This window comes from Impatiens glandulifera, chromosome 3 (assembly GCF_907164915.1).
Source record: "Impatiens glandulifera chromosome 3, dImpGla2.1, whole genome shotgun sequence".
NCBI classification, from domain to species: domain Eukaryota; kingdom Viridiplantae; phylum Streptophyta; class Magnoliopsida; order Ericales; family Balsaminaceae; genus Impatiens; species Impatiens glandulifera.
In genome coordinates, this window is record NC_061864.1 from 41391483 (window position 1) to 41463571 (window position 72089).

Below are 72089 nucleotides of genomic sequence, written 5' to 3' on the forward strand. Positions count from 1 at the left end.
TTTCATTTCAACCAAAGTCTTTCACTTTTGAAAATAACAAATACTTTAGAACTGTGTTTCATAAAATAAACTCATATTTTTTTGTCGAATCATCTATAAATATCACATAGTAGTGTGATCTGTCAATAGAAGAAACATGTGCAGATCCTCAAACATTAGTGTGTCATAACTCAGTGATTGATGCCGAATAAATGACAATTTATGCACTTCAAATAGCTGAAAATCTAACCATTGATAAGATCCTCTGTGATTGATTCCGAATAAATGACAAATTATGCACTTCAAATAGCTGAAAATGTTATACATAATGATCAATCTTCTTACAATGAAGTTGTTAATGTTGATGATTTTACGCAATAGATTGTTGTCATGCGTGAAGAAATTAATTTTTTTCACAAGAATAATACATGGGAGCTGGTTATTTAACTATGGGGAGAAGAGTCATTGGGTGTAAATAGATCTTCAAAAGGAAATATGATATTTTTAGTGCTGAAGAGATCAAATATAAAGCACGATTAGTCACAAATAGATTCAGTCAAAAACAGGCATGGACTACAACGAGATATTTTGACATGTAGTCCAACAAACTTCTATCAGGGTACTCCTAGCTATAGTAGCACATCAGGATTTAGAACTCAAGCAATTAGATGTGAAGATAGGCCTTCCTATATGGTGAGATTGAGGATGATATATAGATGTGTCAGCCTGAAGGGTATCTTGTTCCTGGTAAGGAACCATATGTTTGTTTTCTGAAGAAGTCTTTGTATTGACTCAAATAGTCCCCTCGATAGTGGTATAAACAGTTTGACAATTTAGTGATTGAACATAGTTATAACAAGAATGCATATAATTGTTCATCTATCTAACAAAGTTGGTGATGGTTATTTGATTTATTTATTCCTATATGTAGACGACATGTTAATCGCAACTAAGAAAATATCAAAGATTCAAAAGCTAAAAGACATTCTCATTTCGGAGTTTGATATGAATGATCTAGGTGGAGCACGAAAAATTATGGGCATAGAAATAGTAAGAGATTGAGTTCAAATGAAGTTCTTCTTTCGTAGAAGAGTTATATTTTGAAAATATTACCTCGTTTTGGAATGAGTACAAGAAAGTCTCTAAATACTCATGAAGTTGTTACTGTCCACATGTCTGCGTTCACACCCTAGTCTGGAGTTGAGAAGTTACACATGTCTCATGTACCGTATGCTAGTGAGGTGGAAAATATATTGTATTTCATGGTCTACACTAAACTTGATATTTCACATTCAGTTAGTTTGTTAACAAGTTTATTTCTTAACCTGGTAAGGAACACTATCAAGTGGTAAAGTGAATATTTCGCTATCTGAGAGGCACATTGAATGTTGGTCGTGTTGAATGTTGGAAGTAGCCTTGTAAGGCTCATCCTTTTTTTGGTGATACTAAGGCTAGCTAGGTGGAAATATTTAACGATTATGCCTTTAGTATATGAATCAATATCAACTATTAAGTGTATGTGGTTTTTTTTATTTTTTTATTTTTTTTTGGAAAACAGCTTAGTGCCATTTCATTAAAAAACCCAAAAGAGGGAAAAAATACAAAAGTTTAAGAGCAGATCTAGACAATTTCTAGATTTGACAATGAATCAATAATTGAATTACAGCCAACGATAACAATCAATTAGAGCTTACAATATTTTTACTTTTATTCTACTTGTGACCTTCTCAAATGAAATATCCCATATCTGGAAGAGTTTTCTATTCTCTTCATTCCTTTTGATTCCTCTTCAGGATTGAATGAGTGCATTTCTATATGAAGTTATATCTCTCCAAATATCTTTAGCGGTTTTACTTCTTCCACTGTGAGTTCTTGAATTTCTTTTTTTTCCAGATATTATAGATTATTGCTCCAAAGTAGTATTTCAACATACTTACATAGAAGGATCTTCCTTTTTCTTTATTCTTCATCCACTCTTGGATTTCTTCCCATATTCCTGGAAAGTTGATGATGTTAATGTTTGCAACATACATCCTCCAAATTTGTATTACAAAAGAGCATTCCCCAAATAAATGATTTATGCTTTCCTCAACTCCCGAACATATGACACAGTTGATATCAGGAATATTTATGTATTTTCGAATTCTATCTTTTGTTGTCAACCTTTTCCTATATACCAGCCAGAGAATAAATTGGTGACAAGGAATAATCTTTGGAGACCATACCACATTATGCCAATCTACCTCATGTCCTCTTGTTCTAACCATTTCCCATGTCTTTCCCGTAATAAACTTCTCGTTGCTTTCTGTTTTCTAGCATATTTCATCATTACTTTCATTGAGTTGCTTCTGCCTCATTAGGTTTATAATTCTATCACCTTCTGGAATACGTATCAAAAGTGAATCACATTTACCTTCATAGACGTCTTTAAATGAGTACTTGATGTATTTTCTTCTAACTCTGTTTCCTTGCATCTTTGAATATAATGGGAATATTATCCAGCCAAGGATCATGCCAAAATAGTACCCCTCTTCCATTTCCAATTGTGGTTTTCACCATTTGAAATGCATCTTTTCTTATTTTTAGGATTTTCTTCAATGACCATGCCATTCTTTCATTGATGCTTCGTGTCCAGATACTCTGCTCTTCTTTCATAAATCTTGTATGCACCCATTTGACCCATAGAGAGTCTGCTTTTTGCTCCAACTCCCATAAGTTCCTGATGGTGAAGGCTTTGTTCCATTCAACACAACTTTTTATTCCTAGTTCGCCTTCTTCTATGGGATTGAAAACATCCTCCCATTTGACTTTTTTTCCTCCTCTGCCTTGTGTTCCCCATATGTAATCTCTCACGATTCTACCGAGTTCAGTCATTACTTTCTTTGGGATGACTATTTGTTGTGCCCAATAGCCAATAATTCCAAATATGACTCTTTTAACTAGCTCGATTCTACCTATATAAGACAATTTTTTCATAGCCCAACCTAGGACAAAATTTCTAACCTTTTCTACCCGATGTCTGAAGTGATTATATCAGAGTTATTTTGATGACAGGGGTACTCCAAGGTATTTCACTGGTAGTTCACCTTCCTTAATTCCCATAATATTGAATATATTTTCTTTTCTTTCTTCATTAATCCTTCCATAGAAAGCCTGACTTTTGTCCTTATTGATGTATAAACCTGTAATACTCAAAAATATTGTAAAATCTTCTTTGATTATACTAACAGATTCAACATCCGCATAAGCCACAAAAATAGATCATTTGCAAAACATATATGGGTTATTGCTTCTTCTTTGTAGTATGGGTGAAATTTGAAATGATGACTTCTTAGAAACATTTTTAAAATACAGTCAAGAATTTCCATTATTAAGACGAATATGTAAGGAGATATAGGGTCTCCTTGCCTTACTCCCTTTTCACCCTTGAAAAAACTTCCATGAATACCATTCACGCTCACAACAAAGTGAGGAGTGGAAACACATTGCATAATCCAATCAATGAAAATAATTGGAAAACCTGCAGCAAGGAGGAATTCGTGGATTGATCACCATCTGATCGAGTCTAAAGCTTTTCTAATGTCAATTTTGAAAGTCACACGTGACGATATGTTTTTCTTGCCATATCCATTCAATAAACTCTGCATGAGTAGGATGTTATAGGAAATAAAGAGTTTAGGAATAAATGTTGATTGCCTTAATCCTACAAGCTTATCAATAACTGTTTTCAAACGTTGCGAAATAATTTTGTAAATAACATTGCAGCATGAAATAGGACGAAAGTCCTGAATATTTTATCGGAATTGAATTAGGTGTTTCTTGTAATAGACATAGATAGTGGTCGTCTATTTTATTTGTAGTCATGCTTTTCATTTTGGTAATCTAATCCCAATATTAGATTAATCTCCCTTTTCACATGTTCTTTCATTTATCATTAACTTTTAATATATTTGTTATTGATCATCATTTTCTTTCATTCCGCACTTTATTTTCGATGAATTTTCTAGATCGAAAAATGCCCCGTTTATATTTCCATTACTCATATTTGAGTTGTTGTTACTCTTTGTTTGATTTAACATGGTGTTTAGTTGGATCAAATTTTTTGTCTTGTATTTTTTATTCCAAATAATACGAATAACCGTTGGTGAGTTATTTGTTAATTTTAGCTCCGATTGTGTTGGTGATCTTTTTTTAAGTCCGTGTATGTCTTTTTTTTAATCGTAAATGAGATGAAATAATTCATTTTTGTCAATAAAGTTACTACTGATTTTTCGACTCTCTTATATGTATGGTATAAATTTTCAATATTTCTCCATATATATGTAAATTATCTATGTCATTTGGGGGACTTTTTACTGCCAAGAATATTTGATAAAAGAAATTCTAATTTTAAGCATTTAAAATCTCAAATAACTCCGTCTTTGATTAGGGGACCCTCAACAAATTGTATGCTTATTTAATCTTTCCATTCAGAATTGTATTTTTGTAAATTGCTGTTTATAATATTTTGATTATCAATTGTTTATTTTAATTATGTAAATATTATATTATTTATTATTTCTATCTCTAACTCTTAATTTAAATTTAAAGAATTAAAATTTATAAATAATAAAAAAACATTCAAATCTTACAAGTTTCTGAACATAATTTATTAGTTTTAAGGGGTGTTTACAAATGAACATATAGAATTTAATATTTAAAATTAATAAACTATTATGCTGTCAAAAGAAGAAAAACAAATCATGAAAACACAAATAAGTAGATAAAAAACTGAGCTATTTTAAAATGTATTTATTCAATTTAAAATAATAAAAATTTATATTTGTATGGTAGGATGTCATGCTTGTTCTCTCTCATTTTAAAAAATAAAAATAAAAATTTACATTTTACTAAAAGTAAAAATGACAAGAAAATTTGATGAACCTTGTGAACCTTCTAATCCAATAAAAAAATATTTATATCAAATGAATGAAGCAACAAATTATAATATAAACACCAATTGAAGTCAAAGAATATAATATAAGAAAAAATCTCTAAACTAAACAAAAAAAAAACAAATCCACTTACAATGACAAATTTTCGGTAAATCCATGATTGTACTAGGTGTTATCACAAAATAATGACAAATTTTCAGGGAAATTGTGATTGTGCCAGATATTATCACAAAATAGAAGCTTCCAAAATAGTGCAATTATCCATCTATTCAACATAAAAAGAGCCGAAGGCAACTGATTAATCTGCGAGGCTACAAATATTTATTATTGTTTTTGCAAATATGTACTAGAAGTTTGTGCTGCCTATATTAAATACAAAGAAAACTTACATATAACTTCACATTTCAGCAGCAAATGATTTACCACAACCACAGGTTTGTGTCGCATTTGGATTTTTGAACGAGAAACCTCCTCCAATAAGTGCATCACTGTAGTCCAATTGCATCCCGAATAGGTAGAGGAGGCTCTTTGGATCACAAACTGTACAACAAACAACTCGTGAGAAATACAAAAACACAAGACAAATCACTGTTGCGTCTACTTTTTATGATATGAATCATGATCTGGAAAAATCTAAATTTCATATAAAATCATCATGGATCATGATTCAAAAATCTTTTATATACTAAATGACCAAAATATCACACTAGAAAACAATATTATACAAATCAAAAGAAAATCACTTTTAATTTTCACTTTAGCGATTGTCCAAAAGAACTATTTTTTATCTCAATGCTCAATCTCAAGATCCAAAAATAAGATTAGTTACTGGAATAAAAGGATAGGTCTGATCTGAAAATCAACTGATAGCGAGAGTGGGAGCCACTTGTTCCTTGAACAATTCTTTTAAAGATGCATCAACATCTATCTAATTGCTAGGTTATAAGAAAAAAATTAATGATTTAGATGTTTAAACATAATAAGGAATAATTGAATTGAGTTCATGGATTTCATTAAGTCAGGGTATGGGCCACTAAAGGATTTTTTTATTCGAAGCATCTTTAATATGTGAGAGATTGTTACAAAATATCAGTTTTCAAATAAGCTTAATCTTCTTCTTTTCTTTTCCTTTTTAAGTGTTAAAGTTTGTATTAATAAAGTTGTTGCAAGTCGACTTTTAATAATACAAGCAATTTACAGGGCTGAACTAGTGACCTGTACATTGTTGTCAATGCACATTGCAATGGTCATGACACTAGCTGGATTCTTCATTGATAAATCACAACCTTTTCATACATATCTACCATGTCATGTAGAATGAGGTTTTAAATTATAAGCGGCATTGCCGTTATTGTATGAATGCACTGGATACATTCATATATCAGGACCTTGTTTGATTTGGGTTAAATCTACATAATCTAACCTCAAATTACTTCAAAAATCAAATCATTCAAATCATCTATTAAAACACCAAAATACTTATTACTAAGGATATTTGGTCATTTGACCCAAATCACTACCTTTTTTTCCTAAAAAACCAGATTGTTTCGAATTAAATACACATCAAACAAGACCCAGGACTTCTCCATAGTTTATGCACATGAATTAGCCAGCCCACGAAAGTTAGGAGGATCAGTTTCAAGAATGATATTCTCCCAAACGAAAGTTAATTTAGACTTGGTCTGATATGAAAATTATGCATGAATGTAAAAGATCATGTCAAAAGAGAACTGATTTATACATCAAACTGCTTATTGTTTTATGCAACATAAATGGGAGAATATATATTTAATAGTAACAGTATTTCTGTAATGCTTTAAACAGACACAGCATAATAACACAACCACACACAATCATATAACATGAAATAAGGTGAGAAAAAGAGAAGGAGATGAGAACTTAGGAGAAAATGAGATGCGACTGGGATTGAATATAATATGGGGATAAGAGTTTGTTTACACAATAATTTCATCATACTCGCGCCTTTCTACCATCTACTCTTAAATACTCTGTAACTCCTAAATCCCATAATAGATTGAATGTTTTTGAAAAAAGGTCAATGTTTCATTGAAATCGAGAGCAAAACGCAAAAACGTTCCTAAACAGTTTGCAGAAAACAAGAGGGTGAAAAAATAAAAAAACGAAAAATACAATAAAGTTAGATTCCAATAAGCCCGAAATAGTCTCATCCGGTGCACATCCCCTTCTAAAGAAAAAGCATACTATGCCTTTTGAAATAAAAAAAAAGACTGATATGAAAGAAATACTAGTCTATGAGCTACTCCATTCAGTTGTGACACTCCCTAATCTATTTAAGCAATGACAATTTCCATGGCAAATGAATATGTTAAGAAAATGAAGGAAGTGGCTTATGGGGGAATCACTCGATGTGAATCTGGATTAAATCTGCTTTCAAGGTCATATACAATACTGGCTTTGAGCATGAATTAGGATGGCAAGGTATTTTGAGGACATCTGCCCTAGAAGAGACTTTAAGAAATGTTAGCCTTAGCCTATATTTGAATCAGAATGCAAATATGGAATTTAATGTACATCACTTTTTTAGTTTCAATTTCATAATCCCCATTCGGAAATTTCAATTCTATGATTTCTCCAATCATAAGAATTGAAATGTAATTCAATTCTATTTCTTATAAAACGGAAATTCTAATTCTAATCCTAATTCTAATTCTAACTCTAATTATACACATCCAAAATCAGTCTTAAGGAACATAATGTTTATCCAGATAGAAACTTGGCATATATTATATATTAATATTTTCTTTCTGTTTATCTTATATAGATCGAAGTTATGGTTGGGAAACTAGATTTTAATTTTCACATTTACTCCCGGGAAGCCTATTTCCACAACTATTCTCTTGGGAAAATGTAAATAATTTATTTCTTTTTGTTTTTTAATGTATATATTTTGTCCAACGTATAAATAATGTTTCAACATAAAGTCAAACATGTCTGCCTCCAACTTCTTCTTCCTACTATCATTTTCAATAAATTCTTCATTGAAACATACAATGTTACTCAATCACTACCAAGAAAATCTACATATACATGGATGTCACATTCTTGGGAAATCAATCATACTACCCCAAATATGATATTGAATGGAGAATTTGATCGCACCATACAAACACTTCCCTAAATATGATATTGGATGGAGAATTTGATCGCACCATACAAACATTCGCACAAATAGGATTTTAGATCAGGACTCTCTCTTACCTTTGACAGACGATATAGATATTCTAAATGCTTAAAGGAATGATTTCATATCTTGCATAGAGCACCCCATTTCCAACTTCATCTCCTATGAAAGGCTAGCCCCCACTTACCAAGTGAGAGTTGCCTCATTCGATGATATCAAGTCCCAGCCAACATAAATGAAGCACTTAATACAGCGAATGAAAAAAGGGAGTTGATGAAGAGATAAGAAAACTACAGAGAAATGGAGCAAGGTCCATCAACGAACCACCAAAAGACAAAAAAAAGGCAACTGGATGCAAGTAGATTTTCAGAATAAAGCACACGAGACAGTTGAAAGACTAAAGGCAAAATCGATGACCAACTGCATTTTCCAATCATATAGGATTGTATTAGGAAACTTCCTCCCTAGTGTAGGAATAGATACGATAAAGTTCTATTCTCTTTGGCGGCAAACAAGAATTGGAAGTTACATCAATTAGATGTCAAAATCGCTTTTTGAACTGAAATTGATAGAGGAAGTCTACATGGAAGTTCCATATGGAGAATGAGAGTTTGTAACATGACACTATTATAGGGTTGCTAATGGATCAGCCTTTATATATGACTGTTTCTTTTATAGGACTCAAAATTGAATACAACCAAATTCAAGCTCGGAATTTGATCAAAAAGAATTGAATTCGAGCTCAAACTTAAAAAGGACTAAAGGCTATAAACAAGAATCTCCAAAACAATATATTAGTTCAAAATCCAATTCAATCTTGATCTAGAACAATGACAGATCCTACCTAAACAATACAAAAACTAATATTCAACTTAAGACCGTTTCATGAACTCCTATGCATTATGTGGATCTATAAATCGAAAAGGAATAGGGGATCCAATGAGGTATAAAATATCGTAATTTTAGCACCTAAGATTTCCTTTTCCTTTCTTGCATAGTTGGGCCACTGGTTTTGTGTCTTTTGATCTTCATGAGATAATTTTGAGGGGCATATGGGTTTCCATTTCCTACTAACGTTTTTTAGAAAACTTTGGTTTTCTTTGGTATTAAGGACTTTCATGTATTGAAGTACCATTTGATGCCAGCTTTGCATCTTTCTTCAGCAAACTTATCTTTTCATAAAAAAATAATGTTAGCAATTGGAATAATAATAACTTTAGGGAGAGTTCTAAAATAGAACCAACACACACTAAACCATTGCAAGAATATGTCTTGACTTTCAGGTCAAAGCTCAGGGAAGCTACCTAAAACTTATCCACTACCCTTGTATATATCAAACTTGTAGCTATAGTCACAAAAACAGTTCTCCCCAAAGCATTAAACATAAAAAAGAATATCAAAATTCCTAAACCTAACTGTCATGCTAAATGGAGAATTACACATGTACAAATTGGTCTACCAACTTAACCATCACAGGCACACAAACATGGACCAAAATATATTTAGGATTCCATATGGATTTCAAAACATGCCAATAACTAACATCACAATGTTGTTTATTTATTCAGACAGTTTTTTCAAGATTCTTACCACTTGAGCAATTCTGGGTGAAGCTACCAACTCATTAACGGTATATATCACATATGGAGGACTCTCAAGATTCACAAATGGGATTAAACTTCATCAAGAATCGAAAATGCATAATGTACATTTAAGAATGACCTGCAACTCCCTATTCCATAAAGCACCCAAAAATCTACCACATTCTTAGCTCACTTCTGGCAGTCATGTAATGAATGCTAACAATAAGAGAAGCACTTACCAATAGCAAAACCATTGTATACGGTAATAGAATCATCTGGCCTCTTGTTATCTAGACTCTCAAACTCCATGGTGTAAGACAAACCAGAGCATCCACCCTGTTTGACACCAACTCTTAAACATAACTCTTCACTTCGTTCATTCTTCATCTTACTCAAGTGATTCAGAGCACTATCAGTCAGACTAATTATTGGCGCAATAGCCTCAGAGGTTGATGGTGCTGCACAAGACAAATAACTATGAATCGTAATTATTTGATTTCAATGTAATATTGGCAACAAGAAAAATAATCAAGTAAAGATCTTTGAGATTGTTTAAGATCTTTAAATAGCAGTCTTGCTCGTCTGGAGATACAAAATAAACATATTGAGATAAAAATTTGACATATTTCAGGCATCACTGAAAATTTTTTTAGAGCAGTAATCATTCAATATGCTTGAATATTCAAATTCATCACATGTTGTACAAAACAATAAGTAAAGCAGTCCACCATAAACACCAGACTCCAAATGTCATGATTCATGAAATTGGGATGATGGGCCTTGTGAAGCAAACATGACCTTAATATATTCATTGGAGATTGTATGGATAGAAAAAATCATTGATTTCCTTATGGGAGATTGAAGAGGAATTGTTCAGAAGAATACCTTCAATTGAAGCTCGGACTCGAATAGACAAAGGCCTCTTCCGGATGATTTGATTCACAGGTGACAATCGGAAAGAGACTGAAGACGGACCTTGAGTATGGGGGATTGAAGAGGAATTCTTCAGAAGATGAGAAAACGAAGGTAAATGCAATGATGCGGAGAACGCCATCGCAGGACCCGAGAGAGAGAGAATGAAAAATATTGAAAATCCTGGGTTCGATGATGGAATAGAGAACTCCAGTGAAATTTGTATCGCCGCCGAGGGTAGAAATCGAACGTCTGTGGGATGATGATCTTCGGAATGCACAAGGTCGTATAACACGGAGTACAGCCAAGAGAAGCTTTTGCTTGTATAAGTTCGCCACGTAATTTGTCACTTTCACTTATTTCATTTTATTTCTATTTATATTTATGAGGCTCATATTTCTACAAAATAAAAACTATAAGTTTTAATTATCATTTTATTTATATATTAACTGTTACGGGTTAAAATACTTTATTTATTTATATAATAATAATAATAATAATAATGTTTAAAGTCAACTAAGATCAAAATATTTTATTCAATTTATCTCTATATATATAAAAAAAATTTTATTAACCTAAGGTCTTAAATTCGAACTTGAATCCTAATTAAGTGTGTTTTCGTGCTATATATTTAATCGATAATTAAGTGTGTTTTCGTGCTATATATTTAATCGGTAATTAAGTGTGTTTTCGTGTTATATAATTAATCGGTTGTTCTATTTTAAGATCATCTCTGTTGTCTCATTTTATCCCTTTTCTAGCCAAGCAGCATATATATATATATATATATATATATATATATATATATATATATATATATATATATATATATATATATATATATATATATATATATATATATATATATATATATATATATATATATATATATATATATATATATATATATATATAATAAAACAATTCTTTTTTATAAATAAATCTATCTTTATAATTTATATATATATATATATATAATTTTTATTTTTGTAAATGCATCTTTTTTAATAATTTTATATTTATTATATATATATATATAAACATTTTTTTTGGTTATAAATATAACTACATTCTTAATATAAAAAGTAAGATAAAATAAAATAAAAAGAAATTAATATAAAAATAATAAAAAAAATTAGGAATAAAATAAATTTAAATGATGTAATTAATGGAAAAAAAATAAGAAGAGAAAATATATTAATATTTAATTAATAAATATATAAATTAAAAAATCAAAATTAATTATAATTTATAGAGGCTAAATGTACTTATGTTTAACATAAATCTTAAATAGTAAGTTAGTTGTATAAGTATATACATCTAAAATTAATATATATAAATTTTAGGAGAGAAACGTTCTATATTAAATTTTAAAATATATTAAATATGTATAATCTTTTAATTTATTAAAAACATATATAAATTATTTATAAGACAATATAAAAAATATATAAATAAATGAGAATTGTTAAAATAAAAATTAAATTAATTATTAGATATATAAAATTATGTATATATATAAAAGAGAAAATATAAAAAAAATTAATTAAAAGATATATATTATAAATTAGAGAAAGAAATGCATATTAAACATTATTATACATATATTATAAAAGTTAATTACTATATAGTATTATTATAAATATTTATAAGATATGTTAAGTAGAAATAACTAATTAATTATTAGCATCAAATAACTATTAAATAAGAATTTAACTGAGTCTATTTTGTGCCGATTAAAAAAAATTGAAAGGAAATCTGATCGGTATTTCTTTAAGTCGGTTCGATTTTAATGCTTCAGCATTTATGAAGATCAGTTACTTTAATAGTCAGTATTTTAGATATCGGTTTTATTAAGAAGCGAAATCCATATTTTAAATATCGGTTTTATGAAGAAGCAGAATCGGTATTTTAGATATCGGTTTTATTAAGAAGCGGAATCGGTATTTTAGATATCGGTTTTATGAAGAAGCGGAATCGGTATTTTAGATATCGGTTTTATGAAGAAGCGGAATCGGTATTTTAGATATCAGATTTATGAAGAAGCGGAATCGGCTTTCTGATATATCGATATTATGCAAAAGCACGTCCAATTTTTTGCATATCGGTTTTCTAAGACGCGTAGCCGTTATTTTACGAAGTTAGTTTTCTAATACGCGTAGCCGGTATTTTACGAAGTCGGTTTTCTAAGAAGCGTAGCCGGTATTTTACGAAGTCGGTTTTCTAAGACGCGTAGCCGGTATTTTACGAAGTCGGTTTTCTAAGACGCGTAGCCGGTATTTTACGAAGTCGGTTTTCTGAGACGCATAGCCGGTATTTTACGAAGTCGGTTTTCTGAGACGCATAGCCAGTATTTTACGAAGTCAGTTTTCTACCAAAGCGGAGCCGGTAGTCTGCATTTCGGCATTTTATAAATCGGTTCTCCGTAGAAGCGCGTCCGATATTATTCTTCTTGCTTCTAAATACAAACATATTTCCGTTAACTGCAAATATCAGCTTTATGCTACATCAATATTTTATTTCCATTTTAGTGCAAGTCTGAGGAAGACTTCTTGGTAGCAGTTGTCTGCCAAAACAGTCCAGACTGTCAAAAGTACCAAAAGACAAATTATTCATGTTGCACTTCATAGGAAATCATAATCCAATTAATGTCTTCTTGGCTTATTATGATCAAAATACAGACAAGATCAAAGGATATCCCATCCAATGTACGACTCTAGACCTCAACCAATCAAGACCAAGAAAGATGTCCTATGAAGAAAATATATTTATTGAAGAAGCAAAATATGTCCGTTGACATTTGCCTATTTAAGATAACAAAGGACAATCGGCTGAGCACGAAGTTCTTGATCAATCTGATAGGATCGATGCAATAATAGAGACTAGGGTCTGACTATTGATAACAACTTATGATAAACGATTCGATAATAATCCTGCGAGGGATTAATATCTGTTTCTATTTTCACAAATCCTTCGAACTCTTGAAAAGGATTCAAGTGCGGAAGTGTTCGTCGAATTTGAAGCTTTGTACCGATGGAAGATAAATGGCAGAAAGTAAAGAACACATGGAGTTTTATAAATATTCGGAGATAAAACTCCTACGTCACCCTTTATTCCACAATTGGAAGAATATCCACTAAATACTTTAAATCAAATACAACTTACTGAGCTAGATAACTCTTTGTTGAACAGAAAAACCTCTGTTTTGTTCAACTTACAGTATTCTCACAACTAGACAGTAATTAATTTTTTCTCTTGAGCTTAAATGATGATAGAAATCAGTAAAAACAAAAGTAAACATGTGAATTCAGTGACAAAGAGAGAGATTCATCCGTTGTCCTTGAGCATCTATTTGTAGTAGAAGGACACCAATGGTCGAATCTTCTTCATGGACACGTGGCAAGTGTCCATTGGAAGGCCGCCCATAGTACCAGAATACAGCAGACTCTAAGCAAATGGATCATGGCCGTACCGAACTAGTAGTGCGCCGAATATCCTCTGAAGTTGTCTTGTAGGCAGTTGGAAGGATATTTGCGTAGATGACGTTCGTTCATTTGATGCAATTAACTGGCTTGTTAGACTGCACAAAAGAGATTGGAGTAGGAGTAGCAGACATCTAGTTGATCGTGGTTAGACGTATGCTTTCTTCAGACGGCTGCTAAAACAAGACATTAGACGTGCTCCGTTTAGACCAAGTCTAAAGGAGTTAGACATCCTCATCTAACTACACATCCCTTTAAATCAAGTCTAAAAGATTTAGACATCCTCGTCTAACTACGCATCCCTTTAGACCAAGTTTAAAGGAGTTAGACGTCCTCGTCTAACTACGCATCCCTTTAAACCAAGTCTAAAGGAGTTAGACGTCCTCGTCTAACTACGCATCCCTTTAAATCAAGTCTAAAGGAGTTAAAGGTCCTCGTCTAACTACGCTTCCCTTTAGACCAAGTCTAAAGGAGTTAGACATCCTCGTCTAACTACGCATCCCTTTTGACCAAGTCTAAAGGAGTTAGACGTCATCGTCTAACTACGCATACCTTTAGACCAAGTCTAAAAGAGTTAGACGTCCTCGTCTAACTACGCATCCCCTTAGACCAAGTCTAAAGGAGTTAGACGTCCTCGTCTAACTACGTTTCCCTTTGCTGAAGACCAACTCACAAAATTTTATGAATCAAAACTAAACTTAAGCGGTCAACAATTACAAGTTTTGAATATTTAAATTAAATAATCAAAAAGGGAGAAATTGTTAGATAAAATAGATAGCTAATTAGTAAGTAATTATCTATCTAAAGAACTTATCCAAATCCACCATTTGTGCAGGAAATGCAGGAATCAGTTTTACTCCTTCATATCTACAAATCGGTTTACCGCTCATCCCGGTTGACCAATATTAAAAGGCGACACAAACTGAGATCATTTATACACTCTTCATTCGACTATCTCTACAAGAAACGAAACCAGTAGAGGATCGACTTAGTAGTGAAAAACGGCTTTACTGCTCAGCTTCACCATCTAAAGAAATTGGCTCTACTGGTCTTAGAAATCTGTTATATCTCAAAGAGAAATCGGATTCTATACTTCGGTAGTATGACCGGATGACCGATATCTAAAAGACGGCGCAACCGGTGGTTTGTCCGATAAACAACTTGGTATAATCCTAAGTTATTATACAAGACAATCTGTAAGATGATCGGTAGTTTGACTGATCAGAGACAGAACCAACTTTATGCTAAGACACATCTACACTAAGAGCGGCCGACAGGTTCCATTTCAGTGCAATATAGAAGAGAGATTTCAAACGTACAGACTGTATTATTGTCATTTTAATACAAGTCTGATGATATCTTTTGGGAAGCAGATGACTGTCAAAATACTCAGATACCCATTTTGGTATAAGTCTAACAAAAGTCTACTTGGAGCAGATGTTTGTCACATTACTCTAGATAATCAAATCAGTAGAAGACAAAGATACATGTTGATCTGGTCTTTAGGAAGTGTTAAACCCATTAAATGCCCTTCTATACCTCCCTGATCAACCAATCAGAATCAAGAAACAAAGGGATACCATGCAGGTATCCGTTGAAGATGAGAAATATGACCGTTGTCATATTTCCTACTTAAGAAGATCAGTACACAAGCAGAAATACATAGATATGAACAGAGACACATACGAATGAAAGCAGACAACCAACCTTGAAATCTTAAATCCTTTATGTTCATAAATTGTGTAAAGTAGCTCAAAGTGTGTTAGATCTTTCACGCGTATCACAAGTTCAGCTATTCTGTGTGAGTAGTGAGTGTTGTAAGTCAAAAACGAGAAGTAAATAAGTCTCGGTTGTTCGACGTATTGTAAACTTTTTTGAATATTCTGAGTGAATATCCTTCTCGAGGTTGAGAAGAAGGGGTGACGTAGGAGATTTATCTCCGAACATTCATAAATCATGTATTGTGTTTCATCTCTACCTTACACTTTCTTATCGTTGTCGAAACCGTGTGTGTGTTGCTTCAAGTTGAAACAAACAGTTCCACACTTGAACTCAGTTCAAGAGTTTGTGACAACTTGCGTAGTATTGAGATCGATATTAACTTTTAACGAGTTAATATCAACCGGCGTGTTGTGTAAGCGTTCGTCCTAGAGAGACCCCTAGGCTCATTCGGCGATCCCGATCCTAACACCCTTTAAACCAAGTCTAAAGGATTTAGACGTCCTCGTCTAACTACGTTTCCTTTATACCAAGTCTAAAGGAGTTAGACGTCCTCGTCTAACTACGTTTCCCTTTAGACCAAGTCTAAAAGTGTTAGATGTCCTCGTCTAACTACGTTTCCCTTTAGACCAAGACTAAAGGAGTTTGACGTCCTCGTCTAACTACGTTTCCCTTTAGACCAAGTCTAAAGGAGTTAGACGTCCTCATCTAACTACGTTTCTCTTTAGACTAAGTCTAAAGGAGTTAGACGTCCTCGTCTAACTAAGTTTCCCTTTATACCAAGTCTAAAGGAGTTAGACATCCTCGTCTAACTACGTTTCCCTTTAGACCAAGTCTAAAGGAGTTAGACGTCCTCGTCTAACTACGTTTTCCTTTCGAGCAAGTCTAAAGGAGTTAGACGTCCTCATCTAACTACGTCTAATTAGCCTGTTTAGATGACGTCTAAATTAGCATAGTCTTATACACCTGCACAAAAACAAATAGAAAACTTATTCTTTAATCACATATAATCAAAATAAGTTTTAATCATAGATCACATTTATTCATAACTAAGTTTTAATCACAGATCATCAAAATAAGGTTGGCATAGAATATGCTTATTCTTTAGTTTATTTTAGTCAAAATAATTTGATCCAACAATTTCCCCCTTTTTGATGATGTTAACTTAGTTAAAAGATTAATACAAAAAGATCCAATAAACAGCAAAACATCAATCAGTAAGACAACAAAAGATCATATATTCATATTTTCAAAGGGACTTGAGAAGTCAAATAACTTAAATAGAAAATTTCCCAAAAGCTGCAAAAAGATTGGATCTTTCCTATCCCTTTCTACCCTTAATTCCCCTTAGGCCTAAGGCCACTTCTTTTCCCCCTTTTTAACATCATCGAGAGCGATATATTCCTAATAAGCTCTTTCAGCCAAATAGGTCGCCGATTTCTTCTCTTCAACCTAAGCCTTCCTACCCTAAGAACGTAGTCAAGAACTTTTCGGTTGTTCATGACTCTTGAGGGGTTGAAGTGGACGCCATGTCCAACTTATGAGAAAAGACAACATTGGAACATAATGAGAGGAACATCATACCCATAACGTTTCTTTGGAGAAGAGATCATCTTCGCCAAATTGTTGAAAATAATCTTCGACTAGTTGATGGTTACACTCCTTATAATAGCCACCATTATTTCGACATTGTTCACATGTTTCATGGCATTTTAAAACTTTGAATGGATAAACTGAGTGCCTAGAAATATCTATATGTATACATGTATTTATCATATATAGTAGTCAAGTAAAGGGCTTCGTGATGTGGATTTGTTGCTCGACAGGACGAGACGAGGCAACGGCTTGGTAGAATTGGTTTTTTGGATTTTTGTTCTAAAGTTGGAAATGGTTTAAGAGAGAGTTGTTCCACCGACAAGGATACTATCCCAAAAGGGATCTCTCGATGTAAGGGGAACTCTCAATTGGACATCCCCCTCACCTCTATTCAAAATCCCTCATTTTCAATAGTGGGAATATTTGAAAAGAAGAGAGGGTTAATCTGGATTTTTTCCTATTGTTTTTCTCAACTTTCAAATCATACAAAAGCCTTCAAGGCAAGGGTTGAGGGTGTCATTCACATTGACTACCCTTAGCACATAAAATATAGATGTGTGAGCTTCATCCAATGATGTATACCCACACACCTCTACATTGGAGCTCCAAGTCTCATGCAAATAATCAAGTAATGTGAACATGGAGTATGAATTAAAGCGTAACAAAGTTTAAATACTTGGCCAAAATTACTTTGGAGTCAAACGTCGAATGTCCCCAGCAGAGTCGCCAGAAAACTGTGATCGATTTAAAAAAAAAACATTTTTTTTGATCGACAAGTTTGAAAATTCTGGGACACTCTTTAAAAAATTTTATTTTGAAAACGTGAGGGAAATTAATTTTAATATTTGAAAAATTAAAGTTTAAAAAATGAGGCTTTGTAGATAACTCCATATCTTACCTTCCCGTCGAATCTGGGAGAGATTGGGAGTTTTTTAATGGGAAGTATGTCATAAACATTTTTTTACTTTTTTCAATATTAATTAACCTCACGACTAGAGAGTCGCCACCTAATTTCAAAAATTAGGAAATTAAGAGATGTGAGTTCGGCGTTTGGTTACGTGTGGGAAAGAGTTTTTTAGACGCTATGTCTCACAACGTCCCTAAGGTCTTTACTAATTAATTTTGGCCTTTTTTTTAAATTTCTTACGCTTTACATCTTAGAAATTTTCCATTTTAAACATTTAAAGGGTTTGCATGAGATAAACAAAAAAAGAAAGAATATTAAACAAAGACAAAAGAAAAAACTAAAGCAAATAACCTACACATAAAGTTATCCTAAAAATCAAAACTAGACAAGTTATTAAATCAAACATTAATTGGCCTAAGTCTAGATTAATTTTCAAGAACTTTAGTGAATTATTTAAAGGGTCAAAAATTTAATTTTATTATTTTTTGGGTTTTTAAAAAAAAATCAAAAAAATAAGTCTATGTCTAAGGAAAATCCTAAGTCTAAAGCTTGGGCTAGGTTCAATTTTAATTAGGGTTTAATTTTAAATTTGTTTCTAACCTAGGATCAATTAGGGGTGAGCATAATATGGGTTTACCCAAACCTAACCCTAACCCAAACCCAAAATATTAATTTGGGTTGGGTTGAGTATGGGTTGGGTTGAGTATGGGTTGAGTTTAATTTGGGTTGGGTTAGGGTTACCCAAATTACCCAAATTATATAAATTTAGTTTAATTCTCTATTATTAATCCAATATAAACTAATCATCTTTCAACTTTAAGTCGAACACGTTTTTGACATGTTTAACGTATTTTTCACACATTTAACACGTTTTCCACACATCTAACACGTTTTTAATATTTTTAACACGTTTCGCTTATAACATGTTTTTCACACGTTTAACACGTTTTTCACACATTTAACACGTTTTTCACACGTTTAACACGTTTTTCACACGTTTAACACGTTTTTCACACGTTTTCACATTTTGACACGTTTTCACGTTTTAGACACTTTTAACACGTTTTTGACATGTTTAACACATTTTCACACTAATAACATGTTTTTCACGTTTTTGTTACGTTGAACACGTTTTTGACATGTTTAATACGTTTAACGCGTTTTTGACAAGTCTAACACGTTTTTTATGTTTTTAGCATGTTTAACACGTTTTTCACCTATTTAACATGTTAACATGTTTTTGATAAGTTTAACACATTTTTCACGTTTTTGGCACGTTTAACACGTTTTAAACATATTTAACACGTTTTTGATAAGTTTAACACAATTTTCACGTTTTTTGGCACGTTTAACACATTTTTGATATATTTAACACGTTAAACACACGTTTAACACGTTTTTAATATTTATAACACGTTTTCACACTTAAAACATTTTTTTCACACGTTTAACACATTTTTACGTTTTTGGCACATTTGACAAATTTTTGACATGTTTAACACGTTTTCATACTAATAACACGTTTTTGTCACGTTTAACACGTTTTTGAAATGTTTAATACGTTTAACGCATTTTTGACAAATCTAACATGTTTTTTTTTTACGTTTTGGCATGTTTAACACGTTTTTAACATAACTAACACGTTTACACGTTTTTGATATATTTAATACGTTTTTAACATAACTAACACGTTAACACGTTTTTGATAAGTCTAACACGATTTTCACGTTTTTGGCACGTTTAACACGTTTTTAACATTTTAACATGTTTTTGATATGTTTAACACGTTTTTCACACGTTTAATATGTTTTTCACGTTTTTGGCATGTTTAACACGTTTTTGACATATTTGACACGTTTTTCACATTTTGGTACATTTAATACGTTTTTGACATGTTTAACATGTTTTTCACGTTTTTCACATTCTTAACATGTTTAACATGTTTGTAACATGTTTAATACGTTTGTAACATGTTTAACACATTTTTCACGTTTTTGGCACGTTTAACACGTTTTTGACATTTTAACACGTTTTATACATTTAACATATTTTTGACATGTTTAACATATTTTTTTGCATGTTAATACGTTTTGATAAGTTTTAACACGTTTTTGTCACGTTTAACACGTTTTTGGTATTTTTGACATGTTTAATATATTTTTCACATGTTTCATATCAAACGTGTGAAAACATATTAAACGTGTCAAAAATATGAAAAATATGAAAAACATGTTAAACGTGTCAAAAACGTGTTAAACATATCAAAATATGCCAAAAACGCGGAAAATGTGTTAATCGTGCCAAAAACGTGGAATATGTGTCAAAACGTGTTAAACGTGTCAAAACGTGAAAAACGTGTGAAAAACATATTACAAACGTGTTAAACGTGTTAATAATGTGAAAAACGTGAAAAATATGTTAAACATGTCAAAACGTGTTAAACGTGCCAACAACGTAAAAAATGTGTCAAAATGTATTAAATGTGTCGTAATCGTGAAAGATGTGTCAAACGTGTTAAACATGTCAAAACATGAAAATAGTGTCCAACGTATCAAATGTGTTAAACGTGTTGAATCTGTGAAAAACATATTAAACGTGTCGAAAACGTATTAAACATGTCGAAAACGTGAAAAACGTGTCAAAAACGTGTTAAACGTCTCAAAACGTGGAAAACGTGTTAAACGTGTTAAACGTGTCAAAATGTGTTTAACGTGCCAAAAATATGAAAAATGTGTGAAACGTGTCAATAATGTGAAAAACGTATTAAACGTGTCGAAAACGTGAAAACGTGTTAAACGTGTCAAAATGTGTCCAAAATGTGGAAAACGTGTTAAACATGTCAAATCGTGCCAAAAACGTGAAAAATGTGTGAAATGTGTCAAAAATGTGAAAAACATGTTAAACGTGTTAAACGTGCCAAAAATGTGTCACAATGTGTTAAACGTGTCAAAAACGTGCCAAAAATGTGTCACAATGTGTTGAACGTGTCAAAAACGTGTTCAACGTGTTAAAAACGTGTTAAACATGCCAAAAATATGAAAAACGTGTTCAACGTTTCAAAATGTGTTAAACGTGCCAAAAACATGTTAAACGTGTCAAAAACGTGTTAAGCGTGTGAAAAACGTATTAAAAATGTCAAAAACGTGAAAAACGTGTTAAACGAATAAAAATATGTTAAATGAGTCAAATACATGTTAAATAAAAAAATAAAAATAAAATGATTTGGGTTACCCAACCCATACTCAACCCAACCCATACCCAACCCATATTAGTAAATAATATGTGTTGAATTATGGGTTGGGTAAATTTAATTTGGGTTGAATATGAGTTGGGTAATACGGGTTGGGTTTACCCATTTGCTCACCCCTAGGATCAATCAAGCCACAAACTCTTAACTAAGCAAAATAAAAAAATGTCAAACAAACAAACCCTAAGACTAAAGAAAATTGAAAATAAATAAAAAAATTAAAATAAATAAATAAATAAATGCAGTTATGTCCTCCATCATGGGTGCAGAAATCTTTGGTCTTTATGTGCAGAAAATACATCCTGAAGTGCTGGAAACGTCGGGAAAGCATCAGATCTTTTCATGTGGAGAGGCTCCTTGGTCGGATGACACACAAATATAGTCCATTGTGACGTTTTTGACCTAATCCTAATCTAACTACACTTGGTGATCCAAATGGATCCCAAATTGAAAAAATAAATAAATAAATCCAGCATGGTTTTAAAATATATAAACACTCATATACATACAAAAACTTAATCCTAACAATTATAAAATAAATAAAAATAAAATAAAAGCAAATTGCTTCTTTGTTTTGGCTTTAAGTTTTATATTTTTATTTTTGAAATGGCCAATTTAAGGGCCGGTTTTTGGTTTTAAAGAAATATTAGGTCAATGACCTTTATATACATTAAGTTTTCTTTTATTTATTTATTTAGATTACATATTTACAAAAAGCAAAGTAAAAATCCTAAACATCTATCAAAATAGAAAGCTTAAAGAAACAATATATGGAATTAAATAAAAGAAAATTAAGAAAGATTCAAATTCAAATTTAAGAAGAAGAAAAAAATGACAAAAGAGCTTACAATGGGGGCTGCTCTTTTTATGTTAAGGGTGGTGTTTTATCTAAGATTTCCTAAGAAAATCTTGTGACCAACTTCACAATAGTGGTGTTTGTTTAGGATTTTCAAATAGGCACCCTGGAGAGAGAAGAAAGAGGAAGGTGAAGGTCAAGTTGAAGAGAGAGAGGCCGAGGTCCTTTGCTATGGTGTTAAGAGGGGTATTTATAGGCAAAGCTATGAAACCCTAGGGCCCAAAGGCCGATTTTACAAACTTGACCGTTGGAAAGAAAACTATTTTAAACATTTACAAATGTTTAAAATAATGGAGAAATTTTCACTAAATCAAGTTTTCATCCAATAGGAATTAATCTTTATTTAATAAAGATACTTGGTCATTTTAATTTTATAATTAAAAAATAACCAAGTCTTCAATCTTTTCTTCCACACACGACTGAAACTTTCTCTCTTGCCACTTTCTTCCCTTTTGTAGCAACTTCTTTTATTTTCTTTTGACCGCACATGATAGGATCGTCATTTCAAGATTTGTGGCATCAAAAAGATGACCGTTGCCTTCACATAATTCTTTTAACATTTGATTTCATTGGTCGAATCTTGGGAATGGGTCGGTCCATTAGTCGGTCACCGGTCGGATCCGTCAATTGGATCATTTCCTTGGCCTTACTTTGGGTTGACTTGCCTTTGATTTGGATCTTTCTTGCCCTATTCACAAACCTGATCCGGATCTTGCATGTGGATATTGGATTGACCCATTTCCCTTTATTCTATAAAAGAAATAAAATTAAAACAAACAATTAAAGAAAGCAATTTTATTATTATTAATTATTCCTATTTCTAAAGAACAATTATGATTATAATAAAATACTAACTAACTTATTCAAGAAATCAAATTGCAAAATCTAATATAACTAATCTAACAAACTAATAAAACTAATCTAATTAAAATTACAAAATCATATATAACGAATTTTTACTTTTAAATTAAAAAAATCGTTAATATATATATTTTATAAAAGTTTTTATTTATTTATTTATAAATATCCAAGTTATTAATTTAAATGTAATCTTGAATATTCAAATTATAATAATTTCCCCAAGTGTTGTAACTTAGACATATTACTACCTTTACTTTATCAAGAATCCAAAATTAATTATTTTAAAAAACTCAATTGTTCTAAAAATAATCGTCTTTAAAATAAATCGTGCAATAAGCCTTTGAATGAATTCGAGAAACTTGTATAGGCTCAGATTTATTAAAAGCATAAACTATAAAATTGGGGGTGAAAAGTGAGTGTCTACAAAATGATCTAATCCTATTTGCATGATAACTAAGAACGATCAAAACTGGCTTTGGCATAAGAGACTTAACCACCTAAATTTTTGGCATAAGAGACTTAACCACCTAAATTTTATGACTATTAACACTATTTGTTAAAAGAAATTAGTAGCATGTATTCCTAAGTTGAAGTTTTCTAAAGATAAAGTAAAAACAACTAAGTTTAAATAGTGATTGTGGCTAGTTTGGGAATAAATAACGAACGTGGCTAGTTTGAGAAAAATGAATGGGAACATAACTACTTAGGGAATCGGTCCTCAAATAGATCAAATCAACTTTTAAAAGTAAATGTAACATTCAGTTTGATAGGTGCTTAGAGTTTTTGCATATGGACCTCTTCAGGCCAATTAGGGTAACTAAATTAGGAGGCATGAGGTATACCTTATTAATGATTGATTACTATTCTAGGTTTACTTGGGTTATCTTCTTAGCTTCTAAAGATCAAGCTACCTTAACTTGATTAAAATGTTTAAAAGAGTGAAAAATGAAAAATCTGTAAGTATAATAAAAATTAGAAGTAATAGGGGTACTGAGTTCACTAACAAGACTCTGTCTTCATACCTTGAGGAGTCTAGTATTATACACGAGTTGTCTAGTGCCAGAACTCCACAGCAAAACGGTTTGGCTGAAAGGAGAAACAGAACTCTTAAGGAGGCGGTTAGATCAATGATAGACGACTCCGGAGTGTCTCAAAAGCTTTGGGCAGAGGCTATCAACACAACATGTCATACTCAAAATCGGTCAATGATTATTAAGAGATTTAATAAGACGCCATATGAAATTTACAATGGTAAAGCTCCTAATGTTCTCTATTTTAGTATTTTTAGTTGTAAGTGTTACATTCATAATAATGGCAAGAATCATTTGACTGCTTTTAATGCCAAATCCGATATTGGTATTATGTTAGGATATTCCTCAATCAGTAAAGCTTATAAAGTGTATAATAAGAAAATTTTAACTATTGAAGAATCATCCCATGTTGTGTTCGATGAATCTGTCGAAAGTAACATCACTGTACCCATTGATTTTTCTAACAGACAAGAGGATGTCACTCTCCAATCTGATAGCGAAAATGAAGTCTTGGCCCACCAAAACATTCCCCCTACATGAAGACCGAAAATGTTGAAGTTCAACAAGATCAGACTTCATTTCAGTAGGTAACTGACAGTTTGGAAAATGCAAGCTCATCCGATCAAACGACTTTTCCCCAGGTAACCGATCAGACGGGTATTGCAGGATCAGTCGGTCAGACGGACAATGTTTTGGGACCAAACTTCAAATGGAATAGAAATCATCCTCCTGAGCTCATTATAGGTAACCTCTTTACGCCTCTTAAGACAAGACATCAGGTATTAGATGAGTATGCGAACTATGCTTTCATCTCTCAGATTGAGCCTAAGAAGGTTGACGAAGCACTGCTTGATCCACATTGAATCCTTGCAATGTAAGAGGAGCTAAACCAGTTCGAAAGAAACAAAGTATGGTATTTGGTTCCAATACCAATTAATCAATCCGTCATTGAAACCAGATGGGTCTTTCGCAACAAACTTAATAAAGATGGTTTGGTTACGAGGAACAAAGTCATTAGTGGCTCAAGGATATAGACAAGAGGAAGACATCGACTTTGAGGATTCTTTCTCTCTTGTCTCTAGACTTGAGGCCATTCGAATTTTTCTAGCATTTGTTGCTTTTAAAAACTTCAAGGTTTTTCAAATGGATGTTAAGAGTTCCATTCTTAATGGAATAATTAATGAGGAGGATGAAGCTACTGAGGCTTCCAAACAATCTGTTGAAGCTGATGATCCTGATAATATTACTTTGGTAGAAATGGCAAACTAGTGGAATTCTTACCCTCGTAATTCTCGTTCCAAAGGTAAGACCTCTTCAAGCAATCAGATGGTTGCTCATAATAGGTCCGATCCTGCTCCCCGAGGCGGTGGCTCTCGAGCTCAAAGAGGAAAAGGACGTGGACGAAATTCTAGTGGTCGTGTTGGAGGAAACTTTATTACTAAATTGATGGAGGACATCGAAGACAAATCAAACAGGGAGGACTCTTAAACTCCTTTCATCTTATGTTTCTTTATTTTACAAACAATCTTAGTTTTGTTGAACTATGTGCTACTGATTGGTTGCATTTTTTGACTTGGTTATCAAACAGGGAAAATTGACTGATACATGTTTATGATATAATAATTTACTGATTTTGATCATTTTTAGGATAAGTAATCAAAAAGGGAGAAATAGCTAAATATATATCACCAGTTTTGATAATTTATTCTAAACAATCAAAGAGGGGGAAATTGTTAGATTATAGTCGCTAATTAACTTAGGATAATTAATCGACGTTATAAAATTATCGGGTTTTGATAATTTAGTTAAAATAATCATAAAGGGAGAAATGATTAGGTTAAAGTCTTTTATTAATTTTAAGTATATCAATAAGACTGAGTTATGTTAAATTCATTTTGTGTAGGTTCAAAGTGAAGAAAATCGAAATGAGAAGCGAGTCCGGTATTTTGTTCAATCCGGTTTTTGGAGAAGCGATTCTGGTATTTTGTTCAATTCGATTTTTGTAGAAGCGCGATCGGTATTTTGATCGGCTCGGTTTTTGAAGAAGCGCTTTCGGTATTTTGATCGGCTCGACTCTTGGGAAGCACTTTTGGTTCTTGTTAATATTCGGTTATTGAGAAGCGTTTCCAGTATTTAACTAGTTCGGTTTTATATTAAGCGCTTACGGTTTTTAACCTATTTGGTTTTTGAGAAGCGCTTTCGACTTTTCATTAACTTTGTTTTTATATGAAGCGCTTCTGGTATTTAACATCTTTGGCTTTAGAGAAGCGCTTCCGGCTTTTCATTAACTTCGGTTTTGTATGAAGTGTGTTAGGATCTAGGTAGCCGCTGGAGGACCGGGGGTTGGACCGGTTCGCGGTTCTCACTCGAAGGGTGGTGGTTAATCCGGTTAGAGATTAACACCGGGGTTTCAATACTACACAACCTGTCACAAACCCTTGAACTAGGTTCAAGCGCGGAAGAGGTTTGCTTTCAGGTTGAAGCGGCACACTTATATGATAGGCAGAATCGGTTTTAGATGATGGAGATTTGAGATTTGATGGGTCGGTTTCGGTAATCTGGAAATTCGGCTTAGATGGGATTAGGTAGGTTGGAGCGGTATAGATCGGTTAAATAGTGAAACCGGCAGACAGTAAATAACAAGACAGATTTTATGGATGTTCGGAGATAAAACTCCTACGTCACCCCTTCTTCTCGAAACCGTGAGAAGGATATTTACTAAGGAATACAAGTACAATCCGATCGAGACTTATTTCCTGCTCGATAACACTCTTACAATTTACACCGAGATTGTAAAACACCCTCTAACTTTAGTACTTAGGCTTTCTTAGAACAACACAGTCTTATTACTTGTAGAATAAATGCTCTTAGAGTTTCTCACTTGTCCCACTGTGTCGCGCATTTACTCTTCTTCAACTGCCCCTTTTATAGGTGAAATATGCCAACGGTCATATTTCACTGCCTTGAATCTGATTGGCTGAGCAGAGGTGCAGTGATTCAGTGTTTCAGAGATTCAGACCTGCGGTCGTTTCCTCAGACCTGATGGTCAACCTCCGACCTGGCATTCTGTCTCAGACCTGGCGGTCTGTTCTTCCGGTATGTAAGACATGCCTGCTAGGTTTGTCTTTTACTCAATGTAGGCACTGTCTGTTGAACAGTTGTCTGTACTTGGAAGATCTTCTTTCTGACTTATCCCGAAGTGGAAAGATACGGTAGTACTGTCTTCTGCAGCCTGCAGACTTTCCTCAGACTTGTATGGATATGGAAGTGTTCAGTCTGTCCTTTGGTATCATTCTCAACAGATACCCGAATTGTCTTCTTGTACTGGTCGGCCATTTGACTTAACCGGGTGGCTTCCGGTATGGGTGATATAACCGAACTTCTTCCGGTTATTCCTCTGCCTTGTGGCTGATCGGCTGTTTGATGATTTCGGTTTTAAGCTTTGGCCGATCCTTTCTTTGTGCGGTCACGTTCCAAGTATTCTTGGTCGGTTTATTAACTTGACCGGTTAGTTTTCTTTAGTCGATTCTTTTGTTTGTCCGGTCCGGTTCCTTGTTCCTGCATGGAAAGTTTATTTAAGTTAGGTTTATTTGAACCGGTCTGATTTTATCTAACAATTTCTCCCTTTTTGATTATTTTATTTAAAATTATCAAAATCATGTAAGTTTGCGACCGTAGGCCGGTTGTTTTGTTTGTCCGGATTTTTGAAACTGACTTAGGAGAATTTTTCGAAAAATTTTGAGAAATTTTTTGGAAAAGTCTTATCTTTTATCAATTTCTCCCTTTTTGATTATTTTATTTAAAATTATCAAAACTAAGTAGAGATGCAAAAGATGGCCGGTTTCAAAAATAGCTTTATATATAAGATAGATAACCGAAAATAACATAATATAAAAAATACTAAGACAAGTAAAGAAAAGAGAGCCCCTATTCCGAGTCCGAGAAGTCATATATGTTCCGCTTTTTCTTCTCCGGTTGCGGTTGACTGGCCGGTTCGGAAACTCGTTGTCTTGTAGACCGGGGCTGCAGTTGTTCTTCAACCTCCTCTTCGACTTGAGCAGCCTGCTGCGGTATACTCGAAATGACCGTTTCGGTGACCTCATTGAGCAGGTCGGCTATTTGAACTTTCTTTGAGGGTTCCCTCTTTCGCTTTTTCGGCGCTGAAACGGAGGAGGCCGCCTTTTTCTTCTTGTTGTCTTCTGCGAAACTTTCCAGCCTCCGTCTTTCTCTTTCCAACCGCGCATCATCCTTCGCAGCCTGAGCGGCTGCTTTCTTTGTAAGTCCTGGAAACTTGGCCTCCGCCTTTCGAATCCGCTCGGCTTCCACTTCCTCTTCGGTAAGTTGCGATGGTCGCGGTGGTGCCTCCTTCTCTTTGCTTGCTTCGGCGTCCAGCTCATCCTGGACCTTCTTAGCCGCTTGAGCATCAGCCGCTACAGCCGCGGCATCCGCATTTATCTTAGCCCTCAGCAGTTCGGCAACTTGTTCTGAAAGTGCCTTGAGTTCGGCCTCGAGACCCTCATTTTTCTTCTCGAGTTCGGAGACCCGTCCGAGTATTGTACTGACCAGGTCTTGAGCAACCTCCGCCAATCGTTGATCGGTCTCTCTTTCAAGCCGGCCAAAGTCTTCCTTTAACTCGGAGGTCGCATCCTCCAAAATTACGGTTCGCTTAAAATATTTACTGCGCAGAGCCGCCTCTTCCTGTTGATCTTCGTCGATTTCTAGAGCCGTTCCTGAGTTCTGTTCAAGAGATACCTTGTGGTGTCGGCGAACTTGAGTGCCGAGCAAACGATTCTTTGGAATCTCTCCTTGAATGGCTGAACCGCGGAGTCTTCAAACTCTTGAATATGGCTATCAATCCGTTTTGCTGTTGAGTCTTCAAACCTTTGAAGACGGCCCTCAACCCATTCCTTTGTGAAGTCTGATTCGGAGACTTCCGGTTGTGGAGGAGGGGATTGCCCGGTGAGAAGAGGATCCGTCCTTTCATCGGATTCTTTTGATACCGCATTCTCCCTTGGAGGTGTTGGGCAGTGATCCGGACTTGTTTCGATCCGGGGAGCAGTATAGACCGGTATTTCCCTTTGACTGTATATTGCTTCCAGCCGGTCAATTTCTCGAATAAGGTCTCCTTTTGCTTTTTCAAGCCTTTCTAACACCCGCGATGTTAATGTGTCTTCCGGTCCCACCTCTTCGAACTCCTCCGTAATCTTCCGGATGCGTGTGGTTAGCTTCCGTAGTTGTACCTGTGGTTTTAAGAGGTAGGTTCGGTGTAATACCTCTTCAATTGTATTAGAGTTTGTGAGATCCATGATTAAGTCCTCCACTTCCTTCAGTCTTTGGAGGCATTCCACGTCTGTGTAGCCCGGTAGGATTTGGTTATACGGCTTGCCGAACCGGTGCTCGTGCCATTCCAGGTATAACTCCTCAATCGACTCGGCTCGCTTTTTGGCGCCCTGAAGGAGTTTCAGAGATATCCTATCGGCCTCTGCTTCTTCGGCCTCCTCATTATCTTTGTCGTCGCCTTCATCACCGGCATCTTCACCACCCTCTTCACTACCCTCGGTGGTCTCAGGGTTGGCGTCGGGTCCGACATTATTGGGGCTCTGGCCCGAATGCTCTTCTTCATTGGCCGATCTTTCATCATCGGTCTTTTCTGTATCGGTTCTTTCAGAATTGGAAGCCGACTCTTCATCCTCAGTTTGTTGCGGCGGTTCCGAGAAAGTGACTTTCTCTTTTCCTTTGCTTTCGGCCTTTTCTTTTGTCGGGACCGCTTTCTTGTCGGCTTTCTTCTTTCGGGAACCGGGGGCCGGCTGCTTCATTTCTAAGAATTGTTTCGATCTGATGAGGCTTCTATTTGCGACGATGATGCCGGGACCGATGTTGAGATTGTGGTGAAGGAAGATCTTACCGAGAGGAACGACATATCCCCACGACCGGTTTGAGTCCGGTTTCACCATATCCATTAAGTTGTTGAACACCGCTTTTGCCCAGTTGACCTTTGTTCCCTCAATCAGGCCGACTAGCATCCTGATTTTGTCCTTTGTTAAGCTGCTATAGTTTCCTCCCCGTGCTAGAATCGCCCTTGCAAAGATGTCACAGATTGGGATATACTCCGGTTTCAACGTTGATTTGCTGCCGGATACTTTTATCGGCTTCTTAGTTGCCGAGAGTATCTGGCATGCCGCCTCAAACGTCTTAATCTCGATGTCCGCCGTTGCATCCTGGCCGGTTGTTGGAAGGCGCAGACTTTCTGCCACCGATGCCTCGGTGAACTCTATTTCAGTACCGCATACAGTTGCGGTGATTTTGTCATTAAAGATAGTTGCGGTTTTGAAAAATTCTTCGACCGCATCTTTGTAGAGAACATGAGGACCGCCAAGAAAATATTCCAGACCGGTTTTGACTACCCGGTCAATAACCTCCTTTGCCTCGGACGTACTTTTCAGTCGGATTTCCTCGAAATCCACCTAAGATAGGTGCCTAAACAAAGACGAATCGCGCCCCATCTTAGAGATTTTGAGAGAGTTTGAGAAATAACCGTTTCAGAGAGTTAGAGAGCTTAGAGAGAGAAAGTAGATTCGCGTGAGAATGAAATAAAATGACCGAGAGTCCTTTTTATAGATGCGGTTTGGAAGCCCAACCGTCCCATCAACATTGGGCGGGAGTTTTCCCTCCAAGTTGAAAGGAGCGGCAAACCATGGGCGGGAGAGAAAAGGCGCCAAACCATGGGCGGTAAACCATGGGGGCGGGAGTTTTGGGCGGGAAATTTCCCTCCAAAACTTTTGCTTACGCCATTGACGACGCACTCTTCTTTTGAGACCGATTGAAGTGTCGGTTTTCTAGAGTTAATCGGTTATTTTGAATGATCAGAGTGTTTGCAATCTTTTTATTTTAAGCAATTTTATGTGACCGGATAAGGGCGCGGTTATAGTTTGAAGATGTTAACCGGTTACTTAGATAAATATTCAAAGTATTAAGAAGACCCGGTCATTTAAACTGAAATGAGATTGAATTCAAGAAATATTGCAGAAAGAAGACCGACAGATAAATCGGTATTGGAATAAGCATACATAAACAATGGAAAAGTACAGTCTATGGAAGAAACATTCTGGAAATTCTTTCATCCACCGAATCCTTGTCAAGGATGTTTGAAGGGGCGGCCGGTGTGCCCGGTCCGAACTCTGGCCGGTATGATAGGATTAGTTTGCTGATGTGAGGTGCAAAACCAAGACCTTTCTTGGTTATTACCATGGATTTCAGACGTTGGAAGATGACCGTGGACCAATTGATGGCCTTGTTGCAAAAGATGTTGGTCATCATGTTGTAGGTGTTCTTTGAGTACCGCTGATTAGGGGACTGACAAAGAATGGACCGAGTGACGATCTCAAGAAGAAGTTGAGCATGTCTCCCCAAGAGGTTTTTGGGCCCATGGTCTTCCACCGGTTCCATGGTTCCAGAAAAGAGGAGTGAGTAATAGAATTCGTCAAGCCCCTCCAGAGGTGGAAAATCAAAGAACCCTTCTGTGGGCAGGTTGATAGGGAGGCAAAGTCGGCTTCATCGAGCCAGAAAGTGTGGTCCCTTACCATAGAGACAATGTAATTGCCCCTGATACAGGCGCTTCTGAAGAACGCTTTAACGTCCTCAGTCAGAATCGGACCGGATTCTTCGAGGAACGGCCGAAGGCCGGTAAGAATGAGAGATTCGAACATGAGTTTCTTTGCGTGCAGTCCGTCCCATTCCTCCATACATGAATCGAAATCGATACTTAAAAAGTTTCCCAAAGTTCGGCTCGGCATGATTACGGTATTGAGAGAGATGAAATTCAAAGGATTTCAGAAGTGTGTTATGCTTTAGGATGTGGTAAATTGATTAGAAGATGGCTCCTTATATAGGATCGGTTTTGGAGGGAAAACATAACCATTGATTGTGAGTTTTGTTTTATTAGACAAAAGAATCTTTATGTTTCCAAGGTGTATGGGGAAGAGGCAGATTGCGGAGCCCGAGGTAGGTATTAGTTGAGAAGTAACCAAGTTAGTTGGATATTAAATGTTCAGGTGGTTGGGGGTTATCTCATTAATTAAGGATTCCTTTTTCATTAATTGCAAGAACATGACCGAGATTAATCAAAGGAGACCGAAAATAACATAGATAATACCGAAAGGCACATATAGAGCCGAATAGGGAACAAAGATAACACCGAAGGAAAACATGATAGAAGCCGACGTGATTATGATGATGTTGGATAAGAATACACCCGGTACATGCAACAAAATGACCGGGTGTAGGAAGGAGTGACTTAATGTGCGTGGGAGTTAACGACACCGGTAGGGTTCTTACGGCGGTTCCTTCTCCTCCAGGCTCTCTCGAACCGCTCATAAAAGGAGTCGGTTACTTCTTTAGTCAGCACTTGGGCTTGGTTCAAACCTTCTTCGGGACAGGTTGGGACACCAAGCTCCACAAGAAGACAGCTTAGTTGGGGGATGAAACCGACTGATCGGATGCCAACCATCCAGATAAGAACGTCAAACAATACCCTTGACCAGTTTACCGGTGTACCGGTGATTATAGCCGCCATCATGTTGAAGTTCGAGGTACTGTAGGTATTTGTGACATCTTTCCCGAAGATTCTCCTCCCGATCACATCATTGAGGAGCTGATATTCATCTCTCAAGTGCGATTTTGTACCGTGATCCTCAACCGGTTCGTCAGACCGTGCGAGGGCGATGGAGATTTCGGCCTTTATGTCGGCTGGAACATCTAGATCTGTCAACCCGTGCTTTGGCAGGCTAAAGCACCGCGCGAAGTCCCTTTCGGTGAAGTCAAAGATGATACCTCCCACTTTAGATTGAATGTGAGTTTCAAAGTGGGGGGTCCCTCTGAACACCCTGGCGTGATAGAAGAACTCTAGGATGGATTCAGGATAAATGGTATGTTTGTCGTCTAGGAAGTACCGAAGACCGGTATCTTCCAGTGATTTGATCATTTTGTACACCTCATAGTGTTCTGTGCTTGAGCAGGATTGAAAATCAACCTAAAGGATGTTGGGGAACTGAGACATTTTTGCCTTAGTAAGAGAATGATCTTTTGTCTTGTGAGTGTTTTGGTGAATGTTTGCTTCACTTAAATATTAGTTGGGGGGCTATCCTATTGTCCGGTATTAAATGAGATGATATTTATTAACTGCAGGATAAAAGGTATTGCATGAAATAGGCAAGTTTGCAGTATAGGGTGTTGGTCATAGACCTGGACTGTGAAAGATATCAAAAGATCTTCACGTCTTTTTAGGTGCGACCAGTTTACTTTGAAAGGGAAATGTTTCAGAGCAGATATCTTTAAACACTAATAATTATTCCACTTCTGTTTGGAATTCAAATAATCTAGGATAACCTGCTTCCAAACCGGTCAGTCATCAGTTGTTCATCCCGATGCGGTTATTTGATGCATGCACCAAGTAGCCAGTCGGTTTACTCTATCTGATGAGTTGGGCGGTTCTTCCATAGGTATCTTGAAAATTTGAGGTCCAACAGTTTAGGAGGAACTACCGGTTTTATCTGTCCGAACCGGTTTCCCTTTAAGCATCCTTAGGAAGGATCTGACTAATATCGGTTAAACCGAGAGTAAGTCTGAATTGAGAGAACTTAGCTTCCTGTAGAGGCTTCGTGAAGATATCGGCCACTTGTTGGTCAGTCGATACGTATTCCATCCAGATATGCTTCAGCGTGACATGTTCCCGGATGAAGTGATGCCTTATGTCGATATGCTTGGTTCTAGAGTGGAGAACCGGGTTGTAGGTGATTGCAATGGCACTTGTGTTGTCACAGAGAATCGGGGACTCTTCGGCTATAACACCGAAGTCCTTCAGTTGTTGTTGGATCCAGAGGAGTTGTGAACAGCAACTTCCGGCCGCCAAGTATTCAGCCTCTGCGGTTGATGTGGCCACCGATGTCTGTTTCTTGCTGTGCCATGACACCAGTCGGTCACCTAGGAATTGGCATGTACCGCTTGTGCTTTTCCTGTCAATCTTACACCCTACATAGTCTGCATCTAAGTAACTTGTTAGATTAAAGGACGAGTCCTTTGGGTACCATAGGCCGACATCAGGTGTGCCCTTTAGATACTTCAGTATCCTCTTTGCGGCTGTGTAGTGGGATTGTTTTGGATTTGCTTGGAATCTTCCACACACACCGACTGCAAACAGAATGTCCGGTCTGCTTGCTGTCAAGTATAGGAGAGAGCCGATCATCCCCCGGTATGCAATCTGGTCTACCGATTGGCCCTCATCATCCCTGTCCAGGTTGATCGATGAGCTCATTGGAGTAGCCGCCGAGGAGCAAGTGTCCATCCCGAACTTCTTTAGTAGCTCCTTGGTGTACTTAGGTTGGCTGATGAATGTTCCTTCTTTGAGTTGTTTAACCTGAAGACCTAGGAAGAAACTTAATTCTCCCATCATACTCATTTCAAACTTGTCAGTCATCATTTTTGAGAATTTATCACATAGCTTAGGATCGGTGGAACCGAAAATGATATCATCTACATAGATTTGAACAAGTAGGATATGTTCCTTCTTTTCAAATTTAAACAATGTTTTATCTACCGAACCGATGGTGAAATCATGTTGTAATAGAAATGCGGTTAGTGTATCATACCATGCTCTAGGTGCTTGCGTTAGACCGTATAAAGCCTTATTTAATCGGTATACATGGTTTGGGAATGCAGCACTCTTGAAACCGGGTGGTTGTTCAACATACACTTCTTCACGTAGGTCACCGTTCAAGAATGCACTTTTAACATCCATTTGAAACACCTTAAAGTGTTTGAAGGCAGCAAAGGCTAGAAAAATCCTAATGGCTTCAATCCTAGCTACAGGGGCAAATGACTCTTCAAAATCAATGCCTTCTTCCTGTTTGTAACCTTGAACCACTAATCTGGCTTTGTTCCTCGTGACCAAACCGTCCTCATTGAGTTTGTTTCTAAATACCCATCTTGTTCCTATGACCGATTGATCTTTCGGTCTAGGGATTAGGTACCAGACTTTACTACTCTCGAACTGGTTTAGCTCTTCTTGCATTCCCAAGATCCAATCCGGATCTGACAATGCTTCATCTATTCTTTTCGGTTCAATCTGGGATATAAAAGCGGAATTAAAATGTCCTTCCAGAAGTTGACCCCTAGTTCGAACAGGTTCTGAAGGGTCACCTATGATTTGCTCAGGAGGATGTTTACTGTTTCTTCTGAGATTCAGTTCAGGGATATCCACCAAATTGCCGTTTACTTGATCAAGGCTAGACATGTCGGTAGGCTGAACAAGATTGTCAGACCGACCGACTTCCTCGGATTGGACCGAAGTGTCAGCTTCCTGTTGTGGAACAGCTTGATCCAGCTGGGTTTCAATGTTACCCATTTGGTCATGGACAAACCGCCTGAAAACCGGAGTCTCATCTTCACTATCAGAATGAATATTGTTATTTTCCAATTTGTTGTGTAGATCAAAGCATGAAGCAGTATTGCTTTCAACCGATTCATCGAAAACAACGTGAATTGTTTCCTCCATGGTTGCAGTTCTATTATTATATACTCTATATGCTTTACTTACTGCTGAGTATCCTAGCATGATCCCGGTATCGGTTTTTGCATCAAAAGCAGTGAGTTGGGTTTTACCATTTATATGTATGTAACACTTACAACCGAAAATCCTGAGGTACTTAAGTTTGAGAACCCTGTTAAAGTAAACCTCATACGGTGTTTTGTTGTGAAACTTGTTAATTAAAGACCGATTTTGTGTATAGCATGCAGTGTTGATAGCCTCAGCCCAAAATTTCTAAGCAATGCCGGAATCGGCTATCATGGACCGTGCGGCTTCCTTGAGAGTCCGGTTTCTTCTCTCGGCCAGGCCATTTTGTTGAGGAGTCCTAGCACTAGACAACTCGTGTCTAATGCCGGATTCATCAAGATATGCGGTTAATGTACTATTGGTAAATTCGGTACCTCGATCACTTCGAATGCTATTAATGCGAGTTAATTTTTCATTTTGTAGGCGCTTAAGAAGTGTAATCAGGTTTGATACGGTTTCACGTTTAGATGGTAGAAATATTACCCATGTAAATCTAGAATAATCATCAATAACTACCGTGGTGTAGAGCATACCTCCTAGGCTAATGACCTGAATCGGTCCAAATAGATCCATGTGAAGAAGGTCTAAGCATCGGCTAGATTGGATATTTCCTTTACTCTTAAAGGTTGACCTAGTTTGTTTACCCATTTGACATGCTGAGCAAACCTTATCTTGATTAAATACTATATCAGGAATTCCCTCAACTAGCTTTTTACCACGAATGTAGTTTAAAGTTTTCATGTTTAGATGGTTTAGTCTCTTATGCCACAACCAGGTTTGATCAGTCTTAGCTATCATGCATATAGGATATTCTACTCTAGTTTTCCAGTCTACCTTGTAAATGTTACCTATCCTATTTCCGGTCAGTAATACGATACCTTGAGAGTTCTTAACTAAGCATGCATGTTTAAGAAATTCTACAGTATATCCAGCATCACACATCTGACTAATGCTAAGCAGGTTAAAACGTAGGTTTTCAACTAGAAGTACATTATCAATGGTTAGGTTACCATGGACAATCTTACCCTTGCCCACAGTTTTACCTTTTGAGTTGTCACCGAAAGTGATTAGAACACCGGTTACTGTTCTGATATCGGCTAGCAAATTGCTGTTTCCGGTCATGTGCCTGGAGCAGCCGCTATCCAAGAACCATTCAGAGTTTCCTAGCCGTTTCTTTGGATCCTGCAAAATGTAAATATTTACAACTATTTGGTACCCACATTTACTTGGGTCCACATGCGATTAGTCCCTTCGGTATCCAAACCTTGATAAACCGGACGGTCTTCTTTGCTAGGGTTTTAACTGTCCGTTTGGCACTCGGTCTCGTGTATCTAGGTTTTTCTACATAAGTCTTAAATGGTGATGATCTTCGGTTTGGTGATCTTTGGTTTGACCTACGGGGTTCAGGAAAGGCTTTCATATGTTTGAGGATTTCGGCTTTTCTTTTCACAGGGTCAAGCCATTTCTCAGATTCGGTTGGACCAACGTAGTCGTATTTTAGCTTTTCTTCCCTATAGTATGCGGTCTCCTCATCTTCAGCGGTCCAGGAGCTTTTAAGAAATTTTATAAGGGGAAGGTTACTTCTTGTAAACCTTACTTTTTCTACGGGTTTTCGGTCTTTGGAGCTATCCTCAGTGTATCCTAGGCCAAGCTTGCAACGAGGATGTCTGTAATGACTGCACATTTTCTTTACTATATCACTAGATCTCTTATATGCGGCCATCTTATATTGAAGTCGGGCATTTTCTTCCTCGGTTAATTCTCTAGTCGGTTCACTGGATTGTTCGGTCTTAGGATCTAACTCGGTCTCTAAAGTATGGGTATCATCAAGTTGTACGACCTCCGGTTCGGTTATAATGAGTACCACTGGTTCTGTCGGAGTGGGTACTATGGGATCGGTTCTAATGTTGAGGTGCTTAGGTAGAATGGCTAGTAGGTTCCTATATTCTTCTACCATGTCATTCAATGCATTGTATAATTCATCTTTAGTAAATTCCTCACAAGGAGAGTCAAATACCTGTTCTTCATTTGCCATGAGACACGTGAGTTCATCATCACTGTCACTGTGAGCCCATAGACTTCCTCCATCGTCGGCTATCAGTGCTTTCGGTACCTCACTTCCTTCACCGGTTTGTTGATAATTGTTTCGGTCATTTTGATAATCCAGTTTCTGGGTATCCCTCCTCGGTTTCCTGCATTCCCACTTAAAATGTCCCAAACAGTTATAACATCTTACATTGGATTTATCACCATAGTAGTTGTTTGTCGGTTGACTTCTTTTCATGAACCTCCCAAACTTCTGTGCAAGCATTGCCATGGCATCCTCGGTGAACTGTTCGGCGGTTCTGATCGGTACGGGTGCAGGGGTCGGTGCCGGTGTGGGTACAAGTGCAACCGGTTCTGTAGATGTGATTAGTGCTCTGGTTGATGTTGCGGCCGAAACTTCTTCTTCAGTCCTAGATCTCATCTCAAACTCGTATGCCTTAAGATCTTCGAATACATCGTATAGTTTCATCTTACGTAGGCTATTTGATTCCCTCATTACCATTGTTTTTATGTCCCAAGCACTTGGAAGAGATCTTAAAGCTTTCATAATAACCTCTTTGTTGTCATACCTCTTCCAAGTGTTGCTAGCTCATCTAACACACCAGTGAACCGGTCACTGTACTCTTTCATAGTTTCTCCCGGTTTCATTTTGATGCTTTCAAACTTCTGTGTAGCCACCATTATCTTGTTCTCCTTTGTTCTTTCATTTCCCTCAAAGATCTGGATAACCGTGTTCCATGTCTCCTTCGCGGTTTTGAAATCTCTGATCTTGCAGTATGTGTTTCTGTCCACACTGTTGGAGATCCGGTTTCTAGCATGATTATCCAGGTTGTTTCTCCTTCTATCTTCAGCCGTCCATTCCTTTCTGTCCTTATCAATAAATATCGGTCCTTCGGTCAGAATGGACTCCATTTCATCATCCAAGGTGATTAAGTGCAGGTGCATGCGTGCCTTCCAGTTGGCAAAGTCATCACCTTCTAGCATTAGAGGCCTATCCTGAAACATGCTTGCTTGAGTATTGAAACTAACTGCTCTGATACCAATTGTTAGGATCTAGGTAGCCGCTGGAGGACCGGGGGTTGGACCGGTTCGCGGTTCTCACTCGAAGGGTGGTGGTTAATCCGGTTAGAGATTAACACCGGGGTTTCAATACTACACAACCTATCACAAACTCTTGAACTAGGTTCAAGCGCGGAAGAGGTTTACTTTCAGGTTGAAGCGGCACACTTATATGATAGGCAGAATCGGTTTTAGATGATGGAGATTTGAGATTTGATGGGTCGGTTTCGGTAATCTGGAAATTCGGCTTAGATGGGATTAGGTAGGTTGGAGCGGTATAGATCGGTTAGATAGTGAAACCGGCAGACAGTAAATAACAAGACAGATTTTATGGATGTTCGGAGATAAAACTCCTACGTCACCCCTTCCTCTCGAAACCGCGAGAAGGATATTTACTAAGGAATACAAGTACAATCCGATCGAGACTTATTTCCTGCTCGATAACACTCTTACAATTTACACCGAGATTGTAAAACACCCTTTAACTTTTGCACTTAGGCTTTCTTAGAATAACACATTCTTATTACTTGTAGAATAAATGCTCTTAGAGTTTCTCACTTGTCCTACTGTGTCGCGCATTTACTCTTCTTCAACTGCCCCTTTTATAGGTGAAATATGCCAACGGTCATATTTCACTGCCTTGAATCTGATTGGCTGAGCAGAGGTGCAGTGATTCAGTGTTTCAGAGATTCAGACCTGCGGTCGTTTCCTCAGACCTGATGGTCAACCTCAGACCTGGCATTCTGTCTCAGACCTGGCGGTCTGTTCTTCCGGTATGTAAGACAGGCCTGCTAGGTTTGTCTTTTACTCAATGTAGGCACTGTCTGTTGAACAATTGTCTGTACTTGGAAGATCTTCTTTCTGACTTATCCCGAAGTGGAAAGATCCGGTAGTACTGTCTTCTGCAGCCTGCAAACTTTCCTCAGACTTGTATGGATATGGAAGTGTTCAGTCTGTTCCTTTGGTATCATTCTCAACAGATACCCGAATTGTCTTCTTGTACTGGTCGGCCATTTGACTTAACCGGGTGGCTTCCGGTATGGGTGATATAACCGGACTTCTTCCGGTTATTCCTCTTCCTTGTGGCTGATCGGCTGTTTGATGATTTCGGTTTTAAGCTTTGGCCGATCCTTTCTTTGTGCGGTCACGTTCCAAGTATTCTTGGTCGGTTTACTAACTTGACCGGTTAGTTTTCTTTAGTCGATTCTTTTGTTTGTCCGGTCCGGTTTCTTGTTCCTGCATGGAAAGTTTATTTAAGTTAGGTTTATTTGAACCGGTCTGATTTTATCTAACAAAGTGCTTCCGGTATTTAACTAGTTCAGTTTTATATGAAGCGCTTCCAGTATTTAACCAGTTCGGTTTTATATGAAGCGTTTCCGATTTTTTAACCTCTTCAGTTTTTAAGAAGCGCTTATGACTTTTCATTAACATCGGTTTTATATGAAGTGCTTCTGGTATTTAACATGTTCAGTTTTATGAAGCGCTTCTGGTATTTGATCAAGTTCGGTTTTATGAAACGCTTCCGGTATTTGATCAAACTTGGTATTTGGCTTTTGTGAAACACTTCTGGTTCGTAATTAAATTAGTTATTGGCAGTATGACATAGCAACTGAGCTAAACCTATAGAAGATTGTCACGTGACAAATTAATTCAGACCTCATGTGATGTACTCTCCTAGTACACCATGATCTCTTAAAGAATATTTGGCGCACTACCATCATACAGTACACTCACAATCAAATGCATATTCTCTGATGTACTACCCTGACACAAATTCATTTGAAATAGGACACGTGTTAGCTGTAGCAAATTTGTCCGTTGAGAAGTTCTTTATTTAAGGAGAAGTTCAAGGACAATTTGCACCGACCTTTTCACTACGGTTTTTCACAAGTCTTAAGCAATTAAATTGTGAACCTTCTCTCAAGCGCTCAAGCTCTAAAAGTTTATAAGTTTTCTAGATCATAAAGTTGTATTACATCTATTGTTCTTTCTGTGTGAGATTTCAGTATTGTAAGTTGACAGAATTTGTTCTCTTCAATAGAGTGTTGTGTGCTAGGAGTTCGGAAACATTCATTGTTTATGTCCTGGTTGTTCGACCGTGTTTGTGTAAGTGTTGTATTCATACTAAATTTTCTATTGAATATCCTTCTCAAGGTTGAGAATAATGGGTGACGTATAAGAGTTTGCTCCGAACATACATAAACAAACTTTGCGTCTTATGTTTTTTACATTCCGAATCTTCCTATATTTTATTTGTCGTTTCAAGTCTAAAAAAATAGTTTCGCACTTAACTTCGTTCAAGAGTTTGTGAAAACTTGTGATGAATAGAAACAAATATTATCTTCTAACAGAGATAATATCGAAGTGTAAGTCGACGCGGTTATCAATACTTGGTCAACTCCGGTTATTGTTGACTTCTTCCCTAACAAAAATAATTAAAATCCGGTTCAACAAGTAGTTTAACCGTTTGGACCGATCGAACCGAGATTCACTAAAAAAATCGGGTTGATGATAGGAACGTTTTCATAACCATAGCTATAGCTAGAACCTTTAGACTTTGGTCGTTTGTCCTTTCTATTAATGCTATTGATGCTATTGAGCTGAAGCTGAATCATTAATTCTATCTCGTACGTCCAACTAGACCAGACCAGATAGATATCTAAATACAATATTGTCTCTAACTTTCACTGCCACTACTAGGAAGAAATAAACTACACAATCTGTGGACCCCACCCATCTATCTCGTTCCGAACCGTTTATGATCATTTGCATCAATGGAAGTTGTGATGTTGTGGTTGTGGAAGATTCTTTATCTCTTGAGATCACCGTGCGAAATGCTCTTTTCCATCCTATACCCATTTCTCAATACAGAAGAAGAGGAGGAATGGATGAAGAGGAATAGGAAAAGATTTGTTAGTGAATGGATCTAGAACATTTGGAATCAATTCGAATGAAAATGAACCGAAACGATGATGAAAAAAAGGGAAAGATCCTCTAAACGTGAGGTAGGAGAGAGAAAAATAAAAAAAAAAAATTTTATTTCTTCATTTCTGCATATCTTCGTTCACTTATTTATTTATTTTCTCCGTCTGCATTTATTTCTTTTCTCCGGCTGCATTTACTTCTCCATGATATCATTTTTAAGGATTTTTATTTATTTTTTTATAGATCTATGGTTTAGATTTTACAAATCTAGGGTTTACATTTTACAGATATATTTATGAATTTAAAGGTTTATGTATTTATTTTAGAACTGTTTGAACTTTCAGGAAACCGAAGCACCGAACTTGAACAACCTAGTAGATGAAGAACTTAACCTGAACAGATCCACCCCTATTGAACCCGAAAGGTACCCCGATTGCCCAATTAGTATAAAAAATGTACATTTCAATGTGTCAAAATTTCCCGAAACCTACCATTTCTGGACCTAAAGAGGGTCGTTTAGGAACCCTAGAGGGTCATTTCAGGTCCCGAAATGGGTGGTTTCGGGATAAGAAATGGTTCTTCCTTGTCCTGAAATGGGTGGTTTCGGGACAAGAAATGGTCATTCCTTTTCCTGAAATGGTTGGTTTCGGGACAAGAAAGGACTGATCCTTTCTTGTCCCGAAATGGGTGGTTTCGGGACAAGAAATGGTCATTCCTTGTCCCGAAATGTTTGTTTCGGGACAAGAAAGTACCGACCCTTTCTTGTCCCGAAATAGGTGGTTTCGTAACAAGAAATGGTCATTCCTTGTCCCGAAATTGTTCGTTTCGGGACAAGAAAGGACCGACCCTTTCATGTCCCGAAATGGGTGGTTTTGGGACAAAAAATGTTGTGTTTCGGGACAAAAAATGTTGTGTTTCAGGACCTGCAATAGGTGGTTTCGGGATCCTTTTTTGTCCTGAAATGGGTGGTTTCAGGACCCTTTCTTGTCTCGAAATGGGTGGTTTCGGGACAAGAAAGGGTCCTTCCTTGTTCCGAAACCATTTCTGGACAAAATTTGTTGTGTTTCGGGACCCGAAATAGGTGGTTTCAGGACCCGAAAGTGTGGTTTTGGGACCCAAAAGTGTAGTTTCGGGACCTGAAAGTGTGGTTTAAGGACTTTTTTCTTACGGTTGCACTTAAATTTTGCAGTCACATTCCTAGTGTTGGAATGACATTTTCCTCCGAAGAATAACTTCTTGAATTCTACACATCATATGCCCACTTAACTGGATTCGACATTACCAAGTTATGGAGCAAAAATGTAGGTTGTAAGAGGAAATACTTCAGCGTTGGTTGTGCCAAGAGTTTTATGAAAGAATCGAAGGCCAAAAATAAGTTTCATCAGCCTAGACCAATAACGAAGAAAGATTGTAAAGCAAAGATTAATGTTGTTGTTCGAAATGAAGGGGAATATGTGATAACAAGTATTTCTCTTGAGCACAACCATACATTAAGCCCTAAGAGAATACGTCATGTTAGACCCTACAAAGTAATTGACGGAAATGTAAAGAGAAGATTGGATACAAACGATGAAGTTGGAATAACTGTGGCCAAAACATTTTAATCACTTGTAGTTGAAGCTAGAGGGTATGAAAACATGTCTTTCGATGAGAGGACATGTAGAAATTATGTTACAGAAGCACAAAGGTTAAGGTTAAGGAGTGGGGATGCTGAAGCACTCACTAATTATTTCTTAAGAATGCAAACTAGGAACTGAAACTTCTTCTACCTTATTGATTTGGACGAGGAATCCCGAATTAAAAACGTGTTTTGGGCAGATGGTAGGTGCAGGGCTGCCTTTGAAGATTTTCATGATGTTATCTCTTTCGATACAACCTATTTGACAAATCTCTATGACATGCCTTTCGCTCCGTTTGTTGGTGTTAATCATCATGGTCAATCCATTTTTCTTGGATGTGGGTTATTATCAAGTGAAGATTCAAATTCTTTCACTTGGTTGTTTAGAACTTGGTTGGAATGTATGGATGATAGACCTCCAAATGCCATAATCACAGACTAATGTCGATTCATGGCGATGGCAATTGAGAAGGTATTTCCTAAAACTCATCATCGATTTTGTTTGTGGCGATTTTATCAAGCATTAATAGGAAAGAATTTTCCATTTTAGACGAAAAATTAAAAATAAATATGTGTTTCGAGGTTTATAATAGGTAGAAAGTATAAATAATAAGGTACATGTTTATGATGGCTTATATAGACTTATTATAAATTAGTAAGATTTTTATATACTTGTGTTTGATGTTTGTAAACATTCAATTCATTAATATCTTAATCAAACTAATTTGTGAAATCTCTATATAAACATATAATTTAATATTAATACATATCATTTTATAAACATCAACCACTTGTATTTTTTTTATTGTATTTCATGTCTATCTTTTTATTTCTTAATAATAATATTATTGTCTGAATTTTTGTTCTCTTTTTAACTTAAGTACACTTAGTTTAATAAGATTCTTAAATATGAGTGATTGTGTCATTGATTGAAGAGCATCGTGATTTACTTGGGAGGGATGGAGTGGAGTCTTATGAAATGATTTTGTAAATTAATTGGAATTTTATATAAATAAAAATGATTGAGAATGAGGACTTTAAGAATCTTAATGATGCAGGACAGGCTCATTCTTAATGTTATGTTGTAAAACGTGGAACTATTTGTATTTACATTAATTTTGTTTATTATTTCTTCTTTGTTATATCGTTTAAAATACGCTGGGTAATTTAGAAGTAAAATATTTTATTTACTATTATTCATTTTTTTATCAATCCTCTATATTAACTTTATAAATATGGGTTATTGTTGTCCAATCTAGATTAATAGTAGTTCCCTCTAAATAAGATTATATTAATGTTAAATAATTAAATTTATAAGTTCAGATAAAATAAATTTTAAACTTTGTGCACATATTAATTTGAAACTTGTATTATAAATATGGAGTGATGTTTTTTTAATAAAAAATTTGAAAACAAAACAAGAAGAGAATAACCATTTTTTTATTACAAAGAATTTGAAATTCCAAAAAATTACTTTTAATAAATATGTGATTTAATTAACTAATTAGATTTTCATATATGATTGTTCAAAAAATAAATGATTATGTGTATAAAGTGGTAAAAATATTACAGTACAAGAATATTAATTTAATAATATTTAATTCTAATTTAATATAAATTATTAACTCTTTTTAAATGTTATTTTGAATTAGAGTTTATAAAATATTAAATAATAGTTTTTTTTATTTCAAACTAAAAATAAGGAAAAGAATTAAAAAATGATTAAAAATAGTGTAATATCTCATTGATAATTAGTATATTATAATTTCTACAATAAACAATTTATATCAAGTTAAAGATATTAAAAATTAAGGTGATCTCAATTGTTTGAGCTAATAAATAAAAGTCCATAATTCAAAATATAGGAGCAATATTACAAATTATAATTTTACCCATTTATAAAATACCAAAAATCATTGATTTATTGTGCATAAGAAGATCATATTACATTATTTATATCTAAATATGTTCACATAATATTTGTAATGAGTTTGTGCATTTCTCTATTTGCAATATAAAAATAATCAATAAATAATGTTATTCTATTATTTTAATATTTTGACTTATTTGATAAACCTATTTTTTTTTAGTAATAAACATTTTTAATTTCAACATTTGAATTAAAATATTTTGTAATTAATCATTTCGAGTTTTAAAAGAGTATCACCTATTAACAAAAAAAAAAAAAAAAAACCTCCATTTACTTACTCTCACAAAATATATACTATAAAAAATAATCATTACAAAAGAAAATTAAATTAACTATTTTTTAAAAAATAATGAAATCTCAAACTTACCCCTACATTCACGCAATAAGTATATGGATCTATTACTAATTTAAATAAAAAAAATATAAATATCCTATACAAATTAAACATAAAAAAAATTAAAGATTTTCATAAATATACAAAATACAACAAAAAAAATTGAAGAGTTTCACACTCATACAGAATACGACAAATAAATTGAAGAATTTCACAATTTTGCATTATACGACAAAGAAATTGAAATGTTTCAAGGTTTATTTTGGTAGCATAATAGTAAACTTCATTATTTATATAGTCTAATATAGATATTGTGTTTATTAGATTTTACTATATTTGTGATTTTAATGTTTTAAACATATTTTCTCAATTTTAATAAGCTTTAATTTTAAACAACATATACCTAATTCTAACTACTTGTAATTATTTTATATAACTTATTATATACATAAACCTTAAAATTTTAATTAATTAGATTTTAAAATTATATTTTATGTTTGTTCAAGTGGTAGATTATTCTATTCATTCCTGTTAACAATTTAAAATAATTTTGGACTTCAAGTCAAAGATGATTCTATATTATTAGTTTTTTTAATTTATTAGTTTATTAATTTAATTTAAATATTCTTCTCAATAATTTAAAAAGTTAAACAATAAGTACATCTAAATTTTTTTTCTACTAATAATTTTAAAAAATCTTCAATTAAATTTAATATATAATATTAATATTTGTATTATACAAGTACTTATATTATTCAGATTTGACATATAATATTTCTATTACATTAAATAAAATTTTACATTTTAAATTAATTCTAAAAAACAAAAAAAATTAATTTTAAAATTCTTTAAATCCCAATTTCAAAATTTTCCGATTAAATATGTTTATTTTTGAGTATAATCGAAAAAAATTGACATTCAAAATATATATATATATATATATATATATATATATAAAATATTAATATGTTATCAAATATTTCATTTCCAAAATAAAAATATAAGTCACTTTTTCTTAATGTTAATTTATGGTGTTTAATAGTACTAAATATTTTGTTTTTTATATAGCCGAATGATATTTTAAAATGGATGTTTACTATATAAAAATTTATTTTAGGAGATATAGATGGAAATTAATAAAAAATATTAAGTATATCTCTATCTAAAAAAAATTATTCATATTAATAAATTACTTCCATATATTTTTGTATTAAACACATAAAATTTATTTCTAAACTCTAAGCATGATTATCAGTGCCGACCCTGAGATTTGGGCTGCCCCAGCCTCGGGTAAAAAAAAGATCGAAAATATTGTTGCCCTAAGCCTATTTTAAAAATGGATTAAAAAAATAGTTTGTAGTGAGATTTGAATCCACGATCAACTAAATATTTTAAATAATTATCTTTCACCACTAAGATACAACACTTTTTTTAAAAAAAAATTATAACAAATTTAATAAAAATATCTTACTAATTTTAATAATTGAACTACCCTGGAGAGTGGGCTGCCCTAGCCCAAGGGCTTGCTGGGCTTACCAAGGGCCGACCCTGATGATTATAACAAGTTTAATATAATTTTTTTTATGATTTAGATATACATTGATATATATATAATCAAATATTATTAATATTTCGTTTTCAAAATAAATAGATAAGTCATTTTATCTTATATTAATTTATTGTGTTTAATAGTACTAAATATGTTATTCTTACTTAGTAAAATGATATATTGAAATTTATGTTTATTGAATGAAAATATCTTGTATGAGATATTTAAGGAAATAAATCTAAAATATTAAATTTGTATCTATCTAAATAAAGAGTTTATTTTTTTTATTAATTAATTACTTAAATCATATTTTATATTATAAATAAAAGTTATTTCTAAAATCCAGGTAAAAGTTGTTTCTAAAATCCAGACTAAAGTTATTTCTAAAATTCGTAGGATTACAACAAGATTAATACAATTTTTATTTTTATTTATTATATTATTTTAATATAAATTCAGTATCTAGATCAATAGAACTATATAAATATAGAAATGGTTTTAACTTTCTTCCTCATATTCCCATCTTCTCTAACTCCTTCATTATGAATTTTTAATTTTTTTTTCAATAACTATTTTAATGTAGGTATAAAATCGGAAATATTGTATATTAATTTGTTTAAATTGTCTTCTTTCAACATAAAGTAAATGTTAATGGAACAATTTTTTCATTCTTAGAATCAACATCTGATGTAAACAATTATTCCTCGAGAAAAACATAGTCATACTCTTTATCTTGTTTTAGTCAATTAAATTGTTTCCGTTTATTATCACAACTTTATTATTTTTAAAAGATTTTATTAATTAAAATAGTTAAAGAGTGAAATATTAGTAATGATTTTATCAAACATTAATAGGCAAGTATTTTGCATTTTAGACGAATAATACAAAACATAAATATGTTTTCGAGGTTTATGATAGGTAGAAAGTATCAATAATAAGGTACATGTTTATTTATGATTGCTTATATGGACTTATTATAAGTGAGTAAGATTTTTATATACTTGTGTTTGATGTTTGAAAACATCCAATTCATGTATATCTTAATCAAACTAATTTGTGATATCTTTATATAAACCATCATAGACATATAACTTAATATTAATATATATAATTTTATAAACTTCAACCACTTATATTTTTTATTGTATTTCATGTCTAACTTTTTATTTCTTAATAATAATATTATTGTATGAATTTGTGTTCTCTTTTTTAACTTTAGTACTGTACATTTAATAAGATTCTTAAATATGAGTGATTGTGTCATTGATTTTATGAGCATTATGATTTGCTTCGCTTCGGAGGGATGGAGTGGAGTCTTATTAAATAATTTTGCGGATTAATTGTAATTTGATATAAACAAAAATGACTGAGAATGACGACTTCAAGGATCATTTGCAGGTCATGCTCATTCCACATTTTATGTTGTAAAACGTGGAGCTATTTGTATTTACATTAATTTTGTTTATTATTTATTCTTTGTTATATCATTTAAAATACTCCGGTAATTCCGATAATTTAGAAGTAAAATGTTTCATTTACTATTATTAATTTTTTATCAATCCTCTATATTAACTTTACAAACATGGGTTATTGTTGTTCAATTTAGATTAATAGTAGTTCTCTAAATAAGATTATATTAATGCTAAACAATTTTATTTATAAGTTCAGATAAAATAAATTTTGAACTTTGTATATATTAATTTAAAACTTTTATTATAAATATGGAATAATTTTTTTAATCAAAAAATTGAAAACTAATTAAGAAGAGAATAACCATTCGTCCATTACATAAAATTTGAAATTCAAAAACTTATTTTTAATAAATATGTGATTTAATTAACTAATTAGATTTTAATATATGATTGTTTAAAAAATAAATGATTAGGTGTAAAAAGTGTTAAAAATATTACAATAAAAGAATATTAATTTTATAATATTTAATTTGAATTTAAAATAATTTTTTTAACTCTTTAAATGTTAGTTTGAATTAGAGTTTATAAAATATTAAGTGATAATTTTTTATTTCAAGCTAAAAATAAGGAAAAAATTTGAAAAAATATTAAAAATATTGTAATATCTCTCTGATATATTATAATTCCTACCATAAAAAAAATATATCAAATTAAACATAAGAAAAATTAAAGTGGTCTCAATTATTTGAGTTAATAAATAAAAGTCCATAATCCAAGATATAGAAACAATTTTTTTAATTATACTTTTACCCATTTATAAAATACCAAAAATCATTAATTTATTGTGTATAAGAAGATCATATTAAATTATTTATACATAAATATGTTCACATAATATATGTAAGGAGTTTGTGCATTTAGCTCTTTCCAATATAAAAATAATCAATAATATGTTATTCTATTATTTTAATATTTTGACTTTTTTTATATAATATATTTTTTTAGTATTAAATATTTTTAAATTCACCATTTGAATTAAAATCATAACAAATAGTTATCCACTAATAATAGATATTTCTTAAATAAATAAAACAAATAAATATTTATTGCTATCCAAAATTTTTAAACATCTTTAATAAATATTTCAAATATTGTAGTTACATAATTAATTAATTTTTTATATTACTATACAAGAATAAAATATTGATTTTTTAATTTAAATATTAAAGTATATAACAAATAAATTCATTTGAAAAATATGTCAAATAGCCTCACTTTCAAATTTGTTTATTATTCTAAATAGTTTAGATATAATATTTGGTTTAATGTAAGTTTAACACCAATATTTAATATTTATAATTACTAACAATCAACCTCCATTTACTTGCTCTCCCAAAATATATACTATCAAAAATAATCATTACAAAAGAAAATTAAATTACTTATATTTTAAATAATAATGAAGACTCAAACTTACATCTACATTCATGCAATAATAAGTATACATATTTATTACTAATTTAAATTAAAAATATTAATTTCACACCTATACAAATTAAGACATAAAAAAATAAAAGATTTTCACAAATATACCGAATACGACAAAGAAATTGAAGGGTTTCACACTTATACAAAATACGACAAATAAATTCAAGAATTTCACATTTTTGCAAAATGCGACAAAAAAATTGAAGTGTTTCAAGGTTTGAGATATTTTGGTGGCATAATAGTATACTTCATGATTTATATAGTCTAATATCGATATTGTGTTTATTAAATTTTCTAATTATATTTCATGTTTGTTCATGTGGGAAAATATTCTATTCATTTCTGTTAACAATTTAAAACAGTTTTGAACTCCAAAATTTAAAAACAATTTTGGATGTATGTGGAGTCTCTACATGAGAATTCATGATTGTAGGATAGCTTGCTACGATCCTACAAAAATCAAAATGCAACAAGTTCTGTACCCATACTTTAAATACAATTAAATTATGCTTGCATGTATTGACACTTCTTACAGGTACTTTTCACGAACTTCACTACAATTACGCATGATTCTTTAAGCATATGTTCCCCAAGTAAGGTTAGGCAGAACGGAAAATGCACGACTCCAAGTTGTCTTTTTTTTTCTCTAGAAAAATATTTACATATTGGATTTACAAAGATGTTGTATTCTCCAAACTTTTTTCAAGAGGGACATTTTGTACACACCTCAAAATTAAAATGAACCTGCCCGATCTAATTTGATGATCATACTTGATTATTGGACCAAGAAAACAAACCTCAGTAACACTTTTGAGAATTTGCACAAAATGAAAACCATTGAATATCGGTCTTAACGCCAATTCCCAAAACCACTCAAGCTTCAGATTATCCAACACCTTCAGATTGATTAGTTTGGAAAATCATGAATTTTGAGTATAATTTTATTGTTGGAAAAAATATACCTAACACTTATTTTTAGACTTTTTTTTACATCAAAACGCCAATTTTTATAAGATGTTGGAATTCAAGTGCTTGATACGTTCTGATTAACGAGTTCGAAAAATTAAGAATTTTGAGTATAATATTTATATTGACAATTTTGTTTAGAAGGTTTTCAAAGGAGCAAAAGTGTAAAAATATAGTCAAACTGGTCTGGTCAAGAACATGTGAGGGGAACTCAACACAAGAAGCTCTCGTCCGTCTAGGCTTATTTAAAATAATCCAGTGACTTCATGCTATCTTCCGACGCTCTATATTTGAAAAAGGCCCAAATATGCTAGTTTTGGCATTGATTTGATTATGGAGGTTTAACAAAGATCACCAAACTAAAAAATGCACCAATATCTCTATACTTGATGAATTTAGATGATATTTGATGTTTTAGAAAGTTTCAAGGGTCTTCTACAAGGCCTTGTTTGAATAAAAATTATAATCGAACTTTTTAACCCTAAGAGATCGGCGGTGCAAGACAATCCGAACAAAATAGGATCAATATAAAAATTCAAAACATGACAAAAAATTTCTTTATATTAGGTTTAATATCTATGATTGTAAAGCTAATACACAACATGATTGAATGGTATCAGTCCCGAGTCTTCATTTGACGATTAAAATGGTCTAGGCAACCCGACAACAAGATGCAATCACACCAACTTCAATCCTGGAGCGAACTGAAGATTGATGTTATTTTAAAAATTCTTATATTTTGACATACTTGACTATTTGGTGCAAGTGGGCTACCATTGGAAAGATATTTGAGTTGTCATTCTATTGATAAAAATCAACACTCAAGCTTCAACTCGTTTACCAAGTTACCGGTCTCCTAAAATCCCGATTTCCAATGATACCAATTCCTAAGAGTAGTTAAGGATATTAATCATTCATTTGAGGTACGGTTTATCATTTTGAAAAAATATAGAGCAGGTTTGAGAGAAAACCATAATTGAGAGCTAGATAGACCAAATCAAGAACACTTTGAAGGTGATTCCTGCGAGAACTACAGATCCTCCAGTGAACTCTTCTTCTCCATTTGTTATTCTTTATTCTGCACATTCAGGTAAGTTCCTTATATGCCCTGACTCCATGATATATATCAGTCGTCCATTATGTACATCGATGGTAAGTTAACATATGATCTTTTTAAAGTACAATAAGTAAATTTTTAGTTTTATTAAATTGTTTAAATGTCGTTTGATGGATTGGTTTACCCTAGTTGCTAGAAGTCCTTAGGTAGATTTAGTCTATCTAAGAAGAGGATAGGTTTTGACTAGCCTCAAATCTAATGTTCTAATCTCACCGGATTTTGTAAATTTTGGTCGTCAAAAATACGCTGTTGAGTAGTCTTTCAGACGAGCACCAGATCCTCTCTAGATCGTACCCAAGACTTCTATCCTCTCCAGATCGTAACGAAGACTTCTGTAAAACTCATTGTCGTAAGGAAGATATCATCGAAGATCTATATGAAGATGCCTTAATAAAGATACAAAATTATCAAGCGGAAACTTCCAACAAGAATCTCGAACCGTAGTGGATTCTTCCTCTAATTTTCCTTTTCTTCCTTTCTCATGAACCGGTTCTTTAATTGACGATGATTATGGCATCTATGAGTTCCGAAGATGATGAGCTCCTCTACTTAAAGACATAGCGAAGTGAGATGTAGCCTCCATCAGAAACATGAAATCAAAATTGGAAAAGAGAGTCCGCCTCTGTTTTTTGTCACCACATTCCTTATATTATTCTCCGAGTGTTTTTGGTGACTTCCAAGTACGCAAGGTCAAGTAAGAAATCTCTATAGAAGGTTATACTGCATCGGAACTTGGCGAGACACACGATGACAAGGAAGAAGATGACGAATGGTTTTAGTTCATTTATTTATCTTTGTCTTTTTCGGAATCTTAAACTCTTCAGGGATGTTCAATTTGGCCCTCGAAGTTCTAATTTTTTAAAATTTGTTGGAAACTTTAATTAAAATTTAATTTATTAATTATGAAATAATTTGGACCTTAGACTTTCTACATATATGCAATTTCAACCTTAAACTTCCAATTTCAAATTCTTTTCAATAACTCTAAAATAATTCAACCCTTGAACTATTTTTCCACATCTAATCCGACCTCCATATTTTATATATGTCCAATTTTAGCTATAAAATTCAAATTTTTAAAATTTTAAACTCCTTATGGTTAATTTTGTTCCATTTTCACACAAAACAACCTTATTTTATTAATTGGAGACACTATATCATTTTGGAAAAATTCCAAAAATTCATGGATGGTTTAAAATATTATTCTTCAAGAATTATTATTTTCCATAATTTTAGGGTCCGTTTTAAAAATGAAATTTGAAACGCTTTTATCTTGATCTCTACAACTTCAAAAGTGTGTCTACAAATTTATTTTTGACCTCCATGAAAATTTTCATAATTTTCATAACACTTTTGAGAAAAAACAGTTTTAGTGGAAAGTGTTCCTAAAAATATTGTTTTCATGCACAATGATTTAAAAAATATCATTATTTTTGGGAAAATTGTTGATTTCGGTTGTGACATAAATGGAGTTCCAATTCCCCTCTTAATCCTTAATCTAAATCTATCTACATTCTTGAACTCCTTTTGGTATAAGGATTCATAATTCGAACTCGGAAAGCAAACTCCAAGTAACATACAAATAAGTGAATTCATATTGATGTTGACGTGTGCCCAAGAAACATTCTAATGTTTCAATATATAGTCTTTTGTCTAAAGAAAATCTATCGAGAATTTAAAGTTACCTTTGAACTAAGAATATGGTTATTCTCCAATTAGAATTAAAAGATGATATTAAAAACTTAGAGAATTCTAAATTGCTTTATCTCAACATTCGTCAAAATCTAATTGAATTTTAGAGTCATTTTAAGCAAGGAATATGGTTAATTCTTTAGTTTAGACACATGTTAGGATATACACAAGCTAAAGAATTCTAAACACATAATGAAATGTTAACATACACTCATAAATATATAGCCAACTACTTTCAAGTAGAGACTATCGCTCATGATAAGAACATAGGGCATAATAGTTATGACCTTTTTTTAATGTGCAACCAAACACATAACCCTTAAACAATGAATACTCTGATTTTCTTTTCTTTTATTTCATTATTAAGTAAACTAAAGCGTCGACTTGTTGAGTCAATTAAAATAAAAATAGGAAATAAGTTTATTTAAATCAACATTGTTCTAATCATGAGCTGGAATTATTTTGATGATATGCAGATTAATTAAAATAAAACTTATTTATGCACAAGTAAATGAATAAGACTAAACTACGAAACTGTCGTTGTGCAGGTACCAGGTACCGATCTAAAGAAGACTTCCTATTCGGACGTCGTCTAACTCCTTTAGACGTGGTTTAAGGAGTGTGCATTGTTAGAAGTTGTCTAACTCTTTTAGATGTAATCTAAAGGGAAGCACATTTAGACAGTCTAACTCCTTTAAACGTGGTCTAAAGGGAAGCGTAGTTACACGCGGTCTAACTCCTTTAGACGTGGTCTAAAAGGATGTAGTTACCAAACTAATTAATTTTTTATATTACTATAAAAAATAAAATATTGATTTATTATTTAAATATTTGTTAGGTCAAATTATTTTGACTAAGGGTCAAATCATTTTGACTATCGAAATTTTGATGATGAGTTTGTGTAAAACATAAACTAAGCCGTTTAAATTATTTTTGTGCAGGTGTATCAAAAACATGCTAAATTAGACTAAGTCTGAATGAGGCTCATTAGACTTACTGACTATTAAACATATTTAGTTAGACATGTAGTCTAACAGATACGTGGTTAGACATGCAATATAACAGATACATGGTTAGACTTGCAGTCTAACGCATACGTAATTAGACGTGCAATCTAACAGATACGTAGTTAGACGTATAGTCTAACGAATACGTAGTTAGACGTGCGTTCTAACAAATACGTAGTTAGACGTATAGTCTAATAGATACGTAGTTAGACGTGCAGTCTAACAGATGTAGTTAGACGTGTAGTTTAACAGACGTAGTTAAACGTGCAGTCAAACAGATACTTAGTTAGACGTACAGTCTAACAGATACGTAATTAGACGTGTAGTCTAACGGATACGTAGTTAGACGTGCAGTCTAATAGACGTAGTTAGACGTGCAGTCTAAAAGACGTAGTTAGACGTGCAGTCTAACAGACGTAGTTAGACTTGCAGTCTAACAGATACGTGGTTAGACGTGCAGTCTAACAGATACGTGGTTAGACGTGCAGTCCTACAGATACGTGGTTAGACGTGTAGTCTAACAGACACGTAGTTAGACGTGTAGTCTAACAGACACATAGTTAGACGTGCAGTCTAACAGATACGTGGTTAGACGTGTACTCTAACAGACACGTAGTTAGACGTGTAATCTAACAGATACATGGTTAGACGTGCAGTCTAACAGACACGTAGTTAAACATGCAGTCTAATAGACGTAGTTAGACGTGCAGTCTAACGGATACGTAGTTAGACGTTCAAACTAATAGATACGTAGTTAGACGTGTAGTCTAATAGATACATAGTTAGACGTGCAGTCTAACGGATACGTAGTTAGACGTGCAGTCTAACGGATACGTAGTTAGACGTGAAATTTAACGGATACGTAGTTAGACGTTCAGTCTAACAGATACGTAGTTAGACGTTCAGTCTAACAGATGAAAGTTAGACGTGCAGTCTAACTCCTTCAGATTAGTCGAAGGGACACATAGTTAGACATGTCGTCTAACTCCATTACACGTGGTGGTCTAATGGATCCTGCTATTAGACGTGGACGTCTAACTTCATTTGAGTTGTTAGTCTAATTAGATGATGTCTAATACCTTGCTTCAACAGTTGCTTGTAGCTAGCATACGTTTACCCACGATCAACTAGCTGTACGCTACTTCTGCTCCACTTATCCGTGTAGATCAGTACGACAGCCAGTTACATCCAATGAATTAATGTCACGTAAGAAAATATTCTTCCCACTACTTATTTTTTACAGGACAATCCTAGAAGAATATTCAGCGCACTACTAGATTGGTACGACCACGTTCATGGTGCTCACTGTCTACTGTACTTGTGTAGTATGGAGGCTCTCCAATGGCTATTCGCCACGTGTCATTGTAGAAGATTCGACCGTTGGTACCTGTTCTTTATTTAAAGATCTTCAAGGACAATGGACGAGCTGCGACACACAAGCTAATACACGAACGAACTACTTAACTTACAATCTCACGAATTTCTTTCTTGTTTTACTGTGTTTGTACATCAAGAGAGAGATAAAATTAAAGTATTGTCTAGCTGAGTGAGAGTTTGTTCTGTTCAACAGTGAGTTAGCTTTGCAACTGTGTTTGATTCTAAGAAAAGTATAGTGAATCCTTTCGGTGGTTTGAAAAAGGGGTGACGTAGGAGAGTTTTTCTCCGAACATCCATAAACATCTCTTTATGTCATTTACATTTTTTCATCTTCTCCTTCATCGATTCTTAGCTTCAAACCTGAGCAAACGTTTCCGCACTTGAATTGTTCAAGAGTTGCAAGGGTTTGTGAAGAATAGAAAGTGATACAAATTCTTAACAGGATTTCTATCAAACCATTTCTGTACTAAGTTGTCATCAATAGTTAGAACCTTGTCTGTATTGGTGCCACCGATTCTTTCAGGAGTTGTCGTCGATGACCTTTGGCCTGATGATTGACCGACAATATTATTAAATTGTACAAACATTATAAGATTGATTGATGCAAAGCCAGACATAAAATGTGACATAAACACATCGTCTTGGTTCTCTCCTTCCTCTTCCTTCTTCCATATCCACCTTCAACCAGTTTTCATCTCGGTCCTCTCAACGTTCTCTTCCCTCATCCTCTCTTCCATATCATTGAGTCTTATTTGCATTGTCACATTATCCCGTCGAAGTTGTTTTTTGGACTGTGATGACCTTGAACTTGGGAAGCTAAATCTAATCCCATTCCAATAATTTTATACCTTGTATTGAGGGCCAAAAAACTCCTTCAACTAAATTGACATTTGAAATGACAAAACATTCAAGTCACATATGTCTTACCACTTTCTCTATTACATGCGGATTAATAGATTTATCCTTTTTGGTCCTAGTCGCCAAAAAAATTCTTCAAAGCTTGGAGTTGATACTTATTGCACTTTCTAAGATTGGAAAGTTCAATTTTAATTCATTTAAAAACAAAGTTAAAAAATAAAGTCTTACAATTTCTCATTGCAGCCGTGTGAATGATTTGCTACCAGACCGATGTGCATATTTTTATTTTTTTATTTTTAATGCTGGTAGCGCTTCATTTATGCAATTAATATATATAATGTTAGATTAAAAACATTATATTAAGTACAAAATTTGAAATAATAAACTTGAAATTTATAGGTAAAATAATGGTTTTCAAGCAGCCACTCTCAATCTTGTTGGGTCATTTCATTAGGCTTATCCACCCTGATCGCGTCCACATTTCTACTGTACTTCCTTATCTTAGTGACGTTTATTTCGTACCTCCAATGCTCCCACTTTGTGTTCATGTGTCTCAAGTTGTCGTCTTGATAACTCTCAATATCATCTAAATCAAATTTATCCTGAAATATAAACAATTTATAAGAAACAAACGATTAATTTCAAAGAGAAATGTATATTAAAATCGATGAACTTGGGTCTAATGTGACCTACACCTTTACTCCACTCGCCGCCAATTTGTCGAATTACAAATTCGTGTTTCTTCCTCACCTTCTCTAGGAGCTAAAAGATTCTATATTTGTTCCTTCAATAGTGGATGGTGTGGTCTCATCAAGATTTTTCACATCCTAAGGTGTAGACAAGTAATCCTAAAGAGATCTTCTACAGGAGTTTGTGATGAAGAGTCACCCGTATTTCTTGTTTTCTTCCTTTTCGAAGGTTCCATTTTACACATGAAAAAAATATTTAAATATCAACATCAGTACAATAATGAACAATGAATGCTAATCTTTTAGTATTTTCTCTCCTTCAATTTTCTAGAAGCATAAATATATCAAATTGAGAAAGAAATTAAAGAAAATATACACAAGTTTCATTACCCTAAACACAATTCTGTCGGGTTTTATATTAATATAATAAAAATAGTTATATTAATATTTTATAACTAAAAATACTTAAGACAAGAGTATATACTTAAAAAAAATGTACTCTCAATTTGGGCACGAGAGTACGGGAAGCTCTCGAGTTGATTTTTCTAATAATATAGACATTACCGATTGGTAGACGAACCAATCGGTACTATGACTTCAATTTTACGGATTGGTAGAGAAATCAATCTATATTGTTTATAGGTATTACTGATTGGTTTGAAAAAAATTGGTACTACTAATTGATGCATTGTGTATTTCCTTAAATGATGTATGTCAACAAGTGCAAAAAGAATCAAGGCCTACCTGATAAAGGAAACAATGTAGAAGGAGCTGAAGCTATAATGGAGTTCTTCGGAGAATTATAGAAAATGGTCTCTCGAACTCCTAGGGAATCGCCTTGAACTTGTTCTTCATTTGGTCTCTCGAGCTCCAAATAGTCTTTCTCAAAGTGTAGTTATAATTATAAAAAATTGTGAACCTTGCCTCAATCAAATGAGGAATAATCTTTATATCCCTTAGTAAGGGGTAACATTGGAGTAATTATTTTTTGGAAAACTAGTAACTCACAAGGTGAGTTGAACTAACTCATATAAGTTCCCAACCTTGTTTTGTTCGAGTTCAATCTTGTAGTTACCCGATGAAGCTACACTCTCCGCTTTAAATAAGGCCAAATGATTAAGTGTAGGCCAAGTTACATATTTTTGAAGTTTAGTATTTTTCTTTGTCTCGGTTTTAGTCCTCATTTCTAAGAGCTATAATTTTTAACTTAGATCTCCATTGCGATTGACATATGTGTCCGTTAGGTGTTGTACCTTTTGAGACATGCTTATTAGGTATAAACGTGATACAAAATGAAAAGCGGATTTATTCTTATCCTTCCGGCGATCGTGTTGGAGAAGACGATTGGTGGCTAAAACTGGGTCGTTTCGAGTAGGTGTGGTATTTTGTCAGTGGTCCGTTGGCCCGGGCTTTCTGTCAGCGTTCCAATTAACGGGGCTAATGTCTGCGTTAGCTGTTCTCCTACAACTTTGTTTTTGTGCGTCTTCGGTTGTAGAAGGCTACGCGAGAACACCTTAGCGATTTCACTATATTTCGGATACACTCAATTGCAAATTTTATTTTTTTATTTAAAACTGTAATTTTTATTTCACTCTTCCGACTTTAATTTAGATCTTTTTAAATTCTCAAAATATTAATATATATAAATGAAAAATACTTTATCAACTTATTTTTTATTTATGTATATTTTAGAATTAAATAAAAAAATTGAAGATAAAATGCATAAAACAATTCATTCTACATTTTTTATTTTTGTCTCCTTTATTTTTCAAAAATTATTTCAAGATATAATGAGTACAACAGTTTTTTCAAATAATTTTATTTTTTTGTTTTGGCCTTATTTAGTTTGATTAATTAGCATAATAATTAATTTTAATTAATTATTTTAATGGATTTTTTTTCCATGTATTTAATGTTTTTGATTTTATGTATTTGAAAATAAATCAAAATAATAATTTTAATATTATAAATTGGGATGTAGATTTGTAGTGCTTATAGATATTAATTTAAAATACTTTAATAATAAAATATATTATATTTTTTTATTTTTTATTTACTAAAATTGATTATTTAACCTATCATAATTAACTTAAATGAGTGAAAAAATATTTAATAAATTTAAAATTTATTTATATTGAAATCTTTTTTCAGCATATTCATATAAAAGAGAAGTGTTATTCATAAATTTTATATAAAATCTTATAGAAATACACATGATAGACTTGATAAGTTTAAATTGAAACGTAGAAAAAGATGAATTAGTTGACTCATGTTATAAAATGAATGGTTAATTAAAAACCACTAAGTCATATATTCACAACAATTTAAATATGTGTGAATGGTTATTGATAACTCGTTGGTTAATATATTGATAAACACGTAAAATATTTATAATTAATATATTTATGGGTCCAAAAATTCTGGTTCCAAAGAGTTTTGTAAAGGCTTTTATTACGAAATTTATGTCAGTCTTGTCTCGAATTGAGTGTCGAAAATCTCTTGTTTAAAATATTTAAACAAAAAACTATTTTGATATTTTCAAATTAATCTAATCTAAATAATTTATTAGATTTCAAATAATCAAACCACAATTTGATTAATAGAAATCTTTATTTTAAATTAATTAAAAATAGTTAATTTAAAAGATTATTTGTGTTTTTTAAAGAATGTAGGCAGTTAATTTTTAATTTAAATTGAATAAATTTTCTTATATGTGTATAAATTTAATTTTTATTAGAGATTATATTGAGTTCAATATTTGATGATAATCAAGAAAGGTCTTTCGCACTATATCTCTCGTACCGTTAAAAATGGTCTCTATTTCAAAATATTTAGCTAATTTTTAAAAAAATTGGTTTTATTACATTTTATTTAACCAATAAATTTTAAAGTTCTAGACATGTATTGGTTTTTCTTTAATTTAAAATAATAAAATAATATTTATAGCTAGTACGTGCGATTGATGTTGAGATTTATGGCGGAAAGTACTTGAAAAATATCAGTTTTAGGTGTAAGAATTTATTATTTCTAAAATATTTTAAAATCATTCTATATTTTTTTTATTTAAAAAAAATTGTTAAAGGTTTGTAATTGTTAAAAACAATTCAAAATTCAAAACCTCAAACACATATGCCCTAAGGAAGTTGTCTGAGTCGCGAATTGGATCGGACACACGTATTTAAGTTGGATCTGGCATGGGGTCAACAAATCTGGACAATTAGTCAATGTGGAGTTCAATTATCGGTCGCTCGTGAGAATCCTCTATCAAACTTGGATTTTTTCGGTTGATGGCTGGTTTTCTCGGTCAAAAACAAAGCTATGTTTGAATATTTTCGGTCAGGTGTAGGGGATATATGCTTTGCTAGGTATAAAATCATGCCAAGGTGAAGTTCCTTGGTCGAACGTCAAGAACACCAATTGCATGTTTAAAGATTTCGCTTGAAACTTCCATTCTTCAATTTAAAGGAATGAGAAAATTCATCAATTCACATGGATTATTTCTAACATCATCCTGATCTAACAATCAATCGGAAAGAGTTCCAATTCGTTACAAACAGTTCTTGGGTGGAAAAAATGAGATTTTGATTCTTAAGGTTTAATCTGATGTTAGAAGCTTATGTTGGATCAAATTATTTTGACTAACAAAATTTTGATGGTGAGTTTGTATAAAACTTAAACCAAGTCGTTTAATTGTTTTTGTGCAGGTGCATTAAAACGTGTTAAATTAGATTTACTAGCTATTAGACGCATCGAGTTAGACGTGCATTCTAACAGACGTAGTTAGACGCGCAGTCTAATAGATACGTAGTTAGACGTGTAGTCTAACAGATACGTAGTTAGACGTGCAATCTAACAGATACGTAGTTAGATGTGTAGTCTAACAGATACGTAGTTAGACGTGCAGTCTAACAGATACATAGTTAGACGTGTAGTCTAACAAATACGTAATTAGACGTGCAATCTAACAGATACGTAGTTAGACGTGCAGTCTAACAGATACGTAGTTAGACGTGCAGTCTAACAGATACAAAGTTAGACGTGCTGTCTGACAAATACGTAGTTAGACGTGCAGTCTAACAAACGTAGTTAGACGTGTAGTCTAACAAGCGTAGTTAGACGTGCAGTTTAACAGATACGTAGTTAGACGTTTAGTCTAACGAATACGTAGTTAGACGTTTAGTCTAACAGACGTAGTTATACGTGCAGTCTAACAGACGTAGTTAGACATGCAGTCTAAAAGGCGTAGTTAGATGTGCAGTCTAACAGACGTAGTTAGACGTGCTGTCTAACTGATACATAGTTAGACATACAGTCTAATAGACATAGTTAGATGTGTAGTGTAAGGAATACGTAGTTAGACGTGCAGTCTAACAGACGTAGTTAGACGTGTAGTCTAACAGGCACAGTTAGACGTGCAGTCTAACTCCTTCTGATTAGTCTGAAGGGACTCGTAGTTAGACATGCAGATTAACAGATGAAAGTTAGATGTGCAGTCTAACTCCTTTATATTATTCTGAAGGGACTTGTTGTTAGACGTGTCGTCTAACTCCATTAGACCTGGTGGTCTAATGGATCCTACTATTAGACAGGGGCTTTTAACTTCGACCGTTGGTACCTGCTCTCTATTTAAGGATCCTCAAGGACATCAGACAAACTACCAGTCGACCAGACACTTGATATAGAAACTTGCTTGTTGAACTTACGAATTGCTTTATTACTTATTGTGTTTGTACATCAAGAGAGAGATAGAATCAAAGTATTGTCTATTTAAGTGATATTCTTCAATATACTGTAAGTTGAACAGAGTCTGTTTTGTTCATCAGTGAGCTAACTTTGCAACTGTATTTCATTCTAAGTAAAGTATAGTGAATCCTTCCGGTGGTTAGAAGAAGGGGTGACCTAGGAGAGTTTTTCTCCGAACATCCATAAACAACTCTTTGTGTTATTTACATTATGTCATCTTCTCCTTCATTGGTTCTTAGCTTCAAACCTGAACAAATATTTCCGCACTTGAATCGTTCAAGAGTATGCAAGGGTTTGTGAAGAATAGAAAGTGATTTAAATCCCTAACAGTATTTCTATCAAACTATTTTTGTACGAAGTTGTCATCAATAGCTAGACCCTTGTCTCTATTGGTGCCACCAATCCTATCAATTGGTATCAAATCCTTGTTTTATATTCTCAAGCTTCAAGAACTTGAATCATGTCTATCATCAACGAGATCTGTTAGGATCGGGGACGCCCTTGGAGGACCGGGGTATTTTTCCGGTTTTAGGTAAGGGTGGCCGCTTACACAACACACAACTCTTTGGTGATAGTCCGGTTAAAGACTAAAACCTTTCTCAGCACTGCACAACCTGTCACAGACTCTTGAACCGGGTTCAAGGGCGGAAATGTCTGTTTCAGGTTGAAGCAACGAATGCGACTTTTAGATGATGTTTTAGGAAGGAGTCGGTTTAATGAAGGTGAGTGACCGGTTTTGGAAGTATGATTAGTTTGCGGTTTACGTTGAGAAGGCGGGAAATGAAAGCGAATGAAAGAGCACGAGACAAGGGATTTGTTTATGGATGTTCGGAGCAAACCCTCCTACGTCACCCCTTCTTCTCAGGTTATGAGAAGGATCTCCACTAACTCTTTAGAGTTACAATTACACTTCCGGTCGAGCCCAACTTCGCTACTCGCCGGTTTCACCAAACTCACACTTTGATGTAATACAACAACTCAACAAAATAACACACACAAAGCCTCCGGTTTTAAGCACACCGGTTTTAGAATACAGGACTTTATCTCTCTAGAATTTAATGCTTTTACAACTCATTAACTATTTTCTGAACTTCTTCGAACTGCTACTGCATGAAGACGATCCGTCTTCCTTTTATAGCTGAAAGTAGCTAACGGCTACTTTCTTCTCTCTCTTGCGGATTGGTTGATCATTAGCACGCCTATTTGCAGAAAGGTTGCTTGCACGCTTCAACTTCCTCAACACCTGGCATTCATGCAGGTGACTCTGGGCATATGATGACATAGCCGGTTTTCAGATTGATACACGTGTTGAACATCCGCTTCCGACTGTCAGCATCGGATCAGCAAAGCATCATTGCTTTTCCTCGCATGCTTCTGATCGGATCTGATCTTCTTTTATTCTTTCAAGACACGTTTCTTCCGTCATGGTACGTCACTCTTGAGATTTGAATCTTCTGACTTTTGATCTGTACTGTCCGGTTTCTGTGTCTTGTGCATTATGATCCGGTTGGAATGTAATCTTTTGTTCTTCGTTAACCGGTCGCTTTGAGAAAGTGAAGACGGTTCCTGTGATCTTTTAACTCGATCACTTGAAGCTGGTTTCTTTGAAGTAGTAGCAACCGGTTTTTGATGCCTCAACCGGTTCCGGTTTGTTAAGTACCTGCAAATGAAGATTAATCTCTGTTTAGTTTATTTGTCCGGTTCAAAAATTAATCTACTTAATTTTTCTATCAATTTCTCCCTTTTTGATTATTTAGAATAAATATTCAAAAATTGTAATGTGTGGCCGGTTTTAAGAAAATTAACTTACTTAATTTTTTCTATCAATTTCTCCCTTTTTGATTATTTAGAATAAATATTCAAAAATTGTAATGTGTGGCCGGTTAACAGTATGAGTTCAAATTGCTTTGAGAGAAACGTGTTTGAAAAATATGAGTTTGATTTTTGATAAATGTATGTTTTGAAGAAGAATAAGTAAGATTTTTAAGAAAAATGTGTTTGAAAAACATAAAAAATATGTTTGAAAAACATAAGAGATAGCAAAGTAACTAAGTTCTGAAACACAGTAAAACATAATTGTTCAAAAATAATTAAGAAATAGAGTTTAGGGCTTGGATGGTCCCCCCTTGTGTTGCTCTTTTTCCAGCTCTTTTTCCAACCGTCTTCTTTCTTCTTCTTGCCATGCTCTGTGTTCTCTAGCACGTCTGTCGGCATCGATCAGCACACCGGCCCATACACTTGAATGACCGGTGCTCTTATTCTTGAGGTTGAAGTTGGCGCAAACTGGTTTTGGCGGTGGAGGAGGTGGAACAGTCGACGGTCTGAAGCTTGGAGTTGCTGTGGATTCTCCGGTTGTCCTTCTCTTCCGTCTGTTAAGTTCCTCCGGATCTTCTTCTTCTTCCTCATCAAGCGGTTCCGCATTTATCGCAACCGGTGCGGCTGTTTTCTGTTCTGCCCGCTTCATCACGTTTTTAACGGCACTTCGTTTCTTCTTGTTCTTGTTCCTTGTATTCATGGAGTGGGACGATTGACCCAGTATCGGTTCCTGGACGTTAGCCTGCTCCTCTTCATTGCATTGTTGGGCAAGCTCATGGTCTTTATCTTCAAGTTCCTTCTGTAGCCGTTCTCTTTCAATCTCTTCTTCTTGCAATTTCTGTGCGGTTTCAGCATCCTTTTCGATTTGTGTTTGGGTTGAGCTGACTTGAACCTTGGACATTTCCCCGATTTGAATTGCCATTGCTTGCAACATGTCCAAAAGTGGAGCGGTTGCGGCTTTGACGGACTCGGTAATTATGGCTTTAACTGTTGTTTGCATGGTCGTGTCCATCATGGTTTGTAGAGAATTTAACATTTTATATTCAGCCACTGAAATTCTTTCGTCGGTTACTGCTGTAAAGTTCCCAAGGCATGAATCAGCTGTTTCCACCACTGCTTGCTTGATTTGATCTATGTCCAGAGCTTTAGCCGGTTGAGAGGCTTCTTGTTCCAGATTTTCAGAGGTGCCGGATGTTTCACCGCATATAAAGAAAGGCTTACTTTGATATAACTCAGCATTGTCGAATTGACGTTGGCAACTTTTCCACCATTGCTTGTCAAGACGATCGAGATTTCGCACAAGCTGTTCTCGTACCCCAAGAAATCGTTCGGCCATCTTCATTTCAATCGGTTCTAGTGTCTTTCCTTTGATTTCTTGAAAGGCATTCTCAACTGCCTGTAACCGAACGTTTTCAAGGATTACCGGAGCTTTGTTAAACGCCGGTTGGATTAGATTGGTGTTAGCTAGCTCGAGTGCCCTTTCTTCTAGCTTGACGAGTTTGTCCCACTGTCTGTTTCCACTAAAACCTGGAAGCATGTCGGATAATTTGGTTTCGCATCGGAGCTTCACCCACCGGATGTATGGGGCTAGCGCATCACTTGCACCTTTGTTCATGTCTTGAATAAATTCCTCAAATAGCTCATTTTCTTGCTCTATGGTGTATGGAAACTCGTCTCCGGTTATGGCTTCAGTTTGAGGGTCGATTTGCAACGTACCCGTTCCGGTTTCCGTTGTTTCTTCAAAAAGAATGCCTTTGCCTTTGTCTACCTGAGTGGGACCTTCTGAAGCTGTCTTGCCTCCTGCGGAACCGGAAGGTTCCCGTTCTTCAATATTTCCCTCCTGAGCCGGAGGTGCAGTTTCTGTTGATTTGGTCGTCTCATCGACCGGTTGAACTTTTGTTTGATCAGGTATTTCAACCTGATTGTCTGGCTTCCGACGACTTGAGACATCGTCCTCTTCGGTTTCTCTTGTGATCTCCTGGACCACATTCTGAATTGCTTCTAAGGTATTCAAGCCCACATCGGCTAATACCTCTTCGGCTTGCTTACTGGGTGACTTGGAGGTTGCAGAGTGAACATTTCCCTCTGCCTCCTCCTTTGAGTTTGACTTGTTCTCCTTGCTCCCCGAAGATTCGGTTTGCCTTGGAGAATTGGATGGGATGGGAGTTGGGATAACGGTGTTGATTGGGATGGGCTGAAAAACATCTGCGGTTCTTTCCGGTGGATTGTCCGAGGAAAGCGTTTTCTCGGAGTCCGCCTGTTTCTTTGAACTCTTCTTCGCAGCTACCTTCTTCCTCCTCTTCGGTTCTGGTGGAGCTTCTGCCTCAACCGCTTTTCTTGACGGTTTCTTCTGTCTTGTTTCTTCTTCAACTGGAACCGATGAGCTAGCTCCCTTAGATGATTTAGTCTTTGAGGATTTAGGTTTGATAGTCTTCTCCGGTTTTTCTGTCATTGACTCAGAGTCAAGAATGTTGGAGATCGGAAGCGGTATGCCTTCACCTAGTTCCACATTAAGGAACTCAAGAATTTTGACGATTTGCATAGCATAGGCCTGCACCCGGCCATCTTTCTTAATCACCATTTGACAAAATTCTTCGTATATAACGTATCCCCAGTCCACCTTGTCGCCGCGAACAATGGCTAACAACATTCTGAGCTTAAATTTTGTGAGGTTATCGAAGTTACCTCCCTTTCCTTGGAGTGATTTGGCGATGACGGTCACTAACCATCTGTATTCCGGTTTTAGCTTGATCTTCCGGCTGTTGTGGATCACCAGATCCTGACCTGAGAAAGATACAACCAACCGGGCAGCATTTGATTCTGCTTCGGTTAAGTCGAACTTTAGGTCTGAACCTGTGTTTGGCAGACCAAGGGCTTCCGCAAAGATTTCTTCAGTGATGAGGACGGCCTTCCCGTTGACAGTAGCCGAGATCTTTCTCTTCAACAGTGTCGCCGTCGCTAAGAACTCCGTCACCGCCGCCGGATGAATGGTGAACGGACCAGAGAGGAACTTCTCCAACCCAGATTCTCGTAGAAGTTGAAGAACAGCCTTGTTCTTGTTGTCAGCATGCTCGTCAATATCTGCGAAATCTACCTGCAACATCCATTGAAATGGAGCTTTGCCTAGATCCATGATAGTATTTGAGAGAAGAAGATGAAGAGTGATGATGATCGGAGAGAGGAGATCTTTGAAGTTCTGGAAATTTTAGAGAGAGAAAGCACGTGTGTTGAATGGGCTGATTTGAGTTTATATAGATGGCGGTTCCAAGCGGTTTTGAAGATGAACCGTCAATTTAATGTTTTGGCGCCAATTTTCCCTCCAAAAATTTACTGCCGTAACTTTCGGCGGTAAAAGCGGAAATTCGATGGGCGGTAAATTTTGAGAGGTAAAACCATGGGCGGTTAAGATTTTTCAAATTTTTATCTTTGCTCGAAGTTCCGGTTTCTCTTGAAGCCTTGTTAACCGGAGATAGTTAAGTTAACTTTAAGTTTTTGTATAAGTTTGAAAATCCGGAAAGGAATAATGAAAATGAAAAGCCGGAGACTTTTTAAGAGTTGAAATATTTCATTAATACGGGAAAAGAAATGATTAACATAGGAGCGGTTCTGGTCGTACAACAAAATGACCAAGAAACCGGAAAGAAAACGAAAAGAAAGAGATTTATTCAGTAAACCATCCTCCTTCCAACCTCCTTTCATACCACTTCTCCATGGTGTTTTGAGGAGACCGTTCCTGAATTCTTAACACACATTTATAGATCATATCTATAGTGATGGTGTTGAAGGATCCAACCGGAACACCTTTTCCAAGGTTGCGACGCTTGGACATGAGAAACCGGGTGATCTGAGGAGCGTAGCTGATCCTTCCTCTTGCAGCGGTCATGAGCTGCTTCAGCTTGTTGTAGAGGTAGGTGGACCAGTTGATGGAGGAGTTGCGAATGATTGCTATCATAATGTCGAATGCCTCCCGGCTGTAGTTCTGGTTGGGCATTCGGCCTATGATAGACCTTTGAACCAAGTCATGCAGGACTTGGTAGTGAGGAGCAAGTGTCTCTTTCTTCCCAAAGTCCTTAATCGGAGCGTTGGAGGAGGAGAACATCTGGAAGAAGTCTTCCTTAGCCGGCAGGAATGGCGTCGGGAAGTCAGAAAAGCCTTCGGTCGGAAGGTGAAAGAAGGTGGCGAATTCCTCCTCAGTAAACTGGAGGAACTGGCCGTCGATGATGGTGCGGATGCTGCCGTCATCCAGAATATGACCATTGTTAAAGAATTCATACACCTCCTCTTCGAGGATGGTGTCCGAACCCTTGAGAAATCCTTGCAAACCAGAGTCTATGATGTGCTGAAAAATGCAGTCATAGTAGGCACTATCCTTGATATCCTCAAAATCGATGATAAGAGTGTTTCTTAGCTCGGCAAACATGGTGATGAAGAGAGGAAGATCTTAAGAGAGTTCTTGAGCTTTTGAGTTTTAGAGAGAAGAATGCTTGAAGGCGTGTTTTTGAAAATGGAGGTTGAATCCCCTTTTATAGTCTGAGATGAATGAGAGCATTTAATGAGAGGATTTAAAAAATCTAGCCGTTTATGCTTAGTCATTAATGTTTTTGTGATTTTCCAAGAGAATAAAGGCAAGTCTTGTCAAATCAAGTCAGGCATGCTTTGAGATTTATATTTCCAAGAGTGAAATGATTTATTTTTGATACGACGCATTGAATATTGTAGATTTTGACTTGGAAAGGAAATAAATCCGATTCATTAATTGAAGTACGAAACCGGTAGTACAGCAAAAATACCGGTTTTGTAGAGAAAGGATAAAAGAAAAGAGGAAAGACAGGTTTAGACATTTGATGACTCAGCCGCTTGAGCATTTGAAGCCTCAGCCGCTTGAATTCTTCTGGCTTTAACCGCTTCCCACCGGTCGATCATCTCTTGTACTCGTTCTTTGGTGAGCACGTGCCTTGGGTGAAGAGTGACGAAGGCTCCGGAGTGGATCTCCATACTTGCACAGAAACCGCTCAGCTGAGGAGCGTAGCCGGTTTTGTTAGAGAGAAGCATCTTCTTCAGGTTACTGAAGATGATCCAGGACCAGTTAACCGGTGTCCCAACCGTTACGGCGATCATCATCTCGAATACCCTTTGAGTGTAATAGTAACTTTTCTCTCTGCACAAGACAGATTTTCCCAGAATCTCGCAGAGAATCTGGTACTTGTGAGAAAGTTGACTCTTAGCACCCCAGGGTTTGACCGGGATGTCAGATCCAGAGAACCGGCGACACATTTCTTCCATTGTCACCGGAGAATAGGTTAGGTCGGTTACCCCTTCATTGGGTAAGCCGCAGTATACAGCGAAATCCGTCTCGCTGAATAGGAATTTTTGACCGTAAACCTGTGCGACGAGTATATCTCGATGCACCTCTTTCGCGGTTTCAAACAGTTCTTCGACTACAAGGTAGTCGATGATGAACCTGTTCTCAAGAAAGCTTCTTAGCCCACTCCTTTCAATGGCTAAGAACATTTCCTTGACTTCATGATCCTCATATTGGTAGATTGATTCAAAATCTGCCAATAGCATTTTCTTGGCTAGGGGGTTGGTATTCATGTTTTTGAGAGAGAGAGAGGATTTTATCTCAAAAATGATTCTTGTGAATAGTGAACTTGTGATGTTTTTGAAAAGGATTAAGGATGGTTTATATAGCCCGGGGATTCGGCTTGGTCTTTAATGAGTTTAAGCATGCCTGATGATGTCATCAGCTATTTAATAGACTTAACTTGTTGAAGTAACTAATGGTTATTTCCAAGGTAAATCTAATAATTACTAAGATAGCAATGATGAAAAATATCTATTGACAAGATGTAAGTCTCCCTCTCTTGATAATGGACACATGTTGTCATCTCGATTGTGGTAGACTTGTTTTAATTAATTACAGGCTTCATTTTTCAAAACATGCACGAAAACTCGGTCAGTCATCTCAGGTTAACCGGAAGAGTTCATTTCATCAGACCAGAGTGCATATGTACTAAGCGGTTTTCCATGACCGGTTTTAGTAGGATATTTCCGTTTATAAATAAAAGTTGATTGATATCAACAATTGTTCAACTTTGGACTTGTTTTATCCACTTCAACCTGGTTATTTCAACCGTATTAGTAAACATACATTTGATTTGAAATAATGAGATAATCGGGCATAACCGGAGACTTCCTCCCGTTTAGCATATTTGATTTATTAATGGCCTATTTGAATCTGGTTTGAGAAGCTTTAGCTTCTCCCTGAACACATATCCCGGTTTTGTATACAAGCATTCATCATGATTATATCAATTGATTAAGATTAGTAAGACCCAAGATATTTCGAAAATGTGAAAACTTAGCTTCCTGTAGCGGTTTCGTGAAGATGTCCGCTACTTGTTGCTCGGTCGACACATATTCCAGCCGGATGTGTTTCTCCTGAACATGCTCCCGGATGAAATGGTGTCGGATGTCGATATGCTTTGTTCTTGAGTGCAACACCGGATTGTACGTGATTGCTATGGCGCTGGTGTTGTCACAAAATATTGGAGACTCCTTTGCTTCTATTCCGAAGTCCCTGAGTTGCTGTTGAATCCAGAGGAGTTGTGCACAGCAGCTTCCAGCCGCTAAGTACTCCGCCTCTGCGGTTGACGTTGCAACGGACGTTTGTTTCTTGCTGCTCCAAGTAACTAACCGGTCACCCAGAAACTGACAGGTTCCACTTGTACTCTTTCTGTCGATTTTGCACCCCGCGTAATCAGCATCTGAGTAGCTTATTAGATTGAAGCTCGAGTCTTTTGGATACCAGAGTCCCACTTCTTGAGTTCCCTTCAGATATTTCAAGATTCTTTTAGCCGCCGTATAATGAGTTTGCTTTGGGTTTGCTTGGAACCTTCCGCATACTCCAACCGCAAACAGGATATCAGGTCGGCTAGCTGGGAGATAAAGCAGCGATCCGATCATTCCTCGATATGCTGTGATGTCAACGGCTTGACCATCATCATCTTTGTCCAGCTTCACGGAAGGACTCATTGGCGTAGCCGCTTCGGCACATGTATCCATCCCAAATCTCTTCAGCAGTTCGGCTGTATACTTCGGTTGGCTTATAAAGATTCCGGCTTCCATCTGCTTAACCTGAAGTCCTAGAAAGAAGCTCATTTCCCCCATCATACTCATTTGAAATCTATCAGTCATCATTTTCGAAAATTTGTCACATAACTTTGGGTCGGTTGACCCGAATATGATATCATCAACATAAATTTGAACAAGTAAAATTTGCTCCTTTCTTTCAAATTTAAAGAGGGTTTTGTCTACTGAACCTATTGTAAATTTGTGATCAAATAGAAATTGAGTCAAAGTATCATACCAAGCTCTTGGAGCTTGTTTCAAACCGTAAAGAGCTTTATTCAGCCGGTAAACGTGATTTTCATGTTCTGGATTTTTAAAACCTGGAGGTTGATTAACATACACCTCTTCATTTACTTTACCGTTTAAAAAAGCGCTTTTAACATCCATTTGATAAACTTTGAACTTTTTGAAAGCTGCATATGCTAAAAATATTCTAATGGCCTCAAGTCTAGCTA

The 72089-nt window shown here is 34.8% G+C and overlaps 2 protein-coding genes across 2 annotated transcripts; both read right to left on the reverse strand.

Moving 5' to 3' along the window:
- Positions 1 to 5162: 5162 nt before the first annotated feature.
- LOC124932396 (uncharacterized protein ycf83) lies at positions 5163 to 10868 on the reverse strand. Its single transcript, XM_047473015.1, has 3 exons — positions 10545 to 10868; positions 9899 to 10117; positions 5163 to 5453 (listed from the first exon to the last, which is right to left on the reverse strand). The coding sequence occupies exons 1-3, from the start codon at positions 10711 to 10713 to the stop codon at positions 5311 to 5313; spliced, it is 531 nt and encodes a 176-aa protein (XP_047328971.1). The 5' UTR covers positions 10714 to 10868; the 3' UTR covers positions 5163 to 5310.
- Positions 10869 to 28197: 17329 nt separating this feature from the next.
- LOC124930229 (calponin homology domain-containing protein DDB_G0272472-like) lies at positions 28198 to 30086 on the reverse strand. Its single transcript, XM_047470589.1, has 2 exons — positions 29058 to 30086; positions 28198 to 29007 (listed from the first exon to the last, which is right to left on the reverse strand). The coding sequence occupies exons 1-2, from the start codon at positions 30084 to 30086 to the stop codon at positions 28198 to 28200; spliced, it is 1839 nt and encodes a 612-aa protein (XP_047326545.1).
- Positions 30087 to 72089: the final 42003 nt, after the last annotated feature.

Bases quoted from the DNA above. Each gene is read 5' to 3' on its own strand.
- LOC124932396 (XM_047473015.1), bottom strand. From the start codon at position 10,713: ATGGCGTTCTCCGCATCATTGCATTTACCTTCGTTTTCTCATCTTCTG. The intron at 10,118-10,544 runs GTATTCTTCTGA...TGTCTTGTGCAG, and splicing joins AGTCCGAGCTTCAATTGAAG to CACCATCAACCTCTGAGGCT. The intron at 5,454-9,898 runs GTAAGTGCTTCT...TTTGTTGTACAG, and splicing joins ATACAATGGTTTTGCTATTG to TTTGTGATCCAAAGAGCCTC.
- LOC124930229 (XM_047470589.1), bottom strand. From the start codon at position 30,086: ATGAAGCAGCCGGCCCCCGGTTCCCGAAAGAAGAAAGCCGACAAGAAA. The intron at 29,008-29,057 runs GTTTGCTCGGCA...TCTCTTGAACAG, and splicing joins AGGAGAGATTCCAAAGAATC to AACTCAGGAACGGCTCTAGA.